We start from the raw sequence: 60948 nt of genomic DNA on the forward strand, positions 1-60948 counted from the left end.
TGCCCACAGAGTTCATTTAATGCCTCCAGTGGAACCCACTACTTTATCACAAGACATGCAAAAGGATAAAAAGGCGGCACTCCGTTTAAAAAGAAGGTGGTTTATTGCAACAGGTCATAGAGCCTATGATTAAGGGAGTTGCTCCCGAAACGCGTCAGGTGATCTTGGTTTGTGACCTGTTGCAATAAACCACCTTCTTTTTAACCGGAGTGCCACCTTTCTATCCTTTTGCACAGGTCCGGACTGAGAATTAAAATAGGCCCTGGCATTTCAGGTACACAGAGGCCCAATCAGCCCACACAGAGGCCCACCCAGCCCCCACCAGCCCACTAAATACTGACTTTCTATGGCACTTTATAGCAGCCCCTCTGGCATTTGCCAGAACCCACAGATTGCCAGTCTGAGCCTGCTTTTGCATATCTGACTACTGCGGCAACGCTGGTGGTTGAGCACCCGGTACATCAAAATGGAGCTGCACTGAATTGAACATACAGGGGGTGAGTCTGAAGCGGCCAAACCCCTTCTCTCCCTTATTAAAAGGCAGTGGTGTTCTTTTGGATGCATTAGGAACAACTGCAACAGGTGCACATGGACTGACTTTATTTACACATTCCTCCATAAGGTGTTTTGTAAAAGACCTAGGAGATGATTAAATAAAATGGTAAATTGTACCAATGGAAATGACGGCAACCGTACTTAGAACATTTTCAGTACAATTGCAAATGCAGTCGCAGTTGTGTGTGTTTTAACACATTGGACACAATTGTGCCATAACAAAGACCCCTGGCGGAGCAACGACACTAGAATTATGGGGAAAAAAATGATACATTGTGGGAAAAACACATGCTGATTAAACTTGGAAATTGCTATATCTATACTGTATTCGCATTTGTCCTTTTCTTAGGTGCAGGAAACAAACTCTTTCTGTGCCTTACTGGACACCGGGAAAAACCTGGTGGGTCCCGGTCAACCCAGGCAATCTTCCCACAGGGAGCTGTGGGTGTTCCCTCGCTTCTTTTATTGTAGCCGCAAAAATTTTAAAGTATGCAGGGGGTTCGGGTGGAGGTGCTTATCACTGGGGCAGGGGGGCACGAGGATGGTGGGGTGGCCCGCAATTGGGGTTGGGGGGCCCTGAGGTTGCAGCTGCGGTGGGCCCCGGACACCCCAGTCTGACATTGGTTCAGTTTATGGTTTAATGGAAAAATGGATAGGAAATTACTTCGTTTTATAATAGTGATTATCAAACTTCAGTTATTATTATTATTATTATTATTAACATGTATTAATATAGCGCCAACATATTGCGTAGCACTGTTCAATCCCTACTTGAAAGTCTAACCTTTGACCAGTGACCCCTTTAAAGGAGAAGGAAAGGCTTGCAGCACTTGGGGGTGCCAAATGTTAGGCACCCCCCAAATGATTGTATTGACTTACCTGAAACCCCCTCCTATCAGCAGAAAACTGCACTGGCCCGGAGTTACAGTATACCAGTGAACACCACGGAGCGATCCTCTTCCATCTACCTTTTCGTCTTTGCGAAGCTGTGCATGCGCAGTAGAACGAAAAGCCGAACTCTAACTAAAAAGTTGTCTGCTCTCAACTAAGCACGCGTTTGCCCTGGGAAATTTGAAGAAAGAAGAAGACAGAAGTGGATCACTCTGTGGTGCTCACTGGTATAAACCGGGGCCGGTGCAGTTTCCTGCTGATAGGAGCACCAGGGTTTCATGTAAGTCAATATAATCACTTGGGGGTGCCTTACATTTGGCACCACCAAGTCCTGCAAGCCTTTCCTTCTCCTTTAAGGTTCAACCTTTGGTAAGAGTACCAAGTTCATGAAATTAGTACAAGCATAGGAGAATATTGGTGTATCAGACACAGTTCTAAGCATATCCAGGGCAGCAAATACATATTTACACAGAAGCTCACCCTAACTGACCCTCAAGCTGAGTTTTCAAGTGTATCTAGGAGAGTAAATGATCATTCTCTCTAATTCTCATCCTTTAATGGTTATCAAGCTGAGACCACCTGTCACTGCTTTAAGCCCCTCAAATTGGGCCACTGTTTTAGATCAAAGTGCATTGATTAACTTGAAAGGGATATAGGAGGCAGAAATTGGATGTTTTCTGTAATTTAAACTGTACCTAATCATAAAGTGCTAATGTAGTGGCTATATAACAATGCTGTTTTGGCACCTCTCTATGGAAGGTTTTATAACACAAATAAAGAAAAAGGTGCAAAATACCAATTTTTGGCACTACTGCAATATAATAAATACAAAAGCAATAGTAAAGCAGAAATGGGTATAACAAAGAAACGAAAAAATACTCACAGTTCACCCCATTCTGTGGGTGCATGTATACAGTACAACAGCAAAAGATCTGAGTTTTTCAAAAACAATAAACCAAAAAGTGGTTAAAAGTTTAAATACATTTATGAGGACAGTACAGGTGAAGGCCCTTTTAAGCTTTAATAACACCTCAAAGCTCCAATCATGCTAGTATAAGCATCGCCTAACTTCGTGAGATCCTTGCTGATTATGATAAACAGATTATGTTGATTGGAGCAACATTCCACTCCAGAAAGATATTTTTACAAGTCATTCTGAATTAAGAAAGCCAGTCAGATGACTGGTGAAAAGTATTCAAGAAAAACTTCCAGTCCAGTTGATTTGACTTATTTCTACAGATATACCATGTTTGAATCTTCAAAAACATAGCAATATAACAAGGTTATATTCTTAAACTTACAGTGCCACCTAGTGTTATTTAAGGGACTACTGAGTGTTTTCATTTTCTACAAACATTCTCTTCAGTGGAATCCAGACACATGCTGCATGGTATGAGCCCATGCTGACAGCATCTGAGGTTGAAGTGTAGGTGGTTTCTATAGTGTGCCAGTTTTCTTGCTGTTTTCTCATATTTTCATACAAGTTTGAGGGTTTTCTCCCCAAAATGAGTTGCAATATGTCTGTGAAGGTTTCATTCATCCAGGTCTATAGTATTAAGTCAATACAACTGGACTTGCTTGTATTTTTTCTCTTGAAGATGTTTCACTAGTCATCCAACTGGCTTTCTCAATTCTACTACTAAACTACTTAATATCTTCAAGAGAAAAAATACAGCAAGCCCAGTTGTTTTGACTTACTATTATAGATATTCCCTACAATGTTTACTACATAACAAAAGTCCCTATTTATGGTGCTGAAATCATCAAATTGGTTGAAAGTACAGTATTTCACAAAACTATTTCTTTGGTAGACATGTGACATTTTCATATGATTCCAACACAGCATCCTTTACCATTCCTATAAAGTACTGTGCCATAGGTAGTTAATAAGTAGTTGACAGTAACTGCCCATTGATTATTTTTTATGGGTTTCAGTAACATTTTACTACTTTGGCTACATTTCATTACAACACTGACAATGACAATCCTGTTGGCTTTATTTAATGTTTTTAGTAGACTGGTTGTATGGTGATCCAAATAACAGAAAAACAACATTTTCAGAGAATTCCAGGTCCCAAACAATGGGATAATAGATATTTTACAAGTACAATGTAACATAATGGATATGGGTATCACTTTAAATTAATAATAAAGGCCAGAAGTTGCTCTCCACTATGGTATACAGTAAGAAGAAAAGGGATACAAAGACAGAACTTTGCAAAATAAATAGTGGTTAGAAAGAAATGCCCTTAAAAGGAAAGGACAATGTAGGTCTATAGAGTGCAGCATGTTTATGAGGAATACTGACTTTGTCAATGGCTGTAGCAAGATTCCAAACAATGAATAGAGAGAAGCTACCCTTTAGCCTAAGAAAAAGTATTTCTTCTATTAAGTTATTTCAGATTTTAAGTAGGGAACTATGTCTGGCTGGGATTATACCTGCAGTAGTTTGCAGCTATACTTTTTAAGGGTTCCTTCAGCTAAAAAGTATCTTTTTGAATAATGAAAGAAAATGCTGTTCTAAGCAACCATCCAATATACATTAATTATATAGAGAAAATAACATCCAGAGTTGAAAATCATCCCCATCTCTTATTTACCATGCTTTAAAATGACTGCCGACTGCCATTCTATAGTCCAAGCAATGGAAATCACTGTTAATATAGGATTTTTTGTTTTCCTTATCCTTTACATGGCAGTGGGCACCAATGATATCTAACCAATTAGATGCAGGGGCGCTACGCCAATGAGGCAAGTTGAGTAACTCGCCTCAGACGGCAAAGCCCCACTAGGTACCAGGGGTGGCAAAAATGCCGCTCCTGGTACTTTAAGAGCCAAATTTACATTTTCAACCCAGAAATTCGGCTCTTCTAGCGCAGAGAGCAAAATAATGCTCTCTGCGCTAGCGTCCTGCCCCTCTCTGCCGTCCTCTTGGACCGCCCTGGACCAAAAAGGTGAGTGCACCAGGGGTGGGGGGGCAGCAGCAACACCAGGACCAGGATCACCCCTGATTAGATGAAAAACAAACCAATTACAGAACAGAATGATGAAGCATGGCTTGTTTGGCTGAAAATTTGACATGTGTGTGAAGACCACTAATCATCGTCATTAAGTGACTTTGAACGTGACACTGCTCTGCTTTTGTAAGCTTTAGATATGCTGGACCAACAAAATGTGACCAATAAATATGTGCTATCTGATCTCATCTTCTGTTGTTGAATAAAGAAAAGACATGAATTAGCCAGGTATTCAAAAAATTAAACTATCTTCTGTGAAGAGCAGGTATGAGTTGGAGGCTAAGAGAGCTTGTATTTCTCCTACTCTTCTTTCTGAGGTTATTGCCAATAAAAACAATTTGACAGGTGGCCCATTTGAGATCTATTGCCTCCAATGGCTCAAACGGCTGTGCAGTCAAAGCCTGAAGAACTATAATAAGATGCCATAGTGGTTCTTTACATTTAATTTGAGTTTGATTCAAAGCTTGAAAGCTAGCAGGTAGGCAGATTATAAACAGACTTTAAAAGGTTGAACTTGATGGATGTATGTCCTTTTTAAACCTAACTTACTATTTTACTATGTAAATCTAATCTAAGCTTGAATAAAGGTGTTTCATACAACACAGATACAGTGGATACTTGGCCTTTTAAGGTTGCCGGACAGAGATCATTATCTCAGTTTAACTGTTGGAGAAAGGGTTAACCACACTGAATCCTGCCACAAAACACATATTTCAATAACTTGGGTATCAGTGGCCCTTTAAAAGCAAATGATAACTCTTTATTGGACAGATGTTACACAGTTTATTGGTGGGTGCTGATTCAGATGGTACAATATCACTAATCAGTAGATGCTTCAAATATGCATTAATTGTCATTCACCTCATATTTATCTCAGCTGTGGTGTTTACAACATCCCAGAGGTACTCACTAACTTCGTGAAACAATCCTCATTGCTGGTAAAAGCTTGCAGTGGTATATTAATCCAGGAATCAATTCTTGAGCCTTACCACTTGAGTCCCTTTAATGGTGCCATTGACACTGCAGAGTACTAACCCAGGCATGTCAAAAATGCGGCCCGGGTGCCAATTGCGGCCCGTTTTCACATTTACACTGGCCCTCAGTCTCCATCACAAAATAAATAATAATGAGGCCCCCCAGCACAGTGCGATCAGGTATCCCATAGCAGTAATATTAAGGCACATTAGTGAAATGATCTGTCACTTGGTGTATACTGCTGCCTGTGTGCTGAAGGTGTTAGCAATAGACATGTACTGGCACGTAGAGACGTGCTGTTTTCGCATACTTCTTTAGGGCTGAAGGTATCAATAGACATACTGACGTGCCAGTACAGTATACTAAAGAAGTATGGCGTCACTACGTTCCAGTACGTATCTATTGCCAACACCTTCATCACACAGGCAGCAGTATAGACCAAGTGGCAGATCATTTCACTAATGTGCCCAAATATTACTGTTACAATTACTCGATTCCTGTAATTTAATGTTAATGGTTCAAAGAATGTTGGGCTGAATGGTCGGACTTGCCCCCCACACATTTTCACCTCATCAAATCTGGCCATCGTTGCAAAAAGTTTGGGCACCCCTGTACTAACCCAACTGGCCTCGTTGTCAAAGCCTCTGACTGCTCCACAAACTACCCCAATCCTGCCTCTTAGTTCTAGTGTGAACAAATACAAATCCTTGCACGTACTACTCCTACTGGAACATACCTCAGTCCAAGGCCCTTCAGAACACCACCTCCTCTAGTAAGTGGGGACCAAACGAAACAGAGCACATGTTGGCTTCCCTTTTTAAAAACTAGGGAACCCTGACACCCACTATAAAACAGGCCCATCCTTTAGCTGGCCCCATCTAAGAAACAAATACTCTGTACGGCTACAAATTTATTGGTATTGCTAATTTTGTATTACTGGTCTTTCTATTCAGGCCTCTCCTATTCATATTCAAGTCTCCCATTCAAATCAATGCATGGTTGCTAGGGTAATTAAGACCCCAGCAATCAGATTGCTGAAATTGCAGAGCAGGAGAGCTGCTGAATAAAAAAGCTTAATAACTGAAAACCTACAAATAATAAAAATGAAAACAAAATAATTTGCAAATTGTCTCACAATATCACTCTACATCATGCTGAAAGTTATCTTAAAGGTGAACAACCCCTTTAAACTTATGTTAGCCTTGCATAATATACAAGTGATACATATAATTACACTATTTGATGAAAGAAACAAATTGTTCCCATTTGTTTCTAGTTTCACCTTGTCCCTGATCTATTAGCTGCTAAAACATGGGAGCCTGAGATAAAGGTTGATAGTGGCATGGAAAATAAAATAAAGCTGATGCAGGAACTGGATAGGGTTTCTAAGTTTCAGCTTTCTTGGTGAACATCCAGGTTTCTCTCAGAATCTGAAGGAGATGGTTGGTGTATTTGTAATATATCATTTGTTTGGATTTGTTCAGTTACTTCTCAGTACGAGAGGTGTATTTATAGTCCCCAAAATTTATGTCTACACACGTACACATTCTCTCTCTCTATATGTCTCTCAAACAGCTATGGTGCTGCATAACTACTTTACAATTGAGGAGGTTTGGGGTGAAAATAGTATTATTAGAAAGGAGGTGTCCTGTGCAGAGAGCAGAATATAATGTGAAAGGTTGGGGCCATTTGAATCCTCTTTATGGTGCTTAGTGGAGATATAACTTTTGTATCCTCCCATGGGACATGCCCTCTCTCCATTAAAGCAGTAGGTCCTTACAGTATGTGGTGGCCCTCCTGCGCTCAGATAGCCACAACTCCCACCGACGACTGAACAAATTGTGATTTAAACACACCTGGAGGATCACTTCTGTACGCACTTTTGTAACTAATTGGCACTCCAGCTATCACAAAACATTACCTTCAGTGTTGGATGGAAGCAGTTGTGATTCTGTGATAACTGTAGGGCCACCTGCTCACATGGAGGAACATGCTTTCTTTTTGTGGCCCTTCAGCTGTTCCTGAGCAACAACTGATTCCCACCAAGGGTGCAGGCACTTGATTTGTGCTACTGGATAATGACAAGAATGCATGTTGCTCCAGGTAAGCAGGAGGCGCTCCAGCTGTCACTGAATCACAACTGCTTCCATTCAAGACTGAAGGAATTGTGTTTGTGATAGCTGGAATGCCAATTAGTTACCATAGTGCATACAGAAGTGGTCCTCTCTCCAGGTGTGATTAAATCACATTTTGTTCAGGTTGATGGGAGTTGCGGCTATCTGAGAGCAGGAGGGTCCTCCAGCTACCACTGAGGTATAGCTGCTTCTATTGCAATCTGAAGTCAATTGTTCTGTGACAGCTGGAGGAAAATGTGAAAGAACATGCTTTCTTGTCATTATTCAGCAGAATGTATCAGGAAGTCACCCTCTAGCTACAACTCCCTTCAACCTTGGAAAGAAGCTGTTGTAGTTCCCATCCAACTATTACAGAATAAGAACTGCCTGTAACCATGTGAACAGGCGCTAGGGTTGCCACCTGACCGGTATTTTACTGCCTGGCAGATAAAAATGATGGTTGATCCCAATGTTATTAATAGGGATAAATACAGTATATAGGAAGGAATGTATTTTTTCCCAGAAAAGGTGGCAACCCTAACAGTCGCTCCGTTGGTAGATACAGAATTACATCTGCTTCCATTCAGGGTCCAAGTCAGTTATTGTGTTGTGACAGGTAAAGGTCCCCTAGTTACCAGCTGTGGTTAAAAAAGAAGCTACTGCTGTAACTGAGAGATGGCATTTTCCATGGGAGACTATTATACACAGTATTTGTGCAAAAAGAAGTGCTGGAGTTCTCATAGATAATGTGACACAGTATAACTTTACAGTTTGGGGAAAAGGGACAGCTTCTCTAAACACTATGCTCAGAAACAATGTGTGACAATGTGCTGAGGGAAGCAGATAGACGGAGGGCGGGGCTTGGACTGTGTTTCCGTATGCTATTGCAGAGTGTGAATGTCACTCACAACTATGATCACTTCCTGTGTTAGGGGAGACACTGCACGGACACGGAGCTGAGAGAATTGTGCTACAGTTCTGACATTAACATATTAATAGGAGGTAAAACGCTATGTCAACATTTTTTCCGGGATTCTATATAATGAAAGGAAGGTGAGGGGCATATATAATGCTAGAAGATGGGGACAACGCAGTATGTCCTCTTTAACCTTCCTATAGGTTTCATAAGTGGGTGGGGTGTTTTATTTTTGCAGTTGGGGGGTGGGGGTAGACAAATATATTGTGAATCTCAGTGTCCTTGTTCTTTAACCAATAAAAAAAGAAAAAACCCTGGTGCCTAGAATTCTAAATGAAACCCCAGTATTGAACCTAAATTGAACTATGTATGCCTAATGCTCAGCAAAAAAACACAGCAAATTATAGAAATTATTAAGGATTTCCTTGACGATGTGAATATTTTTTCAATAAAAATTATTTCTAAAAGGAAAACTATACCCCTCAAACAATGTAGGTGCCTATAAAAAGATATTGCATAAAACAGCTCATATGTAAATAAACCATTTTGATAATAATATACTTTTTTAGTAGTATGTGCCCAGCAACATAACTAGAGGGGGGCGGGCCCTGGCGCGGGACGCACAGCTGAGCCCCCCTGCCCCCCTCCGTATGCCCGGAACCGGCTGGAATTTGTTGCGCGTGAGCTGCCAGGGGGGGCCTGAGGGGGTGCAGGACCTGGCCCAATCGCACCCCCTCCTCCCCCGGTAATTACGCCACTGTATGTGCCATTGGGTAATCCTAAATAGAAAATTGTCATTTTAAAAAATTAGGGCCGCCCCCTGGGATCGTATGATTCACGGTGCACGCAAACAAACTATACTTGTTAGGTTACTTGAGCCAATTAACAGACAGAGTTGTGTCCTTTACTTCCACACTTCTTCCTGTTATAGTTAGAGTTGTAGTATTTCTGGTCAGGTGATCTCTGAGGCAGCACAGAGACCATCACGAAATGGTGGTTCAAGGCAAGAGATGTAAAAGGGCAAGATTTACTTAAATATATATTCCAGTTCGATAAGATTCTTTAATATGACACTTAATTTGATATACACTATCTGTTGCTCAAGTATTCATTTTGGGGGTATAGTTTTCCATTAATATTCCCTTAAAACACCACATTTTGGTGAATGTCCAAGGTAGGGAAGGGGTTATACTGTTGCATTGGTGAGCTCTTAATTATTGCACAGCAGCTGTACAATCTGATGCAATGACATTTATTTCAATGTTTTATTTATCAAGGGATTTGAAGAGGCAGCAAGAAGATGAAGTAACTGCGCTAGATATAGTAGGGTAGTCCGTTTTTAGAACTGTACCATATCTAAGGCAAGGGTAAGCTATTTAGTTACAAACACGTTCTTGCTTCTGTGTTTGATTTCTGGTGGCAATTGTTTGCATCAGTCTTTGGTTCTGAATGGTTGGCAGCTGCACCATCTTGCATGCAGGTTCTGCATTGTATGTTTACTGCATCTAAATTTGCGAGCACTGTACATTCAAGAGGTTCGCAAACTGCATTAGAGACTGTTGGCTTTCTTGTTTAATCTCCAGGTATTCCGTTTGGTTAAGGAATGGACTGTGTTTAGGCTAGTGCTGCATCCAGGTCCGGACTGAGAATTAAAATAGGCCCTGGCATTTCGGGTAAACAGAGGCCCAATCAGTTCACACAGAGGCCCAAACAGCCCCCACCAGCCCACTAAATACTGACTTTCTATGGGACCTTATACAGTGGTGTGAAAAACTATTTGCCCCCTTCCTGATTTCTTATTCTTTTGCATGTTTGTCACACAAAATGTTTCTGATCATCAAACACATTTAACTATTAGTCAAAGATAACACAAGTAAACACAAAATGCAGTTTTTAAATGAGGGTTTTTATTATTTAGGGAGAAAAGAAATCCAAACCTGTGTGAAAAAGTAATTGCCCCCTGAACCTAATAACTGGTTGGGCCAGCAATAACTGCAATCAAGCGTTTGCGATAACTTGCAACGAGTCTTTTAAAGCACTCTGGAGGAATTTTGGCCCACTCATCTTTGCAGAATTGCTATAATTCAGCTTTATTTGAGGGTTTTCTAGCATGAACCGCCTTTTTAAGGTCATGCCACAGCATCTCAATAGGATTCAGGTCAGGACTTTGACTAGGCCACTCCAAAGTCTTCATTTTGTTTTTCTTCAGCCATTCAGAGGTGGATTTGCTGGTGTGTTTTGGGTCATTGTCCTGCTGCAGCACCCAAGATCGCTTCAGCTTGAGTTGACAAACAGATGGCCGGACATTCTCCTTCAGGATTTTTTGGTAGACAGTAGAATTCATGGTTCCATCTATCACAGCAAGTCTTCCAGGTCCTGAAGCAGCAAAACAACCCCAGACCATCACACTACCACCACCATATTTTACTGTTGGTATGATGTTCTTTTTCTGAAATGCTGTGTTACTTTTACGCCAGATGTAACGGCCATGCAGGCCGTTTTTGCCCAGTCTCTTTCTTATGGTGGAGTCGTGAACATTGACCTTAATTGAGGCAAGTGAGGCCTGCAGTTCTTTAGATGTTGTCCTGGGGTCTTTTGTGGCCTCTCGGATGTGTTGTCTCTGCGCTCTTGGGGTAATTTTGGTCGGCCGGCCACTCCTGGGAAGGTTCACCACTGTTCCATGTTTTTGCCATTTGTGGATAATGGATCTCACTGTGGTTCGCTGGAGTCCCAAAGCTTTAGAAATGGCTTTATAACCTTTGAAATTGAACTCAGGTGTGATAAACCACAGTTAAGTTATTTTTTAACAAGGGGGGCAATCACTTTTTCACACAGGCCCATGTAGATTTGGAGTTTTTTTTCTCCCTTAATAACGTAAACCTTCATTTAAAAACTGCATTTTGTGTTCAATTATGTTATCTTTGACTAATAGTTAATGGTTTTTGATGAGCAGAAACATTTATGTGTGACAAACATGCAAAAGAATAAGAAATCAGGAAGGGGGCAAATAGTTTTTCACACCACTGTAGCAGCCCCTCTGGCATTTGCCAGAACCCACAGATTGCCAGTCCGGGCCTGGCTGCATCTGTTGAGGTCCTCCCTCAATCTGTTGCCACAATGTAGAAAGCATGAAATTGTCAAATATGTTATTGCATACTGTAGTTTTAAAGGACAAGGAAAGCTTGAGTTATTGTTAGGTGCCAATATCTAAGGGACCTCCCCTGTAACTCAGATCTCTTATACTAGTCTGGTGCTGCTCTTTTTAGAATGGGCACATGTCTTTTGAACTAGGCTGCCAGGTTTTCCCCATACACGAGCCGATATAAACTGCTGACAAATTAACTAGGCAGCTTATTGGGCAGTGTATGGGGCCCTTCCGATGGGCTTCCCTGATAGATAAAGCCAGATGTCAATCGGGCGGGTTTAAAAATCCCGTTGGATTGAGGACTGCATAATTTCATTGATGCAGTCCTCGAATCTAACCGCCCTTATTCTTCTGATTGTGGTCCGATCGTTGGGCCCTAGGGCCTACAATCGGATCACCCTGATATTGCCTAATAACGCTCAGAATATATTATATTCTCATAATAACGCTCAAATACTATGCAGAGCTGGTAAATACACCAAAACACCAACATGCTTTTTTCAGCTGACCAGTGTATTCAGCCGTTACCTGTGTATTGGTTGCTATGTGTTACCAGACCAGTAGAAACTCTGCACCTTTTGTTACGTTAAATATAAAATAGCTGTGGCAAAGTTGATACTTATGTAGTAGCATAAAACAAAATGTTAATTATGAATTTCAGTGCTTTTAAATTAAAAACATCACCAGTATCTACATACATGATATCCTCCATGGATTTTTTTCTTTCTCTTTTAGGGTATTTTGTTTGTTTGTTTATTGCAATGCCAGCTGGAGTTTCTTGGCCTCGCTACCTGAAGATGCTAGGAGCAAGTGTTCTGTCCATGTTTGCTGGAGCAGAAGTTGTTCACAGATATTACAGACCAGATCTTGTAAGTGTGATTGCAGGGTATTAAACAGCCTCTAGGGAGAGAGCCTATAGTCAGGGGTTTAGTATAGTCCCATGCTTACCTTTTTGTGCTCATTGCAAGTGCATTACTGTCTGTATTCTTTTGTCCCAAAAATAAATGCCCCATGCCACCTGTAATCCAGCAGTACCTGCTGTTCGTGAAGGTGAAAGATAGCTGTAGAGACCATTGCTTCCTCTGTTAACACTGGGCTGGGAATGGTGTGATCTTCCATTGGCTCATTACAAATGAAAACACTACCTACTAAACTAAAGGATTGTGCTGCCTCCAAGCCCAGGGTTACTGACACAATCAAAGTAAATGATAGGGGGCTGGGGGTTACTTTTAAACAGGAACATGTTTGTGCCGCTACTAACACAGTTCTATGCTTAAACACTGCAAATATTGTTTTTTTCAGAGTGTGCCTGATATTCCGCCTCGTCCAGGCGAATTGAAAACAGAGCTCCTGGGACTGAAATCACAAGAACAGCAGAAAAATATCTAACTGCTACAGTTCCTGAAACTTATTGCAAGTGTCTGTTTTAGATGCATTATTTAATTTGTTAAAATGAATGAAAACATTATTTTTATATAAAAATGTACTATTTCAAAATCTTTATATAAAATAAAAAACACAAAAATTTTGGATGTACTGTTGATCCTTCCATGAAAGTTTAGACCTAACCTTTCCATTCTTGATTCGTGCATTGTTCTTTCTTCTCTGCACCAATTACCAAAGTTAGTTGGAAGAATATAGGATAAATAAGTGTAGCAGTATTTTATGCTTGTACCCAAGAAAAACTGAAGCTGCATTTATTTTCATAAATTTTTTGGATGTTTCTTGAGTTCCTAAATTGTATATATTCTACACTGCATGCCTGAGTGCATTCATTTAAGTGTGAAATTGATACTCCCGTTTTTAGCAATAAGTAGTAATCCAAATCACACTTATTTGGATCATTATACTATACTAGCTATATATAGTACAGCATGGTGAGACTCCCACTCAAATGGTGTGGTAGGTCAGATTCAGTGCAATTAAAATGTATGGCATATACAAATATACAGAGTATAAAGTCCAAAGAAGAGTAACAGAACTAATTAAGTATATAAAGTCCTCTGTTATAAAGATCACCGGAGAAGGTATTGTTTGTCGGGATATGATAACTATATACATGGGCAAAACAATAAAATTTCTGCCAAATTCACCAGTCAATATTTCCCATTGAGAAAATGTCTCTCAATTAGAGATCAATTAGAATTGAGGAGGCTTCATCTTAAAGGCCCATGAAATCCTATTTCTCTTGCCTAATTGGGGGACACAGGCACCGTGGGGATGAAGATCCTGCAGCTGGAGAATGGACACTAACTTGTTAAACGTGACTCCTCCTCCTCCTGCTCTGGGCTTCATCCCCTGCCAGTTTCGTTTAGTATCCTCAGAAGGAGAAGACGCATCTTTAAGCAACTGATCAAGACTCTGGGTTATGATCACGCCACACTAAGGGGCCACTGATACTTTCAAGAGCCTCTCCAGCTATTGCCTACTATGCCCTACAGCCTTCCCACTCTCCGAAGGTCTGCAGGCTTGCTCCTATCTCCCTGCGCTGCTTCCCGGGGGCCTGCAGCAGCGCCATACACCCACCCAGTGTGTATAATCTTATGCAGATACAAATATATGTGGAGATTTTCATATATATTTTTATTTGTGTTTTTACAGGGAGAACTCCCCAAAGGGCATGGACCAGCTGGCAACCTTGGTGAGTATGGATCACCATTTAACCCCCTTTATATTCCATTAGGGTAGAGGCTCAAGGTTTCATGGCAAGTCACATTCCAAAGGCTCTCTCCCCACAGATCGCACTCAGGTTAGGCCCCATCCCTTCCCCCCAGCTACGTAAGCGCGCATCTCCCCCGATCTTCCCTTAGCGCCCAGCTATCTACTGGACCGCTCCGACTGCACATCTAGGGCTACTATCATACCCAGTGCACACGCCGCATTCCACCGGCTCCCCCAGCACAGCACCCGGTGGCACTCCCTGATCTCTCCCACCTGGGACCAAATTCAGCCCTCTACGTCCAGGGATCGGAACGGGGAACTTCACACCGCATCTAGCACGGACAGGCAGGTACCCTCCCTCTGCATATCAGTGTCTTAGGCTAGAGGTTTCAGGGCCACTTACCCTCACATGCCTCTTCTCTGTCTCCACAGGCCTTTCCACACCAAGGAGACCCCTTCTGCCTTCTACCCTGCGATTAGGCTGGGTACCCCTGCCTCCAATTAAAAACAAACAAAAAAAAAAAACCATTTGTGTCACATACTTACCCTTGCTCCGACAGTTTCAGGAGTAGAAGGAGCATTATAAAAATACAAAGAAGAAAGGCAGTCCTTTAAGGTTAATTATTACCTCGTGGAGAATCGGAGGCGTGAATTACTGTTAACAACTATTCAAAAAATGAGAAAAAGATAGTAAAAGCCCCCACACTCTCAAACAAGTTAAATTAAATATCTAAATTATATCATGAACCAATCAATTAATAGATGTAAAGTGCTTGTGCTAATAAAGAGAACTTGCTTGGTTAATTAAAACCTTCTAATAGATTTAAATGAATATTTAACTGCTTAATATTAATTTAAACATATCCCTTCCCTCAAGAGAAAGAAAGTATGGGAGCACTCTGACCTTGTGGTGTCCTGCTGTGCTTCCACGTGTGGATGAACGCTCCCGACATGTACAGACTTTTCAGGTAAATATATTGAACACGGAGCACCAGCAGCACTTAAAATCCATATTTTATTAGATTATCATTAAAAGGTTAAGCAGATCCAGTATCCCAATAGCATGCTTGACGCGTTTCAAGAGTGCACCGATCTCTGGGCATCACCCCACGCGGTCGATCCAACGAAACCCTCTCAGGACAAGTCCAATTCAGCATGAAGGGGTGCCCACCCCCGAAGGAGGCTGCCTCAAATCCTTTCAGGAGGTGTGGAAAAGAAAAGTACGGGACCAGTGGGTCCTTCGGGTGGTTTCACAAGGACTCTTGATAGACTTTACCCAACGACCTCCCCACAGATTCTTCATATCCCGGTTGCCCAGACACAAACACAACAGAGCCAAATTCCTCATGGTCATCCAGGACCTCGTCACGGCAGGTACAATATAACCAGTACCAAAAACAGACAAAAGAAAAGGGTACTACTCCAACCTTTTTATAGTCCGCAAAAGGACGGGTCCCTAAGACCAGTTCTAGACCACAAAGATCTCAATCCCTTCGTCAGAAAATGCCATTTCAAGATGGAATCAATTCAGTCAGTCTTAGCTTCCATGGAAGACGGCAAGTTCATGACAGTTTCATGTCATCGACATCAAAGACGCTTACCTCCACATACCCATTCACCTGGCCCACCACCGGTTTCTCAGATTCTTTGTGAACGGACACCACTGGCAGTTCGTTGCACTCCCATTTGGACTGTCGTCAGCCCCTCGTACATTCACCAAGGTGATGGAGGCAGCATTGGAGGATCTAAGACTCAGGGGAATACTGGTCATCCCCTATGTGGACGATCTGCTCGTAAAAGGCTCATCCGCAACCATAGCTCATCACCATACAACCCAAGTCCTACAGACCTTGGCAGACTTAGGGTGGATGATCAACTTCAACTCCAACCTATCTCCGACACAGACAATAGAATACTTAGGTCTGATATTGGACTCCAGGAACGGGAGAGCCTTTCTCCCACGAGACAAGACCAGCACCCTACAGGACAGGGTTCGGACCCTCAAGAGTACCTCCAGTGTACCTCTCCGAATAGCCATGCAAACCCTTGGTACGATGGTAGCATCCTTCCCAGAAATTCCCTATACACAATTCCACACCAGACCCCTTCAACACGCCATACTGCTGTAACAACGCAAGAATTGAAAAGATCTAGATTGCCAAATAGTCCTTCCGCAACGGGTAAAAATTTCCCTCGACTGGTGGCTACAACCCCCATCATACACCCGGAGGAAGACCCTTCCCCCCCACCACTGGATGGTTCTCACAACGGATGCCAGCCTACGGGGGTGGGGAGGTGTACTAGATCAAACAACGATTCAAGGCCTTTGGGATCGGGAGGAGAGACGACCCATATGAACCAATAGACAAGATTCCTCTGTCTATGCTGACTGAAAAGGTGGTGTTCCTTCTGGCCATCACATCGGCTCGGAGAGTATCTGAATTGGCTGCACTCTCGTGCCAATCGCCCTTCACCATCATACACAAGGACAAGGTAGTCCTCAGGCCTACTCCAGACTTTTTACCAAAAGTAGTTTCGGACTTTCACCTAAACCAGGATTTGGTTGTACCCTCCTTGTGTCCGGAGCCCAAGAATCTTACAGAGTGCAAACTGCACAACCTGGATATCATTTGAGCAATCACTTCATATTTACAGGCTACCAAGAAAGTCAGGAAGACGGATGCATTTTTATCATCCCTAACAGGCCAAAATGTGACTCTAAATAAGCCAAGACAACGTTAGCCAAGTGGATCCGGGCTACTATCATTAGAGCCTACGCAGTGAACGGGAAACCACCACCGCTCAAGGTGAGAACTCACTCTACACTCGCTCTCAGCATGTCCTGGGCAGTCTGGCATCAAGCATCGGCAGAACATGTTTGCAGAGCGGCCAGTTGGGCGTCCCTTCACACTTTCACACGATTCTACAGGCTACACACACCAGCTTTGGGAGGAAAGTGTTACAGGCTGTAATCAGTTAGACACCTACTGGGGTCTCAGTGTCCCACCCTCATGGGTTGCTCTGGGACATCCCCACGGTGCCTGTGTCCCCCAATTAGGCAAGAGAAAGAGATTTTTGTACTCACCGTTAAATCTTCTTTTCTCTTGTCTCTATATTGGGGGACACAGGCCTTCCCTCCCTGTATCGACGTTCTGTTTATCTAATGGGGTTTTCAAACTCCTCTTATGTTTTGGGTTATTATGCTCCTTCTTGGTCGAAACTGAAGGTGTTAGGAGGAGGCAGGGGATGAAGCCCAGAGCAGGAGGAGGAGTCACGTTTAACAAGTTAGTGTCCATTCTCTAGCTGCAGGATCTTCATCCCCACGGTGCCTGTGTCCCCCAATATAGGACAATAGAAAAAGATTTAACGGTGAGTACAAAAATCTCTCTTTCAGTGAAGGCTGCCAATATGTGAGGGACTCCAGTGAATTAAATTGTTTTTCCCCAGGCCAGCACTTTCTTTCTAAAAGAAATACACTGGCCCAGGGGGTGTCTTATGTTTTTTAGCAGTGCCACATGGCCCCTAACCTAGATTTAGACTTGTGCATAGTATATTATGCTCTGCAGTTTTTTTTATTTATTCTGTTATGCAGCTCCCAGGTTTGGAAACATATTCTATTTATTAATTTTGATAAAGCAGAAACTTCACTGTTTTACTGCCTCTTAAATAAGAAGCAATACATTTGTTATATCATTTATTTGAAAGGTGAGTTTATAACATTTAGATCCAGAAATTTACTAAAGGGCGAAATGGCTAACGCTGGCGAAAATTCGCCAGTGAGACTTCATTTTTGCACTTCGCCGATTTACTAACGGTCGCTGTCATAATTTCGACAAGGAGATAAGACTCTGGCGCAACTTCGCACTCTTCGCGCCAAGCAAATTTTCACTATGGTGAAAGAGCGTTAATACGCAAAGTTTTTGATTTTACTGACCGTTACCTCTATTGCCAGACTTGCCTTCGCCACCTCAGACCAGGCGAAGTGCAATAGAGTAGATAGGAGTTCCTCAAGAAAAAGTTGAACATTTTTCAAAGTCCCAAAAAACGCTGGCGTCTTTTCCTTTTTACAGGGTGATAGGCTGAAAAAGATTGAATTTTTTTTGGGGTACCCTCCTTCCCCCCTACATGTGATAACATATGGCACCTAAACTAACTGTGGGCACATGTGTAGGGCAATATAACACCTCTATATAATTTTATTAAGGTTCCCTGGCCTTGTGTAGTGTAATGTATTTGCTGCAGCATATACGGCCATTGTACTTTAACTGCGTGCCGTTTGCAAATTAGCCAACGCTAGCGTAACTTTAAATGGCTGAGCGTATTTTCGCCAGCGTTTGTTACCCTGTGCGCAACTTCGGATCTTTGTGAATTAGCGTTGTCCAGGCGAATTTATGCCTGGCGAAGTGTTGCGATGTACGCAAAGCCAGTGCTGGCAAAATTTTCCACTATATGTCTGCACGTCAGCCAACAATCTAATGCTCTTCCATGTTCCAGATAAACTCAAATTAGTACAAGCTGGCACACAAAGCGAGTTAAACCGGGGTCATACCCCTGGTACGTTTATTGCATCACAACATTTGGGGGGCATTTCCCCCGAAACGTTGCGATGCAATAAACATACCAGGGATATGACCCTGATTTAACTTGCTTTGTGTGCCAGCTTGTACATTTTGTTACATGGAAATTGGGAGTGCCGTCTCTCTTAAGTGTTTGAGCACCAAGTGGAATCATCCTTGAAGGGCCTGTGTGTGCACGTGACATTCTACACCAGATAAACTCAAATCATACACTCTGCTTTCAAAGATTATTATTATTATTATAGAGGAGGACATAAGGATGGAAGACAGTCCGAGAGTAAGGAAGCAGACCCAGGTATTAAACCTCAAGGAAATAGGCTATATAAATATAGAGAGGGAGAAAGCCTATAAATATTATTGGGTACCTTTTGGTTTGTTTGTTTTTTTTTAACTTGCATTGTATCCAATTTAAGTTCAATGTATCCAGTTCATATGGTATATAGCATGAATTAAATATGGTTGTAAGGATACACCTCTTTGAATGGGGTTTCTAAGGGTACTTTAGTTTACTTCCACATTCCCCAACATACAGGTGGGTTCATTTTAACATTAGTGTGTGTATGAAAATGTAAGATGTTGTTATAGAGCAGGACATATGGAAGATGGACCTTAGATTGTAAATTCCTATGTCACAAGACTGAATTGAATAATGCATAATCTATGCAAACATCTGCAAAATATAGGGCTATATGACGAATAGAGCGAGAGGTGGATAGGTAACAGAGAAAACTCTTTACAACACGACAATTGCAGTTATTTTGACCTAAACTCACCACCCACCTTTATAAAATGTTATTTTGGTGCTCAGTCAGTGTCTGATTCAGGGACTATATACTTTCCTTGGAAATTTTACATTCACTTCACTTGCTATAGAGAGATGCATCTGGAACAGTTATCATACCTGTAAAAACCCATGCTAGACAAACTAGAAGCCCAAAGACTGAATGCTGCTATTTCCAACAGACTTCTAAAACCTCTTCAACCCACTACTGGGGGCAGTACTGTTCCTTCATTGTAGGTACAAAGTAACCACAACTTTATTGTTGCCAACTGCTGTGTAGTCTGACTGCAACACAGGCATAACCCAAAAAAAAAAAAAGTATATACACTGCACTTTTATGTTTAAAACTTCCTATTTCCACAAAAGTATATTTACAGAATCTTTACAGTTCATATATCCATCAAGACCAGATCTTTGTAGCGTCTTCAACTATTATTTCTCAGCTTGTCTCAAGGCATTTTCGCTGGTAAAAGGTTTCCTGACTGTTTCACAGGATAAACAGATTTAAAACATAAATGCCTCTTTCTAGATGAAGTTTCTTGAACCTGAAGGGCTCTTATTCCTAGTTTAGTGGACATTCCATTTTCAGCTTTGGACACTGAACCCAGTATGGTTTTTTTTAACATTTATTTTCACATGAAAGGTTTTACATCAATATACTCATAAATAGTACAAATTTACATTCATGAGGAATGTTTAAAAAAAAAAAAAAATCCAACTAAAAAACCCTCCCATCCACAAGAACAAAAAAGTCCCTAGAGCCAAATGAGAGTCTTAATGAAATTTACAGTTCATCTTTTACATCTGTGGATTCCTGTAAAACAAAAAAGCAAATGTTACTGACAAACTTCAGCCTCTAATTGCCTGCTTACAAATTAATAGATTAAAAGTGGTGAATGTTCTTTTTTCCCCCCCATTGGGTGACTCCAGTACTTCACATGCACTGAAATGCTTACACTTTACAGGTTAAAAATGGTTGGTTTATCTTGAAAAACCTACCCAGCACTATAGTTACCTTAGTAGAACTAATGTTTCCTTTAGCTCCACCTCAGTGATGTTGGGTGTTTATAAACAGACTTAAGAGTACTAAAGTTTAAAGAAGTAGCTAGATATGTTGTACATTATGTTTTTTGGTTTCTGTACCAGCCCAAGGCAACTACAACCATTTAGTAGGAAAGATCTGTGCCTCCAAAGAAGCCCCAGTATCTCACCATCTTCTTTTCTGCTGATTCACTGCAAATGCTCTGCGCTGCTGTCACTTACTGAGCTTAGGGACCGACTCAAAATATACAGTAAGCACAGAATATAAATGTCAAGATAAGGTTGATTAATAATACATAGCAGCTCAAAAGCCAGTGTAACTAGCATCAGAATTTAATAATCAGCCTTGTAGCATCAGCTTATATTACAGGTCAACCTTATTTTCTGCTTGATACTTTGCGACTACCCCTAAGCTTAGCTTCTCAACAGCTGCTCAGAGCCCACTGAGCATGTTAGTGTCACAGACACTTTCCAAGATGGTGACCCCACTGTGACAAGTTTTAAGTCCTGGATCATTGCTGCTATTGACAAGCTGAAACTTTGCAACAAGTTCAGTACATAAAATAGGGCATTTTTAGCCATATTAATTTCTAGGGTTTAGTTCTCCTTTAATGGGTCTTAGCACTTAACCCCCACCCCAGACATTATGCAAAAGCTATGGAAAATAGACAGATCCTTTAAAAGTAAACAAAATGGGCACCAGGTAGGTTCTTCACTACAACAGACTTACACCTGATACATATCTGGAAGTGTCAGCATTAATTAGAAGATACATTTATTTGGCTTATCCTTCTGTGCAGAACCATCTATAGCTATACAAAGCTTTTATCTGTATAAATTTAAGGTTTATATTAAAACAAAAGGATAACTTAAGGCAGTTGTAGAATAAACAGATTGCAATGTGCAGTTCATCTTCAAAAATACTAACCTGTGTGTCTGTTTCTTCTGTTTGTGGTTTTTCCTCAACCTCTTCGGCATCAACCTCTTCCACATCTTCAGAATCATCCTGATCATCATCATCTGCAGCAGGCTCTTCCTCTTCTGGCTCTTCATCCACCTATTTGGGAGGAAAACAAGTTTACATGTTTTAAACACATTTGAAATGCTTCCTGAAAAACGAAACATCACTTTCATCCATCAGGGATGGAGAATGTTTGTTTGAGTATTTGCATCGGAACACCCTTTAGGGTGGAATGCCAAGTGATCTAAAAACCTAATTTTGGGTCTATAAAACCTAAATTTGGGTCTATAAAGTGGGGAGGAACTCCCATGGTGAAATAGCCATTATGGGTCTATGGAAGTTCTGCTAACACTACACCTGGTAGCAGTTTTGCAAACAGTGTTACAACACAGTGGAGCTCATTAATAAACACTGGGCAAATTAGGACCTGGACAGTAGCCCATAGCAACCAATCAGTGATTAGCAGTCTTCCAGCCAGCTGCAGGTTGAGCACTAAAAGCAATCATCTGATTGCTTGCCATGGGCTACTGCCCAGGTGCAACTTTTCTCATTGTGTATAAATGGCCCCCAGTGGCTTGTAGCTGATAAGGTATCAGTTTGCATTACCTTTTCCTACTACAAACCCAGTGATCATAGGAATGGTATACATTTGGCAGGTAATTAGTGCAGGGACTTTCAAGTGAAGCACACTAAAAGGTTGTGTGAACGTACCACAACCTACTCCAGTCCTTAATGTGGACTCAGTAGGCAGGTGAATTAGAAATGGGTAAAGAAATGATTGTATGCAAGAGTTTTGTTGAAAGCCACTTAAAGTAATATAGTAACATTCATAATATTACAGTTACCTGAGCATCAAGGTCAATCTTTAAGCTTAGGCGCAGCATTCTTTCAATCCTGTCTCCATATCCTTTAGTATCAGACAACTGATATCCTGAACGTAGAGTGGCAGTTTCTAAGAGTACGACTGCAAGGTCTGCTACAGTCTGATCGTCTTCGTTTTCCTAAAACAAAGGGTAATTAAATAGGATATTCACACAATACTGATACAGAAATAGTGAGATATTGAAAAATTGTCAAAATTGAAAAATGCGGACATTGACATTTACAGTATGGAATTCCAGTTACAGTTGTACAAAATCTGGCACTGCATTAGAAACAATGATTTATCAACTCTGCAGAAAGAATATGCAGTCTAGCATTTTAGTACATACTTGCCAAACTTTAGAAGAAGTGTATTATCGGAAAAAAAAAAAAAAAAAAAACACAAAAAAAATATATATATTCACCTTTACTCTTCTTAACATATCCTTGATCAAAGGATGTCTTGGATTTATTTCAAATGTCTTCTTCTGGCTTGAATAATAACTAAAATTAAAGTATTATACAGTGAGTGATTTTAGTCACTACAGTTACATTCTAACGCAACCCCACCATATCTTTTCAGACGCTCATGTCCCAGAGACTTATAGGACACCTGGGGGCAGATTCACTAACTTCGAGTGAAGGATTCGAATGAAAAAAATTCGAATTTCGAAGTATTTTTTGGGTACTTCGACCATCGAATTGGTTAAATTCGTTCGAATTCGAACGATTCGAAGTAAAAATCGTTCGACTATTCGACCATTCGATAGTCGGAAGTACTTTCCCTTTAAAAAAAACTTCGACCCCCTACTTCGGCAGATAAAACCTACCGAAGTCAATGTTAGCCTATGGGGAAGGTCCCCATAGGTTTGCTAACCTTTTTTTGATCGAAGGATTTTCCTTCGATCGTTGGATTAAAATCGTTCGAATCGTTCGATTCGAAGGATTTAATCGTTCGATCGAACGAAAAATCCTTCGATCGATCGCAGGATTAGCGCTAAATCCTTCGACTTCGATGTCGAAGGATTTCAATTCGAGGGTCGAATTTCGAAGTATTTTTAACTTCGAAATTCGACCCTTAGTGAATCTGCCCCCTGGTGTTCTCACTGCAGTTGGCAAAGTGCTTTTTTTTCTACCCCATCCCAATAAGGAAAATTCACAGATGTAATTTAGTCTGTGCAGGTCTGACTTAAGTCTAACCATGTATAAGGACAGACTAAAGTAAAAATTAGAAAGAAAAAAAAACCCAGAAGGTCATGTCAATACATAATGTGACTTACTTTGTGGAAGCATCTTTTCCGGTCTGATATGCTTGTGCTTTCATTATCCTTTCCATATTGCCAGACCAGCCATACTGGCTGGCTACTAATGCACAAGGAGATTGAGTCAAACGCTGGGATACTACAGCCTTTTCAATCTGAAAAGCAAATCGGAAGGTTTTGTGAACAAAGTCAATTGTTTGCAACTTGAGTTAATTTTAAAAGATCTAAAGGAAACATACCTGGTCTTTCAAAGCCTTCTCCTTCATCCATGTCAGCAGTGGTTCATATTCCTTCTCCAATGCTTCCCGGGCCTCCTTTGATTTTTCGTTTTCATCAAACTGAAGACCTTCCTTGGCGACATTCTGGAATCGCTTCCCATCGAATTCTGGCAGGGCCTGGATGCAATACTCATCAACTGGTTCAATTAAGAACACAACTTCATAGCCTTTCTTAAGGAGGCGTTCAACAAATGGAGAGGACTCAACCTGGACAGAAGAGAGGAAAAAGAGAGGAAAAAAATATTGCCCATAGTAAATAAGGGACTTTAATCATCTGGAATAAACACCAAAGCATACATGAGTAAACTGGTATAATTCTGTGACACAGAAATAATCAAAGAATATGTACATTGGGAATCCCACATCTGATAAGCGAGTTAGTCGTCTCTCCGCTGACTGAAGCCAAGATGAACTCCCATTTTTCTGGCAAACAAAGACCCCTATATATATTAAAAAAAATTAAATGGTGAGAGCTTACCTCTTTCCTGCTAGATCCAGCCATGAAATAGATCTTGTCCTGTTTATCCTTCATTCTTTCCACATATTGCTCCAAACTTGTAGTCTCAGTTTTGTGATGGGAAGACTGGAAGCGAAGAAGTTTTGCTAAGCGGGTCCTGTTTGAATGGTCTTCAATTACACCAAGTTTAATATTAGTACCAAATTCCTTCCAGAATTTATCAGTATATTTATCTTCAGCAATTTTCTTAATCATATCCAATGTCTTTCGGACCAGTTTCTTTCGGATAACCTTAAGAAGTAGGAGAAAAAATATAATATATAATATCATAATGGTGATAGCTCCTGGCAAGATATCCTCTCAGTATGAAAATATAAAGGATAATAATTTAAAATCCACAATTATGGGGGTTCCCCTCTTCCTTCTACTGCAAACTTTGAAAACACTGAAAGTTACTATTAAAATATAGAAGCTTGCAATTTTACCTTAAGTAATTTGTGCTGTTGCAAATTTTCTCTTGAAACATTCAAAGGCAGATCATCTGAATCAACCTAGGTTGAAAAATATATGTAAGTCAGACAGCTAACAGGACATTTTTCTTTTCTTAACAGAAAAAGGAGACAACTCAACTTACCACTCCTTTGACAAAGTTTAGGTATTTTGGCATCATATCATGGAAGTCATCGGTAATAAATACTCTTCGGACAAACAGCTGGTAAAATAAACAGAGGTTTAATATCAGACATTTGCACAATCTCAGCAGCACAAGATTAGTCTTAAAAAGTGTCAGCATACCTTGATAAAGTCACTTTTTTTGGAGCCGTATTCATCAAAGAGACCTCTTGGAGCACTGCTAGGTATGAACAGGATAGATTTAAATGTGACTTCTCCTTCAGCAGTGAAATGGATGTAAGCCATAGGCTCATCACTTTCCTGTGGGACAAAACAAACATTATCTAAAAATTCAAATACTTTTCATTTAACCACCTAGTGCATGATGTGCTGCATCATTTACAAAGCATGTGGTTTACTGGACATGTGCATGAAACAAAGCAGAGGAACTCCCACCTATTACTGGCCATTGGTCTGACACAAGTCAAAACACACACCAAATGTAAAAGGCGTTTTAATAAAACCTTAAACACATGTAATGTAAAATTACTCGGGATTGTTTTCAAAGCACGTTCATAATTTGTTACATGCATTCGTTTTTAATGACTGCCAAAGTGCAAAGTGACTGCAAAAGTGCTTTGAAAAGTACACTGCATTTTTTACATGTTTTTTGTAAGGTTTATTTATCCTTTAATGCTAAGACCAAGAAGTAGAAAGCCTTTTCCAAAACAACTAGCATGAATTTGTTGACTAAAGGTCCCCATACATGGATAGATCCGCTCGTTTGGCGATGTCGCCAAACGAGCGGATCTCCCTCCGATATGCCCACCTTGAGGTGGGCAATATCGGCAGATCCGATCGTGGGCCCTAGGGCCCAACGATCGGATCCTAGCATTCTCAAACGGGCGGTCGGATCGCGGGACCACATCAACGAACAGATGCGGCCGCGATCCAATGGGATTTTTAAACCCATCCGATCGAGATCTGGCCGACTTTCGGCCAGATCTCGATCGGGGAAGCCCGTCGGGGGCCCCCATACACGGGCCAATAAGCTGCCGACACAGTCTGTCGGCAGCTTTTATCGGCCCGTGTATGGCCACCTTAAATTTCTAAATGTATGAGAACCAGATTCCAATAGTTCCGACTGGATTACATTCACTTTTTTTTTTACCTTAGAAAAGGATTTGTAGAAGGCTTTGTATTCATCTTCTTCAATTTCTTTAGAAGGTCTCTGCCAAATGGGCTTGATATCATTCATCAGCTCCCAATCCCAAACGGTCTTCTCAACCTGTGTACAAAAGAAAAAAAAAGTTTGGAGACTTAGACACGTAGTCACAACAGCAGTGTCCACTTCAAATAGAACCTAGTCTTTTAAACTGGATATAAAAAGGCTAAAATAGCCTAGTTTAAAAGATTCACACTACTTAAATACCCAAAAATATACCCTCCAGCTTGTTTTATTCGGTTTTTATTCAGTTATGAAGGTTGTGTTATCCAGTTGAACACTAGCAGCCGTGCAGTAGTTTAGCTACTCAATGTCTGCATAGCCAGACAGTACTTTGACTTTGTTATTCTCTGAAGATTGCCAACCTTTTTGGTTTTAGGCTTTTTTTCCTCATCCTCCTCTTCAACTGCAGCTTCTTCATCAGTGTCTTCATCTTTCTCCTTAGCTTCCTCTTCATCAAGGGGCTCCTCTACTGTCTCAGTCTAAAATTTTAAAGAACACTATGATTAGCAGAGGTGGCAACCCTTCAGTTAGAGAGCCAGTACAGAGGTACCTAGTTTTTTTATATGTAGCTGTAGAGGGAGCCTGTTAAAAACAGATGGTGCCTGGGTCTTTGGAAGTTTAAAAGTCTATAGTCAATTTTCATATTGCACTTAAAAACTTAATTTTTTTTAGAATAAAATGTATTACCTTGCTGCTCCACACGTAAATAGGGAAGTTGATGAACTGAGAATATTTCCTCACTAGGTTTTTAACAGTTTCAAGCTCAAGGTAATCAGTTGCCTCCTCTTTGAGCACCAGGCTGTACAAAACATAATAAATACAAAGTTCCTATTAAAAGACATATGTCAAAGTAACAAACTACCCCACCCCAAAACTAAGACATATTTGGTAAAGAATATACTCAAGGATAGATTGGCATGTTATTCCACCCCCAACCCATAATAATTAAAAAAAAAAAAAAAAGTGTAAAAGAACAGAGTTTAAAAGGCAAGATTTCCGATTATCTATTTTTAAAAGCTGCATTGACAAGTGCAGTTGTCTATAGCCAATGGCATATTCCTATAACTACTTACGTAATGGTTGATCCACGGCCCAAGGTGTCACCACGAGGGTCATCAGTAACAAAGAACTCATTTGAATCGGATTCCCAGATGTGCTGTGTATCATTATTGTGCTTTGAAGTTACAATTACCCTGTCAGCAACAAGGAAGGCAGAATAGAAACCAACTCCAAACTGTCCAATTAGCTCAGAGGTAGACTGGCCATCTTCTTGGGCTTCAGTGAGCTTGCTCAGAAATTCACTAGTTCCAGACTTGGCAATAGTTCCCAAATTCTTTACTAGTTCCTCTTTTGTCATACCAATGCCAGTATCAGTTATATGTAGCATATTCTTCTCTTTGTCACACTGTTAAAAAAAAAAAAAAAAAAAAAGTAAATGACAGATACTATGAAGTGCTGCAAGAACAGTTATTATGTCAAACATATCAAGCAAATATTATATTATATCAATCAGTTGGTGAAATATGCTTATAATCAGTGACAAAATATGCTTACAATCAGTGTCAAGACTTCAGGGTCAAATTTAAGGCTTAAAAGCATATCTACTGTTTGTATATCCCATACCCTGGAATAGGGCGACCATTTTCTATATTGTAATCAAGTTATGAACTATGAGAGACCAGAACTAAAAGGTCTAATTACTTTTGCTTTAGGTGAAGGTAGAAATAAGACAGCTGTGCTTAGAACACTTTAAAAAGAAGAATTAATTATGTTTTTATTATCTGGAAATTCATTTTATTTTGGAGAACTGTAATTAATATAAAAGTATATTTTCTCTTTAAAATTAATCAAAGGATATTACCCTGTAGCGCTAGTTCTAGCCATCAGTCACCCAAAGGTTCTTGTACTCAAAAGTTAAAAGCACAATAACAGCAGAGCACAATTTTGTTTTGAAGGGACATGCTCTCTGTTGAACATTCAGTTCATGGGCCAGCTGTATAAAAATGTACACTTCCCTGCCAAGAATGGATTGCATGACTGCAATAATCCTCAGAAGCATTTCGGAGTCAAGTGTTATAATTGTACCCATTTTAAAAAAATAAAAAAGTGCCTATCCACGTTAGGGGCCTATTTAAGAGCATCTTACCTTAATTTTTATTGTCAATTCTTCATTGGCAGCAAGTGCTTGATCATCTGTCAAAGACATCAATCTGATCTTGTCAAGAGCATCAGATGCATTGGAAATTAGTTCTCTAAGGAAGATCTGAAAGATGGAATAAACAAATCATATACAATATAATTAAACCAAATGCAACTTTATAGACAGGACTAAAAGTGCATATAGTTTTCTTCCAGCTCACCTCTTTGTTTTTGTAAAGAGAGTTGATGATTAGTTTCATCATCCTGTTCACTTCAGCCTGAAATGCAAATTTCTCTGATTTCTCCCGGATTTCCTTAATTTGAGCAGCATTGAGTCCATCTAACTGGATAGCTTCCTCTTCCCTGTGAGATACAAAACTCAAGATTATGGTCACATCTCAGAAAGTTACATTTTCTATGCTGGGGCCAAAATATATGCAAAAAAAGTAAATATACATTTAAAAGTCATATATTGAATTAAAAATGCTCACCTGCTTACAACTTCGTCATCTGTTCGAGATCCATCTCTACTTTTTCCAATATCATCTTCTACAGTTGCATCCACTTCAACTTCATCTTCCGCTTGAACAGATGCTAACAAGTCAAAAATTAAAGTTGAATATCAGAGCACAGGAAGTTAGTTTCCATATTGAAAATCAATTGCCTCTGGTCTAAGCTTCCTCTCCCTTTCCAGATTATAGTCAGATCATTTTTAACCAAATGCACATTTAAAGATTAAAGTCTTATTAGAACGGTTAATAAAAGTACAGTGATTAAACCCCACACTACTGGCAGTTTGGCAGCACACAGTCTATAAGTCAGTAAAATCATATGCATTAAACAAGAGTGCCTTAAAGGGGTTGTTTACCTTCAAACACTTTTTTTCAGTTCAGTTGGTTTCAGTTAGTTTACTAGAAATAAAGTATTTTTCCAATTACTTTCTATTTTATATGTGTGACTGTTTTTTCTAATATAGAAGTGTAAAGTGTCATTTGTCACCCTCTAAAGCAGCTCTGGGAAGGGGGGGGGTTCCTGACCCTTTAAACTGTGTTAAATTGATACATTTAGTTAATAATTTTCTTATCCGTGTCCCTGCTGTGCAGACTCCCTGGGTTTCATTACAGGCAGCTGTTAGAATGCATACAATAGTTGCGAATACTCCAGAAATGCTGCTAAAAAAACAAACTCAACTAAATGTTGCAAAATTGTAACAGTTTAGAGTGCACCTGAATTACTGACCGGCCAGACTCAAACACCAGACAGGGACATTAAACTTAGATTTTGAAAAACCAGTAAAAAATTAAAAATTGAAAGTAATTGGAAAAAGTCTTGATTTCTGGTGAACAACAATCTGAGACCAACTGAACAAAAGATAAATAAATAATAATAAAAAAAAAAAAAAGTGTTGGAAGATGAACAACCCCTTTAAGAAAGAAGTAATAACTTCTCATGTGAAAAATATTGGGCCTGAATAGTGATTTTGGTTACGCCTATGGCTGCTGTATTTATTATAGCACATTACTTATAAGGGTATCTTACTATGACTATTAAGGATAACACATTGTTGCAATCTTTCTACATGTATAGACTGCTTACTACTGGCAAGAAAGTCACCGTCTTACCACATGTTGCCGAGAGGAGAGGTCTCAGGACAGCAATTCCCCACAGGTTTTGTGTGGGAAGCAGTGAGAGGCAGAGAAGCACACACCTAGCATAACTACATTGTTGTTTTTTCAATTGAAATAATAAATAAATTAAACCTTCATCCATCAATCTCTCATGCAGAAAACACTGGCATAGCTGAATACTGAAGTGTCTAAAAAAAAAACTAGACAGCACAAAAAGAGTAAGTTACAGCTACGTTCCCTGCCAGAAAATTATTTACACCAGTAACAAAGCATTGCATTAACTGTATCTGATCCATAAGCCTTCAACCGTTGTCCTACTACATTTCTTAAGGTGGCCATAGACGAAAAGATCCACTCGTTTGGCAACATCGCCAAACAAGCCGATCTTTCCCCAATATGCCGCTAAACGGGCATGGCTATTTCGGGGGTAATCTGAACGTTCGGCCCCATGGCGATTACGATGAGAGCGCAATGGGCTCCAGCGGGATTGGTCGGGACAAAATCAAACCTGTCCAATCGGCCTATCTCCAGCGGACAAAAATGTCGGGACTCTCCTCGATTCGTACGATAGGATCTTTGCGTCTAAGGCCAGCTTTACATACAACCTCTGGCTATAATAAGTATTAGGTAAGTATAGGGTGGGTTTATTCACAAGGAAAAAAAAAAGCTACTGCCCCCTTTTATGATCTATGATCCTTTCTAGATCCCAACATATTAAGCAGTATGTTCAGTCATACACACAATTCAATGGAATGGGAGCTTATTATATTGGACATAATCAGCCTGAGACAAGCAGTCTCTTTCTTAGGAAAAATAAATGATATTATACACACACTCATACAGAATTCGGAAAGGTATAATGACCTAGATTAGCTGAACGAAATGAAAGACAACGGCTGAGATGCACTTGGGGTTTCACATGTGGGGGGGCTGTCCAGCTACAACTTCCCCCATCTTATAGGGGACAATGAAAGTTCTAGTTGGTGTGTGCAAGCCTGCAACGCCTCCCAATATGGACAAAAGACAAGATCAGCAAGAACAGGATATCTGGGTACAGAGCATGTGAATGAGTGATTTGTTCTGGATGTCCTGGCTGAGTTCAAGTTCTAGATCTTTCGGCCTCACCCCCTCCCTCTTATGTTTGAAGGCGCCGAACAGGAAGCTGCTAGAATCCACGCGATGACACTTACCGAATGCCAATAAGATGCAACAAAGACCGATTGCCCAAGACTTCCTCATGTTGACCAACGGCAGGCCGCCGGACAGCCCTCTTGCCCTGCTCTCTGGACACACAGCTCTAAGACAACTGCAAGTATCAGCAGCACCTTCAAGCGTTTTAATATCAGCTTCGCCAAGCCGGTAGGCGGCAACACGAAGGCAACCAATGACCGTCAACCACGCAAGTCGGCTATCCAATCAAAGCTTTCCTCGACTTCGCCGTTTCTGTCACCTCTGGCCAATAGTATGCTTCCATGTACGAGTTTCAGAGGTTGGAGCGTGTCTGGTGCTGATTGGATGGTAAACTTCTCGGTCACCGTTGATGGGAGACTATGCTCGCTTGGAGAAGTTGGTGTCATGCACTTTATAGGCTAATAAGTAGCAGGCGGAGAGAGCTGCAGAGCACGCTGATGTTTGTACAAGTGCTTCCGGGGGAGGTGTATGGGAAGTTTACCCATGTCTCCCAGAGATAGCGTTGTCGCTATAGTAACATAGTGTACTCCTAGATACTCAAAACTGGAATGCGTAATGGGTCAGGGACAGATTTCACTAGTCTAGAGCACAGGCATTTGGGGATATTTTCTGCTCGTTATTGTTTTGTGAGGTGAGTGGGACTGGGTATATGTATACGGAACGCATGTTAGGACATATTTCTCAAGAAGTCGTGTATGCGGCTGTAAAACTGGCTGTGGAATCTAATAAATACCTTGTCTTTAGGGTGGTAATAATGATCATTGTTTTGCCCACTCAATTGTAATACTCAATAAGGTCTCAGAAATTAATTTTTTCACCACAGGGACATTAGTTTACATAGCTGCCAAATATATTTAGAAAATATATGTTTTAGGTCAGGATAGAACTACTTCCCAGTATAGAAATGGACTGTATTTTCCAGAGACCCATTTCCCAGAATGCTACTTTTGCTAGGCATGGGCCTATAACACAAATATGACCCTCTCCACCTACCCTGCTATGCAGTAGGGCTGAAGCCACAGGTCTCACTACTTATGACATGGGCAGCTTTGTTTATTTTATCCCCCTAGATGGGGAATGTCAGATTTAATGTATTGCCAGGGAACCCCTCTTCTTTAATTCTGGCCCTAAATTAGGACCCTGTCTGCTTGCAATTTTTCCCATTAAATGTAGTCTATGTTTTTCGATACAGCAGAGATGAAAATATTTCATTTTAGTGCCTTAGCAGCACTATGATAGCACACCTGCTGCTTGATGACAATGTAATATCAGTCAGGTCTGCACTGGGATTCAAAATAGGTCCTGGCATTCTTGTACACAAACAGCCCCTAAATAGTAACTGTCTATGTCATCTTATAGCAGCCCCTCTGGCATTTGCCAGAACCCACATATTGCCAGTCCAGACCTGATACCATTAAAGGAGAAGGAAAGCTACGGAGGTATTTTATTGCCAATAGATTAGCTGCAATAGTGCAAGCTAGAATGCTATATTTATTCTGTAGAATGTTTTACCATACCTGAGTAAAAAGCTCTAGAAACTCTCTGTTTGTTTAGAATAGGATCTGCAGTATTAATGTGGTGTGACATCACTTCCTGCCTGAGTCTCTCCCTGCTCTGGGCTCAGATTACAGTAGAGAAGGGAGGGGGGGGAAGAGGAGCAAACTGAGCATGCTCTTGCCCAGGGCAATGAGGTTTAAGCTGAAGGCAGGAAGTCTGATACAGAAGCCCATGTGTACACAATAGAAGGAAAGAAATGCAGTGTTTCTTTTGACAGGGGACTCAGAGCAACATTACTTTGGGGGTTTACTGGTATATTTAGATGGACCTTTCTGATAAGGCTTACTTAGTTTTAACCTTTCCTTCTCCTTCAAACCAAAAACTGCAGTAATCCATGTTATTTCCATCCAGTTAGATTAGTCCTCCTATTTGGCTTGGTAGTATAGCACACAAACAGCTAGTGGACTGCCTTGGTGCTGTTGGTGTTTAGAAGTAATGTAGTTAATCCTTGCATTTATTGCATCATGCAATAAAAATGAAGAACAAGGAGTTAAGACAGCAGTCTGGATTCTCAATGGAAAATCTTGCTTTTGTGTTTGCCTGTGGGTTGGTTTTATGGAAGCCTAACCACTACATGCACAGGAGAAATTTTACCCTTAAACTTAGAAGTTCCCAAACAGTTGGCTAGCCCACCCTGGTAATTAAAAGCAAGAAATGGAAGCCCAGTTTAAACTCTTATTAGGGTAAGATTTGTGATGAATGCTCATATGCTGTAATAGCAGGGGCTTAACTATAAATGAAGCAATAAGGGGGCAGTGGGACACTGGCTGAAAAGTAGTTTTGAATATTTTCATGAAAAACTTTTAATTGTTTAGGGCAGCACAGGATATCAAACACTATTGCCATATCCAATCATTTTTTCAGATTTTTAAAAAAAACGTTTTTTCAGGTGGAGTCCTGACCCAATATTAGAAAACAACAATCTATGGGGGGTCCTCTGCATGGCTTTAAGGTAAATGGCCCTAATGAAACCAACTTATAAAATAAAACACTGTGACAGATATTTTTTGTATTATACATATTCGGTTATGATATTAAAAGCGACAGTGAGATGATTTCTAATATCCTTACACTTTTTAGTGGTGTCCATTACCAGATTCATTTAGAATACCTTGAAACAAGATATACGTACATGCTCATATCTTTTGGCCTCAGACTTTGAGACTTTAAATCCCCTTTACTTTGCTTACCTACTATTTGGATAACAAATACATGCAAAATGAAGCTAATCAATGAACTGTGTAAATATTCTATTGTCTGAGTGTGCTTTAAACTTTTATGCAATGACCAGTGTGTACTTATTTGATGTGTCTGGATTTGTTAAGACAGTGTTGACTTTTTTTGAGATTTCAGCACTAGTAAGATTACTTGTGGTTTGCTAGGTTGCATCTATAGTTTACGCTGCTGTTGACCACTAGAGGAGATACCAACCCTTGCCTATGGAACATACACCAAATATAAAAGGCCAGACGAGAGCTAGAGAGCTAAGAGGTGCAAAAATGTGGTCCTTAGTGCTCGTTCAGTAAGAACTTGCGTCATGGACCTTGCTGCACTTGCCAGTGCAGATGTACAACATCAATTTCATGATGCTTTGGCCCCAGCAGTTTATTGCATAAAGGTCCCGTCTTTTTATGAAAAAGTATTTCAAGCAATTTATGAGATGCATGCCACTCATCTTATGTCTTCTGCTGACTCTGCTGTTCTCCACTCTGCTCTCTGCTGCATCCACTTGTTGTCACTGGAGTGGGTGATCAAATATCAGGTTTCCCACTCTGATTCCAGTGGCCAAGAGAACAAACAGAATGGAATGCTCAAAGCTTTGGTATTGCAATTGTAAAGCTCTGTCATGCAACTGGCCACAAAAAGTGGCAGAAAAAGCAGAGACCAGTCTTCGTTTTGTGGAAAGTTGAAGATAATAATGTGCAGGGATGTCTGAAATAGGAACACTGACATAATAAGTAATTAAAATTGAGCTTTATCTGCCAGTTTCCTGCCTATATTGGATTTTGGTTCACACTCTCCCTCATATCTTGGTTCTCATGCTACCTGAATCTGGGTGTTAGCTGGAAATACGGGGCACTATTCCCAAATAGGAAGACTCAAGAGTGCTGTCACTCGTTATTAAACTGTAGCTGCCACCAAAGCAGTGGAGTTGGGGTGGGGCACTGAGAAGATTATTAGGGAGAGATCTGAGATTAAATAATTTTTTAGCACTTTTTTTTAGCACTTCGCTAAATTTTACACAAGCTTTACATGTACTCTTTGATTTTTTGTTACAGTAAAGGTTTATATTTCATATTTTTACAAGTACCTTCCACAAAAAGTTTCACCATAAATATCAATGAATAAGGATGCATTAAAAGTTTAATCATATAAATATCATAAAACACCATTTATCATATTATCATCTTCCGAAATGCAAGAACCAGTCAGTGAAATAGTTAGCATGTGAAATATAATACATAATACAGTGTGTTGCTTGCTGTTTAGATATTAGGGCCATATTTATCAGCGGGTAATAATACATTTGCTCACAATGTTTGTGTTGGGGTTATTTTTGGAGAATTTCGTTAAATATTCCCCTTACTGTACCAAAAATACATTGGCAGTAGTTTTAATTTATAGCTAATGCCAGACTAGCAAAAATTTTAAATGATTTCAGGTAAAACAGTACTGTACTTGCAACTGTATTTAGGAGCAAACTGGAACAGCACCACTTATTGCATACTTAGGGCAATGTTTCAGGTCATGCAGATCAACTTGAAAAATGGACACATGGCCTGAAACCTTGCTGTAATGATCCAAGAGTGCAATAAATACATTTTAAAGTGTCCATTGTGGGAATGTGCACTGCCAAGAAATGTGAACTAATTGTCATGCTGACTACTTGCTTCCACTTGAAGCTGCATTTGGCACACATAGTAGTGCTACATTTGCACTTCGCTGAGCAAGGCTAAGCTGGCTATACACGAGCCATAAAAGTTGGCGATTTGACCCCTCCAGACACTGCTTATAAACCTCTCCAGCGATCCTGTCTGAGCAATATACAGATATTGATTGAACAAGTTTATAAAACCCTGTCGGTGAGGACTTGGAATATATGAATTGTTTTTTGGTGTGTTGATGTGGTCATCTCTGCAAAGGTCTCCTTAGGCCCCATTATGAACCAATTGGTCCAAGGATTGGACCATACTGGTTTTGCCTACTGTGTTGGTGGCCAAATTGGGTAATGAATGATCAGATCAGATCTTACCATGTATGGCCATCTCAATACTCGCTTTTTTAATGCCAGCAACAACATTTGTGTTGCACTAATTTGCACGTTATGCAGAATAATGAAACACACTAAAGAATGTCAATAACTCCTTTTAGTATAAGAATCTGTACTCTTAATATACTTAAAATATAGATAGGATGAAATGTTTACATGCAATCAACCACTCTTTCTGTTTAATTTATATTTGTTTCAGCAAGTGCTACTTTTACAATCCAAATGATAACAGCTGGAATTCTACCGAACAATCTAAAATTGCTGAATCTATCTTGGAAAGACGCTGCAGACTTGCTGCTTTCTTGAAAGGTACTCGGAAGAATCCAAATACTCAAATTCTACAATGCAAAAGGATCCCAGATATTACTTTATGCACAGACCACCAATCTGCCCTTATGTATGTTCAACAATAAAAGATTTCCAAGAAGAGAGAAATTATCTGAACAAAAATATATTTGAGCAACTCAATCACTTCTGCTATGCTCGCGGAACTTCCTTCAAAGCTGTTGATCTGAAGTGGACAGTAGAGGACCAGCTTTTTCACGTAAAACCTTTCAATGTCTCTGACCAGCTGATGCTGTCCCTCAAATACATTGAACGTTCATCACCTTTTTTCATATGTATATTAGGTCACACTTATGGAGAGTTTGTTCCCGAGGCTCGATGTCGCCCTTTTAATTCTTCCAATATTTCAGAATTATCTACTTTACCAAATGTGGAGCAGAAGCTTGTGGTGGCAGCTAATAGTGGCTATCCATGGGTACTGGAAGAAGGGAACAGAGAGTGCAGCATCACGGAACTGGAAATCCACCATGCTGCATTTTCAAGAGATGCTGGATTTCAGTATTTCTACTTTAGAGATCATACATACATTGAAGAACAATTGCAAACGGCAAATGGAGAAGAGAAGAAGACCATTATTTCCACTTTTGAAAGTGAAAATGAATATGAGAGATCAAAAATCTGGGAACTGAAAATCAGAATAGTGGATAAAGGGTTTCCGGTGAGGTTCTTTAAAACTAAAGAGGAACTTGGAGAGTTGGTGCTGAAAGACTGGCGTGATATAATTAAGAGATTGTATCCTCTCTCAGCCACTCCTAAAAATATTGGTCAGTAGCATAATTCTCTTTATTATTTTTTTTAGTAGCTGAAATGAAATGTCATGTCTAACTTCTGGTACAGAGAAAAGAGTCACTCCTTTTTCATTTTACAACATAGGCATCACTTTAATGCTCCAGAGCTTCTAAAAATGGGCAGGCAGGAGTTTTCTGACAAATAATACAAAGTGCATAGTATAGTGCTTCACAGGACACAATTTTATTTTGGCAAGCAGCTGAATATGCAGGAGCCTTCCTCTACTGCTACATTCACACTAGTGGGAAATGTGTGGGAATTGATCTCTTTGTGATATTTATGATGGGTTAAGATATATATTGCACATTTTCTAATGTCTGCAACTAAGCACATGCATGATTTCCGATCATTTGTTCTGAAGGTCATGAGCACAGCCTTCAGCATGCTTACAATGAAGCTTTTGCAGAGTGCCTTTGCAAGGATTTTGTGCCAACAGAACAATCAAACAAACTACTTACAGTCTTGGGTGCCTTTGTGTTTGGTGTGCTGACAGAAAAACAATGTACTCATTCCCTCGAATCTGGACGCATAGATTGCAATATTTTTCATAATATAGCTGCCAGGTACAGTATGTCATTATCATAACTCATTAAGGTACATGTATGGGATCTGTTATCTGGAAACCCGTTATCCAGTAAGCTCTGAATTACAGAATGGCCATCTGCCATAGACTCCATTTTATCCAAATAATCCAAATTTTTAAAAATGATTTCCATTTTCTCTATAATAATAAAACCGTAGCTTGTACTTGATCCCTAACAAGATATAATTAATCCTTATTGGAAGCAGAATCAGCCTATTGGGTTTATTTACTGTTTACATGATTTTCTAGTAGACTTAAGGTATAAAGACCCAAATTACAGAAAGATCCATTATCCGGAAAACCCCAGGTCCCAAGCATTCTGGAGAACAGGTCCCACTGATAGAAAATGCTTTCTACCGTATACATAAAGATATATATCAAAAACAGGTCCACACTTACAGGACTTACATTTTGGGAGACTCACATTTTGAATAGCCTTCAACAAGTATAATGGAAGTGAACAAAACTGATCAATGCAAAATGCAGCCTGAAGTAAACTGACTAGTTGGTTCACTTGAAGTTGAAACTTGAAGTTCACTTGAAGTGTTTTTAACTCTCATATTAGTGAGTAAGCAAAAGACAGAATATTTTTTAAATTTTTTTTTTAACAAAACATCCCTAAAGCAACAGAAACATGTCCCATCCCCTGGTCATCTCCATTATTTATAAATAACATAGAGAAAAATCGAAAGTACCAAAATTGCACCGAGTACCTGAACCTAACAATAGTCCGGTCAATGTTTTCCATATCTTGTCATGCTACTTTTTTTACCCAATAAAAACATTTATTGTGTCTGTTTCCAGATCTGGATCCACTTCTGTCCTTGTTCTGTATGGAGATCAGGGCTGTGGAAAGTCAACTATTGCAGCCAAATGGCTTCACTCAGTTAGGAAAAATAACCCAGATGTCACAGTAATCTCATATTTTGTTGGCAGTAGTGGAAGAAGCAGCAACATCATGTCTTTCATGCGATATTGCATTACAGTGCTCCAGTGTCAATACTTTGGTAAATATGAATCCTCTGTCTGATCTAAGCAGCTAACAATCATTTTAGGTCTTAACTAGGAATGCACCAATATCCATAATTTTTGAAGTCAGCTGAATCTGCCACCAAAAATGTTGCCAAATATCAAAACAAAGCTGAACCCTGAGTTGCATATTACATTTTGGGGAAAATTAAAAATGTCTTTATCTGGGAATCAAAAATGTCACCTCATCTGAATGATTTCTTTCCCCAGCCATCATGAATAGGGCACTGTTAAACACAGGCAGCACTGTATTCATTTAAGAAATGCAGTCCCTTCCTCTTGATTTGGAATCCTTACAGATAGCAGGAACTGTCTTCAAGGGTTCTGATTCAGATCCTCTAATCTGTAAGGATTCAAAATCAAGAATACAGTGCTGCCTGTGTTTAACAGTGCTATGTTTATGATGGCTGGGGGAAGTCATCATTCAGATGTGCAAGTTTGAAGTGCCAGTGGGCATAGGCTGCTAGGAAGCTCTGTACTTACGGCCTGGCCTATGGCAGGAACTATGGACAGGGCTGTCTTGTGTCCATAGGCACTGTGCTCTGTACTCGCATTGGACACTGCAGATATGTACCTTATGAAATGATTTGTCTAAGTGTGATAAGTCTAAGTTGGGAAACTGGGCAGCAAACTGGAAAATGAGGTTCAATGTTGATAAATACAACATTATACACATTATACAAATACACTTTGGCAAAAATAATATAAATGCAAGTTATATACTAAATGGCAGTTTGTTGGGAGCTTCCTGAGAAGGATCTTGGGGTTTTGTAGATAACAAGTTGTCTAATTCTGGGCAGTGTCATTCTGTGGCTACTAAAGCAAATAAAGTTATGTCTTGCATAAAAAAGGGCATGAACTCAAGGGATGAAAACAATATTATGCCTGGTAAGGCCTCATCTGGAGTATCCAGTGCAGTTTTGGACTCCAGTCCTTAAAGGAGAAGGAAAGCTACGGAGGCATTTTATTGCCAATAGATTTGCTGCAATAGTGCAAGCTAGAATGCTATATTTATTCTGTAGAATGTTTTACCATACCTGAGTAAAAAGCTCTAGAAACTCTCTGTTTGTTTAGAATAGGAGCTGCAGTATTAATGTGGTGTGACATCACTTCCTGCCTGAGTCTCTCCCTGCTCTGGGCTCAGATTACAGTAGAGAAGGGAGGGGTGGGGGGAGAGGAGCAAATGGAGCATGCTCTTGCCCAGGGCAATGAGGTTTAAGCTGAAGGCAGGAAGTCTGATACAGAAGCCCATGTGTACACAATAGAAGGAAAGAAATGCAGTGTTTCTTTTGACAGGGGACTCAGAGCAACATTACTTTGGGGGTTTACTGGTATATTTAGATGGACCTTTCTGATAAGGCTTACTTAGTTTTAACCTTTCCTTCTCCTTTAAGAGGTATATAAATGAGCTGGAGAGAGTGCAGAGACATGCAACTAAACTGGTTAGAGGGACGGAAGACTTAAGTTATAAGGGTAGACTGTCAAGGTTGGGGTTGTTTTCTCTGGAAAAAAGGTGCTTGCGAGGGGACATGATTAGACTTTACAAACACATTAGAGGACATAATAGACAAATAGCAGGGAACCTTTTTACCCATAAAGAGGATCATGAGGCCACCTCTTCAGACTAGAAGAAAAGAACTTTCATTTGAAGCAACATACCGTAGGTGGTTCTTCTCAGTGAGGACAGTGAGGTTGTGGAATGCACTGCCGGCTGATGTTGTGATGGCTGATTCTGTTAATGTTTTTAAGAATGGCTTGGATGATTTCTTGGACAGACATAATATCAAAGGCTATTGTGATACAAAACTCTATAGTTTTCTCTATAGATATGGGCATATTTAATTTATGTAAAAGTAGGGAGGGTTGTGTGTATGGAATTGGAGTTTTCATTTGGAGGAGTTGAACTTGATGGACTTTGTCTTTTTTCAACCAGATTTAACTATGAGACTGGGGCATAAATAAATGACCCCTTTCATCTTTGTAAAATTGATACATTTGACTCTTACAAATGTGTCTGTTGGAAACAAGTCCTTAGCACATTTATATTTCTAATAAATTCTTCTTTCCATTGTGATTGTGCTTTGTAACATCTATTTATGATTCAGGTATCCAAGCTGAAGATTTGTTCACCAGTGAAAATGATACGGATATGTGGGTTTTCCCATTACTTGTGGAGGTTTTTTTGTCGTGTATCACATTAAAACCCTGTGTCCTGCTACTCGATGGTGTTGATGGACTGTCTGGAATTAACGGATTACCTGCAGAGCAAGTATAATATTCAGAACTAAGCATCATTTGTTAGGTGAGTTACTTTTGCTTTTCTAAAGCTGACTCAAAACATTTGTTTTTAAAACTAGGCAAAGGGCTTTCTATGGTTGCCAGCCAACTTGCCTGATTCCTGCAAAATAATTCTGACAACCTCTCCAACACACCACTCTTACAAATGTTTAAAAAGCCGTTCAGATGTTCTACTGGCTGAATATGAAAATGTATGGGATGAAAACATTCGGCTGTGCATCTTTCACAAACATTTAGCAATGCCCATGAGGCATATTTCGCAGGATTTGCTGAAAAGCATTGTAAACAGGGAAAGAAAAATGACCCTCCTCCATGTTGCCTTGCTGGCAAATGAACTGAACACATGCAAAATGTCCAAGGATGAGCCCCAGTACCTAAAAGGACTTCTGAGAGCTCGGTCCGCTAAAGAGCTATTTTCACTGATCATAGAACGCTGGGTTAATGACTACAGCTGGACATGCAAAAAGCAATGTAAAGGGAAAAACAAGCCATTTCCTGTGGAAAAATCTATTACAGGTAAATGCAACATATCCCCGCAAATTAGACTGTATATGCTATGGCTATCTTCAATTAAACTTACTATCTGCAGGGCATTCTTTTTTCTGGAACTTGTTATCCAGAAAGCTGTGAATTACAGGAAGGCCAACTCCAATAGATTACAGGAAAAGAACAGCTGGATTTCAGCATAAAAAGTGGCATTTATTTATACTTTTTGAAGAAATAGGTAACTGTGATGGGTATATTAGGGTTTTCTGTGTTGTGTGGGCCTCTTCAGATTTTGGTTTGGAAGCCGGAGTTCCCCTTTAATAATAAAACAGTACCTTGTAGGTGACCCTTAGGGCTAACTGAAAGCTTGCATTTTATACTCTAGTTATTTGGCCAATGAAATGTATCACACTTCTTTACATTTTCCTGTTTTGATCATGAGACTTATGAAATATGTACACAGCTTATGTAAATGAAAAAAAGAACGCATGACTGGACAGTCAAGGAATTTATCATGCATTATTTTCCACTTGTCATGGTATAACCTGAGAAATTGACAATTGATTACAAATGGGAATTACTACTATTGTTGTCAGTTAAGCACCTGTTGCTTTTAAAATTTGCAATTTACAAATGTCCTTACAAAAGGACTGAATTCATCAGAAGTTAATACACTCATGATTTGTAACTTTTAACCGCCAGGTATGAAAGGCTGGGTAGTAGATGTCTTGTGTTTACTTAGTACTTCTCGTTGCGGCTTGAACGATCGTGATATTCTACATCTTCTGAAAGTCTTGGGATACCAATATAAATATGAAGTTACCTCTTTACATTGGGCTGCCTTTCGTTCCATGACATCTAAGTGGATTAAAGAGAAACCTGATGGTCTTTTGCACTTTCGTCATAGAACATTTCAGGATGTTGTTGAACATTTGCTGCTTGGTAAGTGCAGTTATTTACTATTTTCCCTGTCGAATGTTTGTGTCAAAATATGTATGATTAACTTTGTAAGTGCCATCAGGTGTGGAATCTACAGTGTTCACATAAAAAGACCATATTATTGATCCTGTTCATTCTATCCTGAAGTTTCTAGTCAGCCCTAATTTCTAAACGGTACTCGCTTGTTTACAACAGAGATCAAAGACGTGACCATGGTACCGATAGTATGAAATTAAAGTGTATATTGTACCAATTACAAACACATACTTTATGTAAACAATACATTATGCTTCAAATTTTTCAGGGTAGAAATTTTGACCTAATAATTACTTTTTTCCAGTGTAAATTTTTGCTATTTCTTGCAGTTTTTTTTAGTGCTTTGTATATATCCTAACAATATGTAAGGGAAATGCCATAGAAGTAATGCGTGGGTGTCACTTGCAAAGGCAAGACCACATTTTTGGTTCCTTTCACAGAAGAGTGAGCGACATAAACAACGTGTCCCAAATGAAACTCGTTGTTGAGCCCTACACCGTGAGCAAGTGTGCATATTTGAGTAGATTTCCTCTGGTACTGATAAAAGTAGTAACATGAAATGAGTTTTGCATGTGAGTAATAGCAATTAACTGTTTAAATATATCTGTCCCTTTACTGTATATTGTTTTATTGTTTGAGATGAGCATTCAGATAAAGATTGCCCACAATGCCAGTGCTTACCATCCATATTAAAATTCAGAGTAGAAGGAATGTAATTCATTATGTGTCAGGCTATGACACTGCCCTTTTTGATTGCTTAGTCAGTCTAGAATATATTTGCATGTGTGCAAAAACAATGGTAAGTAATAGTAGGGACAATTTTCCTAGGAGAGATTTTAACCATAATAGCATATTTATTTCAGGTGTTTTTATCCCAATCAATGAAAGCCTCATCATGAATCCTGAAAGAAAGAGATTTCATGAAGTTCTCATTAAGTATTTTCAGCATTTACATGTTTCAAGACAATCTTACGAGGAAGTGCCATGGCATCTTAAGATGATTGGTGATAAACTTGGTTTAGCCACATTTCTTTTAAACAAAAGGTATGAAATGGTGTTGTGTTTTGTCTGTATATCGATTATACACTTAATAAATCCTGAGCTGTAGGAAAATGACATGCTGCTGGTGCGCAACTCCATTTTACCATTGCCTGATTCACAATATGATAGCCACACAGAGAAGAGCATACATATGTAGATTATATTTCTACCGGTACTTTAATTAGCTGATGTGTGTCAGGCTGCAAGCTGTGGTCTGAAACATGACAGCTGAATAAAGTACCAAAAGCAGTCTAATCTACTTGTGTGTGCTCTTCTCTGTGTGAATATTTTTGTACATTGCCTGTAAACTGTAGATGGACATGCAGTAAACTGCAGATTTTAAAAGCAGGAAAACTGGAACAGAAAGTATGATATTGATGCATGCCAGAGTGTGTAGCATGGAAGTTAAGCAGCTCTACATAGTTGGTTAGGTGTGAAGCTTCCTGCTGGCACAGCCAGGTACAGATTTGGGCCGGGGGCCATATGTTTGCTGTTGCTGCTGGGTTAGGCGTGGCACAGGTACATAAATACTTGGGGGCAATAAGATGTGATCAGATTTATTTTTGGCTGCTGCTGGCGCAGGTAACGATTCCGTCAATATGAAGGCAGCTGGAGGGCTGTATGATGGATGGCTGCTGAGCTTGCTGGTAAAGGTATGGGGGGGCAGTATAATGGATGGCTACTGGCACAGGTATGGGGGGGGCAGTATGATGGATGGCTGCTGGGCTTGCTGGTACAGGTACAGAGGCGCAGTATGATGGATGGCTGCTGGCACAGGTACAGGGGGGCTGTATTACGGATGGATGTTGGTACAGGTACAGGGGGCAGTAATATAAATGAAAAAGTGTTGTACATTTTCTAGCTTTCTTTATTTAAAAACCATCATGGTAAGGAGAGAAATGGTAATGCAGGACAGGGGGGCACTGATTGAAGCTCTTGCCTAGGGTGCCGAACTACCTTGGCCCGGCACTGGCAGGGATGCCTCTCATATGTGAAAAAAGTTAAGTCATATTTAGACATACCCTTAAATCTATATGCCTCCTCCTCCCCTGTGTATAATACAGTACCCCAGCATATGATTAAACACCTTAAGGTCACCTAACAATAATTTTCAAATGCCAACAACTCCCCAGAACAAATACCAGGCTTATGTTCCATAGGGATCACTACAGAGATTAACTGGCCTGACTGTAGGTTAGGCATAGTATGGCAAACAAAGGGTGCAAAGAGCAGGCATGACACAAGTATGACACACACACACAGGGAGCATAGGGAAGGCAGAACAGAGCAGGAGACAGGAATCAGGACCTAAGAGGAACTACATACAGTGACACAGTTCTGGTGCCCCATTAGCATTTTGTATAAAGTGTGAACAGGTGAACAATGTGTGCAGTACCGGTGAACATTACAGGGGATTAGTCTGAATTTGAGGTTTAAACTATGCAAGGGCTAGTTAATCTCTGTAGTGATACCTTTTAAATTTTACATATGGTAAGCAGACACAGCAGGCAGACTTTTATGTGGAGGGCCACATAAGGGGGATCGCGGGCTGCATGCCAGTTGGACAGCCCTGCTCTATTATATTATCTATGATAGCTACATATTTTAAAAGTTAAATCTGTCATAAACTTTTGACATATTTTCAGTTTTTTTTAATTATTCTACTTATCCAGGTTATGAGTGTGTTTTTTGATCATAGATATCTTGGTGCGGTCTTCAGAAACACAAAGTTTGGACATCAGATGAAAATGGACTTAGTTTATTATTGGCAGTTTCTGTCTCTGTCTGGAAAGGATCCAGCTGTGGAGTGTCAAAGAATGATGGACCACATTGCAGGTGCAGGAGAGAAATTCAGAACCTAAGGCTTGAATTCTTATGAGGACTACAATGTTCATTTACCCACAATGCAATGTGTTTTTCAGAATACTGGTGTTTGTTTTGGAAAAATCTTGTGCAAGTTTTGAAACTTCTTTATTCCTCCTGCATTTGTGTTCAAGTGAAGTCACACACAAATTGCCACCTTGTCAGCAACCCATGGCAACCAATCACTGGTAGCTATTTGTTACTTCCCAAATGTAAATGTGCCCAGTATTCCTAAACAAGCTCAAGTTCTGTTTACTGATCAACCTCTTTACCATTGTCCATGCTTAACTATAATACCCATTAGACTTACCAGTGATTGTGATGAATCTTGTTTCTCAACCTTGAAAATTTGGCCTCTGTGGCACCCTAATTGGTAAACAGTGAGCAAGTTAAACCTGCTTAAACCTGTGATAATTAACAAAATAGTATATTCTACTTGAAACAAACTAAGATACAAATAATCCTTATTTGTGGGTTTATGTACTGTTTAAATTATTTATAGCAGACTTACGGTGCGGAGATGCAAATTATGGAAAGACCCCTTATCCGGAAAACCCCAGGCCTGTTCTTTTATAAATGTATTAATAAATAAAACAAGTTTTTAACTTTTAAAGGCTCCCAGTGTTCACTATATATATATATATATATATATATATATATATATAAAATTGCAAGTTCAAAGGAAATCCAGCAGGTGGCAAAATACTACCAGTTTAATGCTTAGTATTATTTCGTTTTTTTGTAACGATTTGTAAGATTTGTTAAATTGCCAAACTACTTCTCCACTATTATAATGTACTGATGGAACATGAACAGACACTTCATCAAACCTATGTAATTATTCATATTGAATATTATTATAAACTATATACAAGTATGTCGTTGTCTTTTCATTTGCAGAGGGTGCGAAAGAAGAATTTGGTGAGCTAGTGGACCACTATCAAGCATTATGCTCTGCTGCTCAGTGTCTGAAGCATATTGGCAAGACCGTTGAAGCAAAAAATGTATTCTTATCTGTTGAAAATCAGTTGCAGTTGGTGAGTAAAGCATCAAGGTGTGTATTTTATTTATGCACCAAAGGAGCCTGTGAATTCAAATATCAGATTATGGAGACGCAAAAGATTCCTAGCATAGCATTGAAATCATGTAATGATCAAAATATTAATATCAGGCATTTTAAAAGGAATGTCTATTTTTTTATTAAACACATATAACAAGGCTTAACAAGGTCTTGTTGTTGGTGAGAAATGCAGCTAGGGGTTACATTTCACAATAGACCAATGCCCAACCATCCCCCATGCTCAATTGATGTTATGATGATATCAAGTCCTATTTGTCATGTTGTGAATTAAGATATTGCAATTAGATCAGGTAAAAGGTCAAATTGAATTAAAATGCAGGTTTTAGGTCTGAGTGCAGGTCTACCTGAAAAAAACCCCACTCAGACTTCTATTTTGTGCTACCACACTCATTCTCAACTTGCAGGGTAGAATATGTAGAATGATGTGCAGGCTACAGCAACATACTGGAATGCTGGATGGGCCATGCTCTAAGGTCTAGAGAAGTCTCATACACAAATGCAGTCATATAAGATAAACACAGTTGTGCCCAATATTTTTGGCCCAGTTTTTGCTCAAATTTCATTTAAGGAAGCCACCTCTTGCTCTTCTATATAGTTGCATTCAGCACGGTTGCCTTCTTACCACTTCAAATCAAGAATATACGCATATCAGAAGTTACTTAAAGGGTTTGTTCACCTTTGAGTTAATTATTTGAGGTTTTTGAGTTATTTAGCTTTTTATTCAGCAGCTCTTCCGTTTGCAGTTCCAGCAATGTGGTTGCTAGGGTCCAAGTTATCCTAGCATCCATGCACTGATTTGAATAAGAGACTGGAACATGAATAGGAGAGGCCTTGAATAAAAAAATGAGTAAGAAAAAGTAGCATTAACAATACATTTGTAGCCTTACAGAGCATTTGTTTTTTTAGATGGGGTCAGTGACCCCCATTTGAAAGCTGGAAAGAGTCAGAAGAAGAAGGCAAATGATTAAAAAACGAATAAAAATAAATATGAAGATCAGTTGGAAAGTTGTTTAGAATTGACCATTCTATACTATACCAAAAGTTAACAAAAAGGTGAACCACCCCTTTAATTCATTACATATAAAGGGACAAGGTCGCAGTGTACTGAATGGCTTTTGCTACCACCACTGCCTCCTTGCAATATCTTTTTCTTTGGTAATATCAAGATTTTCTCACGTCTGTAACCTTGGAATGCTCTGAGAGTTTTCCAGTAGTTTTGACTAATTTAGTTGTATGGCAGTTCCTAACTTGCACCAAGGTTGCAGGTTTGTGATAGTTTTGAGTGTTTATTTGGGCTCTTTATGCATAAGAATTTAAAGACTGAGTGATTATAAAGATGACATTAATAATGGATCTTGTTGCTTGCAAGTGAATCTGCGGCATCTAGCCATAGCCATTACTGTACTCATATACTTACTGTAAACACATTTTTTTAGATGGAATCAGGAAAAGCAGTAACAAGAGTTACAGAAATACTTTTGTGGGCACAAAAGCACTTGGGAGATCTGTATCGTGAAATCGGATCATGCAAGGAAGCGATTTGTTATTATCAGAAAGCTTTTTACAATTTTGATCGGATACCTGCAGAAAATGTGGAAGATAATGTCCAATTACTTGAACTCAAGGGTATTATTGATTTTATATGATTTTGATGGTTTTTTTTTTGGGGTTTCTTTAAAGTTGTTATAGCTTACTTTGCGCATGATTGTGGCTGTTAATGTATTAATGTGGTAAAGGAATTGCAATTGATCCTATGAAAAATCCTTTACATTTGATAATTATTTTTATTATTGATGCCTTTGCCTACAATAAATTTGTCCCAGTGCAGTAACCTATAACAATTAAGTTTTCAATTTTCTAAGTGCACTAGACCAATTAAAGGTAATTGCTGATTAGGTGTTATGCTTTACTGCACTAGCATGCATAATAGTAGAATAAAAATATCTGAAGCAGAATTTGGCATAAATATGTTTTAACCTTTTTATCCTCTGTTTTGAAAAGGCAGATTAATATGCAATTTAGCCCTTTTTAATTCCATTGAGTTCAAAGGCCAACACAACCAGTATCTGGAAGAAGCTTCAAGACACTTTCAGTTAATCCCACCTAAACCCTATGAGCAAGCAGAATTAGAACTATGTCAAGGTATTCACAGGTAAGTGATTTAAAGAAACAATTGTAGTGTATTGTGCCCTTATCTCATTGCATGAATTTGGTCTATAGTGGGATGCACCAAATCTAGATTTTTGGTTTTTGGCTGAATCACATATCTGTCATAAAGGATTTGCCTGAACCTTTGAACTGAATGTGAACCCTAAGTTGGCTATGAATATTAGTGTAACGAAGGGGAATAACAACTTTCACACTATTTGTGTTTTCCATAAAGGGATACTGTCATGGGAAAATTTTTTTTTTTCAAAATGAATCAGTTAATAGTGCTGCTCTAGCAGAATTCTGCACTGAAATCCATTTCTCAAAAGAACAATTTTGAAATCTGACATGAGGCTAGACATTTTGTCAATTTCCCAGCTGCCCCTGGTCATGTGACTTGTGCCTGCACTTTAGGAGAGAAATGCTTTTTGGCAGGCTGCTGTTTTTCCTTCTCAATGTAACTGAATGTGTCTCAGTGAGACATGGGTTTTTACTATTGAGTGTTGTTCTTAGATCTACCAGGCAGCTGTTATCTTGTGTTAGGGAGCTGCTATCTGGTTACCTTCCCATTGTTCTTTTGTTTGGCTGCTGGGGGGGAAAAGGGAGGGGTGATATCTCTCCAACTTGCAGTACAGCAGTAAAGAGTGATTGAAGTTTATCAGAGCACAAGTCACATGACTTGGGGCAGCTGGGAAATTGACAATATGTCTAACCACATGTCAGATTTCAAAATGCAATATAAAAAAATCTGTTTGCTCTTTTGAGAAATGGATTTCAGTGCAGAATTCTGCTGGAGCAGCACTATTAACTGATTCATTTTGAAAGAAATTTTTTTTCCCATGACAGTATCCCTTTAATTGTTTGACCTAAACTTACATGATTTTAAGGGTTCAGATTTGATTCAGCCAAGCTGAGAGATTTGGCTGAACACTTAAAGCTCAATTTATATTTAATCCCTTGCTTTGTTTCCCCGAGATTGTATGATGGAATTACTCTGACTCATCTTTCATTTTGTGAGCGTTTCTTAAACTTTTGTTGTTCTCAGGCTGGCTTTCCATAACATTTTGTAACCCTTTCTTGGTAGCAATACCTTACTCCAGCTGCTTTTTGGGCAAAGCATGCATACACTATGACACTGAGACTCTTTCTCAGCTGGGCACTCCTAAAGTAGTTGAGGAAAAGTTATATTTTGCCAAACTTAAACTCTTAACACAAAGTACACTTAAGTACACTATAAAATGAGTGGACACCAGTTATTCTCAATCAAATTTATTGAAAAGTAGCAAAGGTACTTCCTGACTATTTTTGGTGCAATATTACACCATAAACTGCCTGGGGAATAACCCTCCTCGGAGCAGCATTTTATGGCTGTTACTAGCTGGCCTGTCTAGCACAATGCTGATCTTTCTAGCTAGCCTGACTAACTCACAGCTAGTAACAGAAGCTGCTTATATCTTGAAATCAGAAAAAAAAATGTAATTATGTAAATTGCAAAAGTGCATACACCGATCTTAGCAGTTTTACATGAAATTATTATGTACCCCATATGTCCCCTTTAATGTGTATTATACCTAATGAGTAGCTTCTTAAATTTCACCACATTTCTGTCCATCCAGATATAGCCTGAACATGGACATTTAGGAATATTCTTTTCTGATCCTCATACTTTTTCCTGTGTTTTATCACCTATGAATAACATTCTAATGTTTAGTTTGTGTTGAATATTAATAATGCCCTACTCCTGCAGTGACCAAACTGAGTTTATATTGCACTCTCCATAAAAAGGATTTTGCATTTACTAAAAGGATTTTTGCATTTCAGTGAGTCTAACTCACTCAAAACCAACCAACCATGCACTAAAATTTACCTTTTTTGAATGTTCCTTGATACTCGCACTGTTACATTATTTATTATGTTTTTTAGATTGTATTCTGGGGACATTTATGAGTCTGAAAAACATCTCTGTGAATGTTTAGAAATACGAAGCAAACTGTACGGAAAGAAAAGCCTCCTTACTGGAGAGGCTCGAGAGTACTTTGCAGATTTACAGACTCTTCTTGGTGAAAATATGTAGTAAGTTCAATGTTCAAAGGTTGAAAAAAGACACTCGTCCATCAAGTTCAACCTTTTTGATATACCCTCGCCAGCGGGATGGCACAGTGGATCGCTTCGTTTTCCGAAGTCGCCCGACGTTGCCATTTACAAGGAAACTTTTGGCAACTTCGAAAATCTATCTATAGTGCCATCCCGTCGGCGATTTAGATTCTAGCTGGCGGGAAGGCAGTTTGGGGAGATTAGTTGCCCGAAGAAGAGGCGATTTGTCGCCGGGAGATTAATCTCCCCGTATCTTTGCGTGTGTCTCTGCCCTTATGTTCTACAGAGCTTATCTGCTGTATAACCTGAGTTTTTTCTCCTTTGAATGACTGCCCCCATTACTACACAGCAACACACCAGTTTTACCAGTGCAGAGCAACACTGCATTATATTTTTATTACTTTAAAACACTTTCATTTTTTGACTGTTCCTTTAACCCATGGACACATTTAAAACCTACAGTACATCATAAATCACTAGCAGTTAGTTGAAACATGTGTTGTATGGCTACACAGAAAACTTAGCAGTCTGCAGAAAAGACTAAAAGTATATATATGTATTTTAAATGGTGGCAACCTATAACCCAGGATAGCTAAGTTTGCCATAGGCTGTGTGTAACTACTGTGCTGCTATAGTATGTTTCTCTGTCACTCCCTGCATGTGGGGAGTTGTGTTTTACTTTTTGTGTGTTGCAAATCATTATTTTAATCCTTCTTTATTTATATAATGCTGGCATATTCCGCAGCGCTTTTATAGAAATGATACATCAGACACTGCTCCATTGGAGCTTATAGTCTAATTCTTAAAGGCAGTAGTATTTTTCATGATCATAGGTTTGCATACAGAATCAAATCTTCTATGTAAAGTTTATGCAGACTTTTATCCCCACTGTTGTTTGTAAAGTTACTGGACATTCCTTTTTGTTTATATAATATACTGTATTATGATTGAGTTTCCCTGCTTGACACAAAACGCATGAGGCTGATACCTTTTAATCATAATGTAAAATAAAAATGTTCTTGTAACTACAAACTTTGGCTCCTGGATTATACATTCGCGTTCAAATTGGTGCCTGCCTGCTATCATATTGACAGTTTATGTGTAAAGTTATTCCTTTTTGTTTATATAATATACTGTGTTTATACAACACATAATACAAAATACTGTAGCTAGTGATCAAATAAGCAAAACTTATACTGACAGTCAAACTACAAATTAAATGCCAAATTAAAAAACCCCAGAGATATTTAACTTTGAAATCGCAAAGTCTTTATTAAGAAATAACTTACCAAAACTCTGCTTGAGCTCCTCTTCAGAAAAGGCGACAGGGCGACGATCCATCGTGCGGCACTCGATTTCTCCTCCCTGGCAATCTCCTATAGAAATTCAAGGTAATGTGTTATATCTACCGTTCTCCCGCAACTCCTCTTTCACTGCAATGGTGGTGCTGTCCTCAGTCGACCTGGCAAGGTCCCTTATCAACAGTAGTGAATTCACGGATCCACACACACACACACACACACTATTATCTGTATCGGGGACGTGGCCCCTATTTTTATTATACCACCAGTAAGATCAACATTTCTGGGGGTTCAACCTCCCTTCATCAGTGGTATAATAGAAAGAGGGGCCACTTCCCCGACTGCAAATAATAGTGTGTGTGCGGATCTGTGAATTTAATACTATCTCCTATAGAAGGCAGGGAGGAGAAATCAAGTGTCGCAAGCAGAGTTTCGGTAAGTTATTTCTTAATAAAGACTTTGCGATTTTAAAGTTAAATATTTTGTGGTGTTTTTTTTCGTTATATACAAACAATTTTTTTACAAAAAAATGTGACGTTACTGGTCCTTTAAGGTTCGAGTTGTTTTTTTCAAGGCTATCTTTAAGTCAAATTTTTTTTAGATTTTTCCAGTTAATTATACCCCAACCCTGGAAATAGCTTGAATCTGAAAATACACCATCTAAAACCTGTCAAGGTTATGTAGGAGTCAATGTCAGAGGTACCTTGAACTATGTAGCCTTAATGATGTTCACGTTTTTTTCCGGTTAGTTTCGCTCAGTTTTTTTTTTTTCACAGAAAACTCGATCAATTAGAATTAGATTGTTTGGGTTTTGCTACTCTAACTATTCGAGTCTTTTCCATTCAAGTTTTTTCTTACATTAGAAACCATTTAAGTTGTGAGATCATTCGAGTTCATTTGAGGTTTAAAAACTTTCACGTAGCTCTAAAATTGGACATATCGACATTCGACCTTGATAAATAACCCTCTAAATGACAAATTCACTATAGCGAACTGCACTTTTTTTTCATTGTTGGCGTAACACTGTTTAATACTATCTTTCTGAATCTGACAATATGTACACCAACAATTGGACATTATGAATAAAAAAGCAGCAAAAACAAACACCAACTTCAAAGACTCCATATTCATGAAGTGGACTAAGACTCCACATTTGTGATTTCTGTCTCTCTCCCTGATGACTAAATGCTACGACTCTGAATACATAATTTATGACTCTATAAAACCTAATTGGTTAATGTTCTTAGTTCCCACAGGCTACATGCACTTGAAAATTACAAGGAGGTAATAGAAATAAAAGAAGCCAATGTAGCATTTCTGCAGTCAGTGGAAAGAAGGCAGAATCTGGAGCTAAGCCTGAGCAGTACTTTATTTAAGAGAGGTAATGCTTTTATCATGTTCTTCCACAGCATATAGCAGTATTGATCATGAATTTGATTTACTTTACATATAATAAGGTTTGAGGGTATAGCTTATTACTTATTAAAACTTGCGCCTCTATATATTTGTATTACACATAAGAGCTACCAAACCATTTCCTAAATTTATTAAGCCATCACAACTTTACACTAAAATTGGCTGTTCTTTTTATGTTAAATCCTGTTGTTTATAGTGTGTTTAGAGCATGTGTTGCTCATAAAACATTTAAATATAGATTTGTTCCCGTCTAAAGTGACTATTATTGTTATAATTACACATTTTCAGACATAAAGGCAAAGGTTACATGTGGATGAAAGTGTAATCCACCCTCTATAAAAGCAGCAGGAAAGCTTTGGGTTAATCATTTCTGAAAGTTGCAGCTAAACTTCATTTAAGGATGATGGCTATTCTTTGTTTTTCATTGCATCAACAGGTAAACTCTTGTGTTGTTCTGAATTTGGAATAGACAAAGAAGGTATTGCATTTATACAACAATCGGCAGCTATCAGAACAAACATTAAAGGTCCCGATCATCCTTTGAGCTGTGAGGTCCAAAGGTAAGGTTTGTCCAGTAGGCTTCTAAGTATGTGAACATGAGAGTGAGAGATGGAAAGCCTATAGCTGGAGGAAAATGTGAGGAAGCAAGGTAAAAATACAATGTTATTTGACTACAGGCCTGGCAACCTGGGCTGTATAGAATATTGTCTCACCCAGTATATGACCCATGTCTGTGATGATGTTGTTAATTCTACCAGTCTGTCCTCGTTTACTGTATACCTCTATATGAAGGTGTTGGCCTGAAGATATTTAGTTTAAATTGTATTGTCCACAATAAAAGAAAACCTTGGTAAAGCTCTATGCAGCAACTGAGACAATACGACAATAGCTGCTAGAGAGCTGTTTTCCTGTAACCTGGGAATGCTGTTGTAATGGAGACAGGTAGTATGCACAAAGTTTATCCCTATTTTTATAGCAAAGTCTGGTGTGCTATAATAGTGATTTTTGTTGCTCTTATTTGCTATTTTTACCTTGTATATTACTCTGTGCACTCCCCCTTAATATTATAGCTGATATGAGGTACTTCATGCCACAATTAAGCTTATATACCCTTTTCAGGTCATACTGTATGTTACAACTGGAACATACCAAACTTCACCCGCTGCAAACACAACACAATTGAGATGCATTTAAATATATGTCCATGTTCTGCATGGTCACATGTTAAGTGGGGCCCTCCAGAGTTGCCTTCGCAATCTTTGCAGAAGCCTAAATCAGTATATCGACCACTTGTGTGTCAGCGATATCAACCAGCCCTATTTTGTGAGGGAGATAATCATCCAGTCTTGTTATTTGTAAGGCCCGGATCTTTACACTAAATAAAGTAAGGTCTCAAACATAAAATAAGGTCTCAAACAAGAAATAAGCTTACAAAAAGTCCAGGACTGGATCAGTATTTCCCTCATGACGTGGGGTTGGTTGACATCTCTGGTATGTGCACTCTTGGCAGCCTCTCCTTAAACGGCATCCTGTACATCAAGAGTAGAATTAGTAGAATTCGGAAGATTCCAGTTCTTTGTGCATAGAACTGGTGAACCAGTGAAGGGTTTCCATCAGCTCTGTACAACACGTTTAGTTTTAGCTTCAGTGATTGCATGGCATTGCTCTTTAGTGGCTTTATATGAGTCTTCTGTTCAAGAATGTTGTTCTTTTAGATTCATAACCCCAAATGAAAATGTGATCTAGTGAATAAATTAACATTTATTAATTATATTTTTTCCCTTTAGACCTTTGTTCACTTTTAAAATGACATTACATGTAAATATTTGCTTATTTGACCAGGTTACTAAAGGAGCTTATTTTCACCAATTTAATTCAACAAAATAACTGGCAAAATATGCTTCAATCTCCTCTGACCAATATCTGGATCACATATCTGATGTGGAATGGGCCATATTAGATTGTGACCAGCAAAAGTAGGGATGCACCGAATCTAGGATTGGGCCAGGATTCAGCCTTTTTCAGCAGGATTCGGCCGAATCCTTCTGCCTGGCCGAACCTAATCCTAATTAACATATGCAAATTAGTGGTGGGGAGGGAAATCGCGTGACTTTTTGTCACAAAACAAGGAAGTAACATCCTGAAGCGCTGGCTCTTTCTGAAAGCACATGACCAGGCAAAATGACCTGAGACGGCTGCCTACACACTAATATTACAACTAAAAAATACTCTTGTTGGGTTAGGAATGACATTTTATATGGTAGAGTGAATTATTTCCAGTGTAAACAGTGTAATTTAGAAATAAAAACTACACCATAAAAATAATGACAGAATCCTTTTAAGAGTGAATAATTAAGGACTTTTTGTTTACTTATACTGCTGACATGATGTTTTTTTCTTTAAAAAAAGCTTTCTAAAACAACTGAAAAATAGATGTCAGAGCACCAAGGTGTATTTGGGGCATGGTGACTATGAAAAAAGCCAAATGGACTCTGGAAGAGCTTGGAATTCCCCTCTGCTAACATACCCTCATTTTACAAACAGCCAGAAAACCAATTCTCCAGAATCATCAATTTCTATGTTTGATAATGAAGACATCCTAACAAGCAAGAGTGGTATTAAAGAAACTGCAAAACATCTTCTGTTACAAAAAGAAAAACAACAAAGTATATCAGTATTGTGCAATTTAGAAAATCACAGGTGCGTTCAAAGTGCCTCAACATCTTCAATATTAACATCCACTGGAAAGAAGCCTTCAAGCTGCTCCTTAGCCAGCAACCTTGCTCGCCCCACTAGTTCATGTCTACAGTCAATGACAGGCCCAACAAGTTCACTTTCATATTTACTTCCTTTGATGAGATCAGTGCCAAAATCTAAACAATGTTCTTTAAATCACAAATCTGCTTGGTATCACATTCCTGGGAGATATCCAACAATTTATACTCCCTTTCCACCTAAAAGAAACCAAATTCGCAAAGATGTCCAAGCAGGGTGGGAAAATTCAAGGCAAAACTTTTAAATTCTAAAATATGGGTAAATTATTCTCCTTTATTTTCAATGAGATCAGCAACTTTGTTAAAAAGTAAAAAATACAACATGCTGTTGTTAGATAAGTACATGTATGTTAAATTATCAGTAAAACTATTGAAAACAAAGAGAAGTCTTATTTTATATTTTATTAAGGTTGTAAAATGTCAGTTTCTTTTAAGGTGAAGGAAAGCCATTCTGCACTTGGGGTAAAAAAGGTAATGAAGCTGTTGAATTGTCTCCCTGCAATAGGGGTAAAGACAAGTTTTTCAAGCATTGAATCCAGGGACCTAATGCAGTCAGTCCGGTTGGCTCACACTAAGTTGGTAAACAATGGAGATGACTTAAAAACCCCATTTTTCATGTGCACTGCATCAATGCTTGTTTGGTGATACACTTGAATCAGTACACAAGCATCTTGTGTCATCCTGCAGTAGTTTTCTGGCATCAATACTTGCAACAGTATTCTGGTGTAAATGCATGTGGGAAAATGTGAGCTGGCTTATAAGTATTAAGGATTGTTGCAGCAGCACTATTTGCACCAGATTCAGCTACCAGGAAGTTTTTTCATGAGGCCAATGATACATGAGTAGTTTTTCTACCAGAGTATTTCAGCAATAGTTCTAATACCACCTATTCTAATTAAATAAAGGACATCAGCTGACATTTTCCAGGGGGGTTGTCTGCTAACAGAAGACATTGTTGTGGAATTACAAATTATGGGACTTATTTATCAAAGGTTGAACTTTAGAGTGTTATATACTTCGAATGAACTCACAACTATTATTTATAAAAAAATAACTCAAATGTTAAAAACTTGAATGCAAGTTCAGGTGTTAACAACCCGAAAACTCAAACTGACCGCGTTTTCAGTTGGAACAAGAATTGATTGAGTTTTCAGCAAAAACCCTCCGAAAAAAAATTGAACATCATGAAGGTTCAAGGGACCTCTGACATTGAATCCTACATGGCCTCAACAGGTTTTAGATGCTGTATTTTTGGATCCATTTTATTTCCAGATTTGGGGGATTAATGAATCTCAAAAAAAAAAAAATTAGCCCAAAAATATGAATTTTGACCAAAAAAATTTACTTGAAAACTTGGATTTTTGTAGAAAATACAAGTCGAACCTTAATAAATATGCCCCTAATTGATAATAAATGGATGTTTTGTGGCCTGTAGATAGACAAATGGACTGTATCTGCAAAAATACTAAGCTGTCTAGACTAATAACAGGTAGCAATGCTAGCAGATAACCCCTGGGACATCACAGCTGCTGCCTCAGCTAAATTTATTGTAATAACTGGTACTTTATTGGTCATGGTGGCACTTATCACTAAGCCCTGACAATATCATATAATACCTAAGCTTACACTATTGTACCAGGCTGCAAACAATTTATTGGGCCTTCTCTGAATATTTATATTCAACAACAAAAAAAACTGCAGTCTAGTCCAGACCAAAAGATATTGTTTTGAATATAAACTACTTTTAAACAAAAAACAGGTACTATGCATCATTATTTTGACTGCTCCCAGACTAGTTTAATAAGTAACCCAGATATCGTGTTTGCTACTTTGTTTGTTCAATTTACTCTGTATATATTAATTTTAGTACAAACTAATAAAATTCCTATCACGTGAATACATTCAGCCTTTCCTGGTTGCAGTTAACTGTGAAGTGAATCTTGCTGGAAGTCTGGTGGGAAACTCAAAGCTGTTATATTGGTCCCAGTCAGTTCTAAAACAGCACAAAAAGGAATATGGACATAGTAGTGTGATTTTATGTGATTTAGTCCGTATTGATATTGCTCCTAATGCATCTGAGTTACTGCATAAATTAGATATCTATGTCTATGAATGATCCAGTGAAGCTTTAACATATTTTATTGAAGAGTATATTATTGGTAAGCTGTGAAGACCATACAAGCAGTGGAACCTGCCAACACCATGGGGCTCATTTATAAACACTGGGCACATTTTTACCTGGGCAGTAACTCATATCAACCAATCAAAGGTTTGCTTTCATTGTTCAACCTGCAGGTGGCAGACAATAGCCAGTCATTGACTGGTTGCTATGGGTTACTGCCCAGGTGCAAATTTGCCCAGGGTTTATAAATAAGCCCCAGGATACTAAAATGGTGTTATTTGCCAAAAAGTATCACTGTGATTGTGGCAAGATTCTACCCTAGGCTGATTTGTTGTAATATATTCCTCCCAATTATCATTGTATAAGACAGAATTACTTAATTAATGAACCTCCGGAGTTGCGGGGGTTTTCTAGAAAGTGGGTAGGATTTAAGGCAGATTGGCATTAGCCTAGTTGGTAGCACTGACTATATGTTCAGTGGTGTTGAACATATGAGTGATCAATATATTCTATCTATGACCACAAGTGCATAAGCACAATGTAAAAACAGCCAATTTATTTCCTTTTCTTACAGTAAAATCTAGTATCCTGCGCCCTGGCCTTATCAAGGTTACAAACATGTGAAATTATTGCTGTATCAGCTCTTCAGACATAGTTCCAAATAACTAAGACATCAAATTAATGTTCACCTTGAGTGACCTTCAAACTGGGCTTTCAGGAGTGTGTAGGAGAGTAAACAGATATTCTAACCAAAATGTCGCTTACAGGGCTTATGCCTGGGCACCCCCCCCCCCCAAAAAAAGGCACTGAACACTCCTGGGGGAGCCTGCTTTACAGTTTAAAAACCAATGTGTTTGGTTCAAATGCTTAACTGATTCCTTAATCCATGTAAATGAATGTCATGGGTATAAAAGTGCTGTCTCTTCATTACTTTTATTACAGAGCCCCCTCCCACGGTTAATGAAGATTTTAGATGTACCGAAATGTGATATGTATTACATAGTTACATAGTTACATAGTTAAATTGGGTTGAAAAAAGACAAAGTCCATCAAGTTCAACCCCTCCAAATGAAAACCCATCATCCATACACACACCCCTCCCTACTTTTAATTAAAATTCTATATACCCATACCTATACTAACTATAGAGTTTAGTATCACAATAGCCTTGGATATTATGTCTGTCCAAAAAATCATCCAAGCCATTCTTAAAGGCATTAACTGAATCAGCCATCACAACATCACCCGGCAGTGCATTCCACAACCTCACTGTCCTGACTGTGAAGAACCCTCTACGTTGCTTCAAATGAAAGTTCTTTTCTTCTAGTCTAAAGGGGTGGCCTCTGGTACGGTGATCCACTTTATGGGTAAAAAGGTCCCCTGCCATTTGTCTATAATGTCCTCTAATGTACTTGTAAAGTGTAATCATGTCCCCTCGCAAGCGCCTTTTTTCCAGAGAAAACAACCCCAACCTTGACAGTCTACCCTCATAATTTAAGTCTTCCGTCCCTCTAACCAATTTAGTTGCACGTCTCTGCACTCTCTCCAGCTCATTTATATCCCTCTTAAGGACTGGAGTCCAAAACTGAACTGCATACTCCAAACTGAACTGCAGACCTACTTCTGAAATTTACCCCAGTTAAATTGCATTTATATATAGTCACTGGCAACTACTCACACTGGTACACAATTTACTAAAAAGATGTTACTCAAAATGCCATCCATAATTGGTATTGCAGATTATATATATATGTCATATTTAAAAAGTACTCATAAATAATTGCTTGAGAAACAGCTTGGTCATTACGATGCCTCCTGATTTTGTATCACACAATCCTGTCACTGCACATATACATGAGACGGCACTATATAATTACAGGGTTCAGCCTACTCGCATTACATCCCAGTGCACTTTGCTATGGGAAATACCAGTTACTTTATATAGCTTCTTGCTGAGCATATAAACACAGGGCCTCCATTCATATCTTGTGATCGCAACATAGTTTCATGTATTATTAGACTCATGACCTGTGTCAAGAAGAGACCACTACAATATTTAAAGTTTACGTACAAAAATAGCTTGCATCACTGCGTTAAAAGGTCTTAAAGGAACTTGCTAAGTAAAAAATGATTGGCACTGGATAGGAATGAGTGGGAATTCACTACAATTAAACCACCAAATAGGTAGACTTCTGTAGTGTTTTATTCCAACCTATCCTTCTGGATAGAGACTTTGAGACTAATTTTAAAGCTCTTTGCATTAGCAATGCAGCCCCCCACTCCATCTCTAAAATTTTAAGCATGGAGCAGAGAGTGCCACATCAGGTGGGCAGAAGCAGCCCCTTAAACGGCGCTGGATATACATAACTAAATCAACCAGCATGTCACAAGGAAATAAAAGTAAATATTTTGTACTTAAGGTAGCTGTTCCCCTAAAATTACCCTTGCACACCTGCCCCAGAGCTGTTAAAATGTGCATGTGTGT

At 39.1% G+C, this 60948-nt stretch overlaps 3 protein-coding genes across 5 annotated transcripts; 2 read left to right on the top strand and 1 right to left on the bottom strand.

Annotated features, from left to right (window-relative positions):
- The first annotated feature begins 8417 nt into the window (after positions 1 to 8417).
- Positions 8418 to 13338, top strand: c12orf73.L (chromosome 12 open reading frame 73 L homeolog). Of its 2 annotated transcripts, XM_018252327.2 has the most exons (4): positions 8450 to 8554; positions 9746 to 9835; positions 12349 to 12482; positions 12916 to 13338. In XM_018252327.2, the coding sequence occupies exons 3-4, from the start codon at positions 12375 to 12377 to the stop codon at positions 13000 to 13002; spliced, it is 195 nt and encodes a 64-aa protein (XP_018107816.1). In that variant the 5' UTR covers positions 8450 to 8554; positions 9746 to 9835; positions 12349 to 12374; the 3' UTR covers positions 13003 to 13338. The 2 variants fall into 2 exon arrangements, with proteins under 2 accessions (XP_018107815.1, XP_018107816.1); XM_018252326.2 differs by lacking the exon at positions 9746 to 9835 and having other exon boundaries at positions 8418 to 8554.
- A 6951-nt stretch (positions 13339 to 20289) lies between these two features.
- On the bottom strand, positions 20290 to 31338 carry hsp90b1.L (heat shock protein 90kDa beta family member 1 L homeolog; the record flags this gene model as incomplete). The annotated part of the gene is given in 18 exon segments (NM_001090811.1): positions 20290 to 20446; positions 21602 to 21730; positions 22480 to 22635; positions 22921 to 22999; positions 23776 to 23912; positions 23997 to 24242; positions 24514 to 24783; positions 24978 to 25043; positions 25127 to 25204; positions 25288 to 25425; positions 26276 to 26392; positions 26695 to 26811; positions 27020 to 27131; positions 27406 to 27737; positions 28479 to 28595; positions 28693 to 28834; positions 28963 to 29065; positions 31290 to 31338. Coding segments are annotated over 18 exon segments (2418 nt in total).
- Positions 31339 to 31573: 235 nt separating this feature from the next.
- On the top strand, positions 31574 to 57536 carry LOC108711023 (tetratricopeptide repeat protein 41). 2 transcript variants are annotated; one of them, XM_041586274.1, is made up of 17 exons: positions 31574 to 31921; positions 33737 to 33799; positions 36318 to 37227; positions 37614 to 37815; positions 38640 to 38842; positions 40970 to 41133; positions 41222 to 41678; positions 42351 to 42590; positions 43487 to 43667; positions 45364 to 45500; positions 46428 to 46564; positions 48045 to 48234; positions 48610 to 48760; positions 50680 to 50829; positions 53399 to 53532; positions 54004 to 54127; positions 55977 to 57536. In XM_041586274.1, exons 3-17 carry the CDS (start codon positions 36462 to 36464, stop codon positions 56584 to 56586), a joined length of 3846 nt encoding a protein of 1281 aa, XP_041442208.1. In that variant the 5' UTR covers positions 31574 to 31921; positions 33737 to 33799; positions 36318 to 36461; the 3' UTR covers positions 56587 to 57536. The 2 variants fall into 2 exon arrangements, with proteins under 2 accessions (XP_041442208.1, XP_018107819.1); XM_018252330.2 differs by lacking the exon at positions 33737 to 33799.
- The last annotated feature ends 3412 nt before the right edge of the window (positions 57537 to 60948 follow it).

This window comes from Xenopus laevis, chromosome 3L, assembly GCF_017654675.1.
Source record: "Xenopus laevis strain J_2021 chromosome 3L, Xenopus_laevis_v10.1, whole genome shotgun sequence".
Classification (NCBI taxonomy): Eukaryota; Metazoa; Chordata; class Amphibia; order Anura; family Pipidae; genus Xenopus; species Xenopus laevis.

What these genes read in the sequence shown, in the direction of transcription:
- c12orf73.L (XM_018252326.2), top strand. Translation starts at nt 12,375, where the DNA reads ATGCCAGCTGGAGTTTCTTGGCCTCGCTACCTGAAGATGCTAGGAGCA. An exon ending in GATATTACAGACCAGATCTT is followed by an intron (nt 12,483 to 12,915) that starts GTAAGTGTGATT and finishes TGTTTTTTTCAG; the next exon opens with AGTGTGCCTGATATTCCGCC.
- LOC108711023 (XM_041586274.1), top strand. Translation starts at nt 36,462, where the DNA reads ATGCAAAAGGATCCCAGATATTACTTTATGCACAGACCACCAATCTGC. An exon ending in TTGAAAATCAGTTGCAGTTG is followed by an intron (nt 46,565 to 48,044) that starts GTGAGTAAAGCA and finishes ACATTTTTTTAG; the next exon opens with ATGGAATCAGGAAAAGCAGT. An exon ending in CCAATTACTTGAACTCAAGG is followed by an intron (nt 48,235 to 48,609) that starts GTATTATTGATT and finishes TGTTTTGAAAAG; the next exon opens with GCAGATTAATATGCAATTTA.